This window comes from Triticum urartu, chromosome 7 (assembly GCF_003073215.2).
Source record: "Triticum urartu cultivar G1812 chromosome 7, Tu2.1, whole genome shotgun sequence".
Lineage (NCBI taxonomy): Eukaryota > Viridiplantae > Streptophyta > Magnoliopsida > Poales > Poaceae > Triticum > Triticum urartu.
The window spans coordinates 652,572,014-652,643,687 of NC_053028.1; the positions used below are offsets into that span (position 1 = coordinate 652,572,014).

Sequence of the window (71,674 nt, forward strand, 5' to 3'; positions counted from 1 at the left end):
AATTATTGCCCCTGCCGGTTACCTTTTCCAAGGCCCGGTCTGAACTCTGAACACTACCTTCCGATGCAAGAAGGTGCAAACTCAACGAGAATTACACCAGAAGCTACCGTTGGAAGTTTTTATTTTTCCAATCCATCATGTCGACTACATGCTAAGTTTTTCCACGGCTTAGACCATTGGTTCCGCGTTATGCAATGTGAAGCGAGCGCACAATCGCTATAAGTTCTTGTTCCTAGGTTAGAATTTTTAGACCAAAGATCCCATAGCAATTCGGAGAAACATCCTCTCACTGGATGAAACAAGCCACCCATATTTGCTTGTGGGGCTGGGCACCACCACGTTATAACGACCACGAGTGCATCTTGTTGTGGCGAACAATGCTAATGGCTATCAACGAAGTCGAAGTAACCATATCAGGAGTGATGGGTGATGCTGATGATGTTGCTCGAAATTTTTTTTGGAAAGGGAGGAAGCACCCTCGGCCTCTACATCTGGTAGATGCATGCGACCATTTTATTTATTATTCACAAAGCCTTTACCAGGTAATACAACAGTAAGCCCGAGGCCACCATCTAGACAACACATGTCGCTACTCTTATCCTCTTGATGAAGGTGTGCCGAATGTCCGGGCCAAATACAACATCGCACGAAAGCCTAACATCTAACACTGGATGCCCCATCCAAGCCACATAGGCGGGACCGGGTAACATTTCAGACCGGCGCACTCTCAGTGAGTCAACACGCACACGCTGGAAAGGGCCGTTACCTCCGTCTTCCATCGATTCATCCTCAAAGCATATACTGACGCATCGACCTTGTCAGGCCTCTCTGCCATCGAGTCCACCACGACGCCAGACAACGTCGACCTCTTGCGCGTGTCCATCGCCACACATCTGACGCCAAGCCTCCACTGCTCCATGCCGCCGAGAACCGCCGCCTTGAATATGTAGAAATAAACACCGCTCCACCGAAGAAGCCGTCCGCTGGTCCCTCGAGCACGAGTGCATCTTCAAGAATGCCGCCCCCAAGGGGGTAATGACACATGATTGCCACCGTCATCCGATCAACTGATTTAGGGTTTCCCCCGGAGGTATTAAGTGGGGTTGGGAGCTTCACGGTATAGATTTTCCACGGTATAGATTTTCAGTTCCGCGTTATGCAATGTGAAGCGAGGGCACAATTGCTACAAGTTCTTTTTTTTAGAAAAGGAGGTAAAACCCCTGCATCAATCGATGCTGCACATCTTTATTAATTAACGTCTGACAAGAATATACATCAATCCATCCGAAGCCACCACTCACACTTACAAACTCGATAATGTGAAGTGCTCTCACTCCCCATATCTAAAACCAGTGTCGTCGTCAATCCATCCACATAACATATCGAAACAAACATTCGGTGTAGCCTACCTAAAGCGCACACCATATGCACACATTTTAGGAGCAAATTCTTGTTTTTAGGTTAGAATTTTTAGAGCGAAGTTCCCGTAGCAACTCGGAAAAAAAATCCTCTCACTGGATGAAACAAGCTACCCATATTTGCATGTGCGGATGGGCACCACCACGTTATAACGACTACGAGTGCATCCTGCTGTGGCGAACAATGCTAGTGGTTATCAATGAAGTCGAAGTAGCCATATCAGGAGTGATGGGTGATGCTGATGATATTGCTCGATGGCCCTGTCAGTGGTCTCGTAGTACTGTGTGTTAAGTCCATGTTGGTGATCAAGTAGGCGGCGGTGCCCTGGTTTTTGTAGAAGTGTTTAGATTTTCACCCTGTTCCCAAAGTTAAGTAAAATTATATTCTGTTATTTTAATAGCGTGAGCGTTTTGGACTCTAGCTCAGAAAACAATAGCTAGCTCTTTCTTGAAAGTTGAAACTCTATGTCAGTTGTGCCGGAGATAAGATCTAGCAGGGTGGACATGTGACAACATGATGATCGTTGATGATGGGGTGGCGATCCCGAAGAAGCTATTGTTGACAAGCTACAGCGACCCAATCGTTCGTGTGGTTCGCTTTAGCCGTTTCGCGTGTCAGACTAAATCCTCGATGAACTAGTCCGTGCAATGAGCCCTAACACTCAGTGGCGGAGCTACCACCCGGCCACCCCGGGCACTTGCCCGGGCTCACTGGTCACGAGACACAGTACAGACGTGATAAACAACGATGCAAATTCTGCCATGCATGGTGGTTTACCCGGGCAGCAGTGTACCTGGTGCTAAACAATGGGCTCCTACCAGAAAAGAAGTGGGATGGGCTCCTACCTAGCGTCCAACTAATATTTAAGTGATAGGCTAATTAATTAAGCCTGCCAAACGCCTACACCAAGCATAATGTTCAGCAGTTACTCGAGAGGAAACGAGCAGTCATTTCGGCTGTTAGTTTCTGACGTACCGTAGGGACTAACCAGCGGCGAGTGAAATGGAGGCAGCTGGCACAGGCGCACGTCCGGCCGACGGCGGGTGGAACAAATCCATTTCTAGGAATGGCTTATACATCCTCAACTACTTGTTGCTTCTTGCTTTTTCTTATGTTTAGGTAAGATTACACACTAATTTCAAGATTAATAGATTTAGGGCTTAAATTTTTAGTTCAGGCGATCGGCATTTGCCTCGTTCTTTAGCACGATAGTGGTATATTCTGTATGTTTCTCTTTTCTCACAACCTCTCTATGTTGAATATCTTCAAATCACAACACCTAATCTATGTGAATTAGAAACTCATTCTTTTTAGGAAAACGGTAACCTTCAGCCGGCTGATGCCCACACAACATCCATCGCCTGTGTAGCCGTCAGATTGATCTTGATCGAGCGCTTGCACTGACGACAAGTCCCTTGCAGCTAGTTTTTTTTTTCACAACAAGCGTCTTGTTTCACTAGCTTTCTGCAACAAATATCTAGTTTCAGAAAGAAAAAAAAAGTGCTTGGTGGTGAAGTTTTTCTTTCGGCAACAGGGTCTAGTTTTAGAATTTTTTTGCAACAGAGGGCTTGTTTCACAAAGAAGAAAAATGGTTCGACGATCAATATTTTTCACTTCTGCAACAAGGGTATTGTTTCAGAAACATAGTCCCAGTTGCAGAAAGCACAGAATGAGCGCCCTGCTCTATACGAGGGCAAGCATTGCAACAAGACGCATGTTTTAGAAACATAGCTCAGGTTGCAGAAATCGATAGAGGAGTGCCCGATGTGAGACTTCATTGTTGTCGTGCTGGAGTAGAGGCAACTGCTCGGAGTGCTGGTTCGGAGGAGGCGCGTCGATTCCGGCGGCCGGCGACGGTCCATGGCGGGGTAGTGATGATGTCTCAGTGGACCTTTGCAACAAGGTCCTTGATGCAAAGCCATGGGCGCAACAAGCTAGCTATTGCGAAGGCGCCCAGTTGGCTGGGACGGTAGATCGGATGGTGTTTCGGGTGGCATCCGACGGTTGCCGAGGCGACTGATCTTATCAGTTTATCATCCGGCGGACGCGTAGCATTGCCTTTCTTTTTACCTTGTAGTGTCCTATAAGATGTTTGGATGCTAAAAAAATTTCATTGTTTTTAGATACCTCACCACTTAGCTATACTTTTAATGTCAACATAGCAGGTTTAGTTCTATGCATGGCCTTGCTTTATGACTTATGGCTTCCGAGCCTTTTGACACATGGCGCCCTCCAATGACTCATCTTCGCCGAGTATCGTGCAGTAGGTACTCGGCAAACCTGTGAACGCTTTGTCGAAGACGACACTTAGTAAACATCAAGGACACACGCCACCCTTTAATGGATCCATCTTTGCCAAGTATGGTACGAAAGGTAGATTCTGCCTTGTAGCTCATGTTGACACTGGGTAAAGTCTTTGCCGAGTATTTGAGGGAAGGAACTCGGTGAAACTGAAGAGGGTACACCGAATAGAGTTTACCGAGTGTCACAATCGGTAAACTGGTTGCCGAGCGGATATCGGCCTTGGCCGAGTACCCTTGGTACCCTTTGATTTTTAAGTTAGACACTTGGCTCAACTTTGTCCAGGCTTCACAAAAATTCTGGCTCCACCATTGCTAACACTATGCACTAGAACATAAGATCAGTGCACAAAAGTCAATACTACGCCGACGTGAGTAAATGAACTGTTGATACATTAAATGTGTAACCTAAACTATTTTGCCTCCTTACTTAAGGTGTGGAGGGTGAGAGAAAATTTCCCCGTGGTGCAAGTCAATTGAAAAGTAACTTGAGCGGATCCACACGTAACTTTTTTATGGTTGTTGCAATGTCAAAGAGGCGGTGCCTAGCCAGCGCCAAGCAGGTAGCCACATCTTTTTTGCGAGTTTATTGCGGGAATCTGCAGGAAATCATCGCGGCCAGCGAATAATCGGCTTCAGGGTGTGAAAACTTGGGTTTAACGTCGTGTCTTCGTCTGATCGACGGCTACATGTTAATAGACTGGGGCGCGACTCCCAGATCGCGTACATGGTTGAGATTACAACTTGGGGTACAAGGGATAAGAGGATAGAAAGATAGAGTTGTTACAAAGATAAACATGCTAACAACCTGGACTGTCCTAGCCGAACTCCCCTTGGAACGTACGCCACCAGCCTGTCACGACTGGGCACATAATGTGTTGCTTAACATCCTCCCTTAATCACAACTTTGTCAAGTCGAGATTACGCTTGAATTCTTCAAAACTTCTTGTGGGTAATGGTTTTGTGAAGCCATCTGCAACTTGATCTCTGGAATGCACAAAACGAATCTCTAACTGATGATTTGCAACTCTTTCTCTGACAAAGTGAAAATCAATTTCAATATGCTTCATTCTTGCATGAAACACTGGATTTGCAAATAGGTAGGTGGCACCAAGATTGTCACACCATAAGCATGGGGCTTTAGTACTCTTTATACCAAGTTCCTTCAACATAGACTGTACCCAAATAATCTCTGTCGTAGCATTTGCAAGTGTCTTGTACTCAGCTTCTGTACTTGACCTGGATACAGTAGCCTGTTTCTTTGCACACCATGATATTAGATTAGGTCCAAAAAATACTGCAAACCCACCAGTGAAGCGTCTGTCATCTATGCATCCTGCCCAATCAGAGTCTGAGAAAGCACTGACTAGAGTAGACGAAGATTTACTGAAAGTAAGACCAAGATTCATAGTATTTTTCACATATCTTACTATACGTTTAGCAGCAGTCCAATGAACTGTGGTGGGTGCATGCAGAAACTGGCATAATTTATTAACAGCAAACGAAATATCAGGTCTTGTCAAAGTCAAGTACTGAAGTGCTCCTTTATATGATGGCGTCTACTCAGCTGGAGCGTTCTGCCCGGGAGATTTTCTGCCCCCATGGATGGTGGTGTGATCTTCGGATAGAATCAGCCCCTATATAGGCTGGGCTTTATTTATCTTTACTTTTGGCTTTTGGCCAGTTTATTTCGATCTTTACTTCTTCGAACTTTTGGTTGTGTGCGTCTAGCTATGCAGAGGCCGGGTGATTTTTGATGCGATTGTATCAACTCGATATTTCAATTCAATGAAAAGCCCTTTATCGGAAAAAAAAGTACTGAAGTGCTCCTACCAAACTTCTGTAGTTTGTACTGTCATCTTGATTCAAGGGATCTCCTTCTGTAAGTGAGAGTTTCTCTGAACTAGACAAGGGCGTTGGTGAGGGTTTACATCCTTGAAGACCAACTCTTCTTACCAGATCAGTGGCATAGTTTTCTTGAGATAGATGAAGGCCATCTTCATGTTTCTTTACCTCAATTCCTAGGAAGAAATGCAAGTCTCCTAGATCCTTCAGAGCAAACTCAGCACTTAGATCCTTCAGAAGTCCTGTTATTGCTTCATCAGAGGAGCTTGTGACAATTATATCATCAACATAAATAGGAACAAATATGGAGGTATTTGATCTATTATAGATAAACAGTGATGTATCAGACTTTGAAGGGACAAATCCAAGTGCTTGCAATTTCTGACTTAGACGTGAGTACCACACCCTAGGAGCTTGCTTTAATCCATATAAAGCTTTATCAAGTTTGCACACATGTAGTGGTGAGTTTTTGTTTACAAACCCAGGAGGTTGCTTCATGTAGACTTCCTCTTCCAGAATGCCATGAAGGAACGCATTCTGAACATCCAATTGCCTGAGACTCCATCCCCTGGAAACAGCAACAGACAAAACAAGGCGAATGGTGGCAGCTTTAACAACAGGACTAAATGTGTCATCATAGTCTATGTCGTACCGTTGTTTGAAACCCTTTGCAACGAGTCTTGCTTTGTAGCGATCTATGGATCCATCAGACTTTCTTTTGATGTGAAACACCCATTTGTAATCAATTAGATTTTTACCTCGTCATGGAGGCACCAAGTGCCACGTTTTATTTTTCTTCGGTGTCGAGTATTCTTCTTCCATGGCCTTCCTCCACCGTGCATCATTCATTGCCTCTTCAACTGAACTAGGTTCACCTGTGGAGGAACAAGCCAGGCCAAATTTTGTTTTATAGTTAACATGTTGAATTACCCCTTTTTGGAGACGAGTGCGCGGCTGCACAGGCGAAGTTGCACCACTCCGAGGCGTAGAAGATCCTGCCTCAGATCCCAAAGCAAATGCGCCTGGCGCTGTCCCTGCGACGTTTCCTGCGCCAGGATCGTCTGTGGCTGCAGCGCGCGCGGAGCCCGTTGCGGGCGGCACAAAAGATCCCGTGTGTGTGCGGCCACATCATTATGTGATGATTGAAGGGAATCAGCGCCGGATCCCGAGCCCGCGGGCCCAGTCGAATCGGTGCGGGGTTGTGCGCCTGCTGACGGATGTCGACGCGCGTAGCAGCGGGGTCCATCCGCGGGCCAGCGCCTCTCAGGCAGACACGTGGTCGCCTCGGATTGGCGCGGCCCGGTGTCTTTAGGTGGGCTAGTCGCTGGAGCCCGCGTGTCGCCTGGAGAGACGACGCCGCTGCGCCTGATGGGCGACGCGGTTTCTGGCGCGCCGCGCGACGCGGTTTCTGGCGCGCTGGCGCCATGCAGCCGCGCAGACTCCGAGGTGGATAGCCTGGGCAGGTGCTGCAGTAACGATCCCGAGGAGGATTTGCCTCCCAAATCTGGACACATGAAATATTGCCCATTGGAGCTGATTTCTTGATCATTTTGGGTGATTTCTTCACCATTTTTGCTTAGGCTTCCTTCTGCTGCATCAACACAGAGCTCATGCACATGTTTATGAGAATTAGTCAATGATGGATCAACACAATTATTATCCCCCCTTTGATCAAAACCGGTGAGATGAGAAGGCAAAAGCAAAATTTCTTGGCGTAGTAAAGCACCGACATTTGGATGGAGATCAACAAAGGGGTACTTGGTTTCATCAAAGACCACATCATGTGAAATATAGACACGGCCAGTAGAGACATCTAGGCATTTAACGCCCTTGTGCATGGCACTGTAGCCAATGAAAACACATTTGTTAGACCTAAACATAAGTTTGCGGTTGTTGTAAGGTCGAAGATTGGGCCAACAAGCACATGCAAACACACGAAGAGAAGTGTAGTCTGGTTTGGTATAGAGGGGTTTTTCTGTAGGTGTTTCATTATTGATGACACGACTTGGAAGCATGTTAATGATGTGGACAGCACTGAGGAAAGCCTCATCCCAAAACTTTAGTGGCATGGAGGCGCCAGCAAGGAGGGATAAGCCAACTTCTACAATGTGACGATGTTTGCGTTCTGCCGACCCATTTTGCTGATGGGCGTGTGGGCAAGACACATGATGAGAGATACCAAGTTGTTGAAAAAATGAGTTTAGCTTCTCATACTGACCTCCCCAATCAGATTGGAGGGCAAGTATTTTACTATCAAACTGACGTTCAACGAGTGCTTGAAAGTTACGAAAAACTTGAAATACTTCAGATCGTTTTGTAAGAAGATAGATCCATGAATATTTGCTATAGTCATCGATGAAGCTCACATAGTACGTGTGTCTACCGACAGAGGACGGGGAAGGTCCCCACACATCGGAAAAAATAAGTTGCAATGGTTTGGTAGAAACACTAGTAGAGATCGGATATGGCAACTAATGACTTTTTGCTCTTTGGCACGAATCACAAATAGTTTCAACATCACGCTCTCCAACACATGGGAGCTTATTTTTCCTAAGAACTCGCTCAACTAAAGAAAAAGCTGCATGTCCTAAACGATCATGCCACCGTGTGGAAGATAGTTTGGTGGCACTAAAAACTTGTTTATTGAACCTTCTTCGAAGCTCCGAAATCAAAGGGTAGAGCCCACGAACGCATCTACCTCGGTACAGTACCTTCCTCGTTACCTGATCCTTGATCAAAAAGAAGAACAGGTGAAACTCGAGGAAGACATGATTATCAATGGCAATGCGGTGAACGGAGAGAAGGTTTTTAGATGCACTAGGGACATGCAAAAAATTTCGAAGATGAATTGGACGATGCGGGGTTTTAATAATTGAGTGACCAACATGACGAATTTTCATACCTTCTCCACTTGCGGTGTGGATGTGGTCTTGGCCGCGGTACTTCTCACGCATGGTCACCTTCTCGAGTTCGCCGGTGATGTGGTTTGTAGCGCCGCTGTCCATGTACCAGTTTGTGTCCACGCCGTACGACCCATCAGCCGCAGCAGCCACCTTCTCATCCTGAGAGTCATCATCATCGTCGTCGAACCTGTACCAGCAATCCTTGGCCGAGTGGCCAAGTTTGCCATAGATCTGACATTTGACAGCATCAGGGCGCGAGCGATTGGAGTTGTTGCGGCGGCCATGGTTGGTGTTGGAGGAGGCGCCGTCCACCACCACCGTTGTTGCACGGTGGTTGTTGCTGGTGTTGGGGCTGCCCTGCATGTGCCGCCACCAACGCATGCCGCGTTGGCGGAACTTGAGCCGGAGTGACGTTGGTCGGTTACTGATCATGGGTGAACAGATCGTCGAGCGAGATGGGCGTGACGCGGGCATCGAGCGCGGAGACGAGGGGCTGGTACTCCATGTCGAGGGCGGCGATGATGTAGGAGACGAGTTCACCATCTCCGAGCGGCTTGCCAGCAGCCGCGAGCTCATCTGAAAGTGAGCGCATGTTCCTGAAGAAGCTCGCCACGGGCTGTGTCCCCTTCTGCACATTGGCGAGGGCGACACGGATGTTGTTTACGCAGGACAGAGACTGGGACGAAAACATGTTCGCCAGTTCTGTCCAGAGATCTTGCGCATGATCGATCGTGGTGACCTGCACAAGGACCTCCTTGGAGAGATTATTGAGAAGGTATCCAAGTACCTGTTGTTCTTCACAGATCCAGATCGGATGAAGGGGGTTTGGTATGGTCTCCTCCTTCCCGTCCTTGTCCTTGACGACGACGAGTTTGGCCGGCTCAGGCATGGAGCCGTCAACATACCCGAAGAAGCCCGCACCACGGAGTTGCGGCGTGACTTGAGTCCGCCAGAGGATGTAGTTGGTGCGGGTCAACTTCTCGGTGACCTGACCAGAGAGGTTGGCCGGTGCAGCGCTGGAGGAGGCGGCCATGGTGGTAGCGGAGGTGGTGATGGGGATGGTAGATGGGATGTGGTGGAAGAGTTAGGCTGATACCATGTGAAAACTTGGGTTTAACGTCGTGTCTTCGTCTGACCGACGGCTATGTGTTAATATACTGGGGCGCGACTCCCAGATCATATACATGGTTGAGATTATAACTTGGGGTACAAGAGATAAAAGGATAGAGAGATAGAGTTGTTACAAAGATAAACATGCTAACAACCTGGACTATCCTAGCCGGGCACCCCTTGGAACGTATGCCAACAGCCTGTCACGACTGGGCACATAATGCGTTGCTTAACACAGGGAAGCATTTTCCTTGTGACCACATGGTTCTTTGCTCGTTCTCGACGCCAACTTCTCTCACAGCCGAATCCCTGGTAGTCCAACCACATCATATTATACTAGCGACCGTGATGGTCCTGACGAATCTGTGGCCCAAACTGATTATCACGAGACAGCCCAATAACGGCTCCTGGAGGTCAATGTTCAGATCAGCGGCGGCAAAACGGCGGCGGCCGTTTGCTAGCTCCTTCTTCTGACGCGTCTTGCTGCCAGCGTGACGTGGCCTGTGGCCAGCCAATTGCTGACAGCGTGAAGTAGTTAGTTTGCCATGTGAGGACGATTAAAGCTATGTTTCAATGCTAATACTGCTACTAGTAACCAAGCAGCTCCTATTTAATTACAGGAGCATGCATGCATCCCCTGGACAGTCAAAACACGGCAGTCTGCTGGTGCGAACTAACAAATTTGTTAACTCCTCAAAATAGTATCTTTTGAGGATTTAGGGCATCTCGAACGCTAACCCGTAAAACAGACACACAATCCGTCCACGAACAGCATACGGAAGTCGGTTATCCAATCATGTCCCTTAAATAGACAACAAATTCAGACAACACAGGTAGGCCAGAAGGACCTAATGACAAAGCATATGTGTTATAAGGAGTGATCCAATTGATAGTGGGCCAAGCGGATCTTCGCATGGTGTCCGGACTCCCACAAAGTCACCCCCACCCCCGAGTTTGCTTCCTCTTTGATTGTTCGCAGTATTAGTTTTTAATGATTGGTTTACGTCAAAGTTAATTGATGTTTTCCCTAGCTTTTTTTTATAAACGAAATGTGTCGATATAAGAAATATATCAATTACACCCAGCATCAACATGATGTAAAAGAGCTACTCAAGACAATAAGGATGCACACATCCAAATTAACTAGTGAAAACATTTGATTGATCGAAATCATGATGAATCCAGAAGAGTCATGGACGTGGTGTCCATCGTGTTTAGCAGGTTATGGGGATGTGCAGCACTAAAGAAGTACATTTTGAGTGCAAGTATGCTTTTGGCTCTGCTTTCTTGTGCATGATGTGGCCCTGGATAACTTTTATTTTTTTGCATGGGAGTGCTCCACGCCTAGTTTCCTATCTTTTTTACTGTTTTACTCCCTTTGTCCAGGAATCCAGGATTTCCAAAATAATTAATTGCTAGATTTTAGATGCTATAAGGGAAGGCATAGGTTATTTGTATGCTTCCACAAAATTTGTTGTCCTCACTCTGATCACCTAGATTGCAATGCAGCTCATTAGACACCTGGATGGAGGGAGTAGTACATTGTATTTATACATGGTCATTAATGAAACTAGGGAGAGATCCCCTTCTTCAAAAATAAATAATCAATCGCAGCCAAAGAGGAAGCATCTTAGCTTGGGGTTGGAGAGAGCAAACGTGTGACAATTCATCAATTTGGCCAAAAAGTTAGCCCGATAGGTGCCGGTGGTTGCTATGGTAGTTTTTTTTCCGCAAAAATAACTACCATAGCAACAACGTTATAACAAGTATGATGACCTGCCGTACATCAATACTTCATTCGTTCCATATTAGTTGTCGCTCAAACGGATGTACCTAGCACCGAAATACATCCATTTCAGCAACTACTAATATGTGATGCAGGGACTAAATATATACAGTACGTACAATAATGCAGCTCTAATATTTACACATGGGGTCATGGATCACACATCAGAGCCGAGAAGATGAGACGGCGATGTTGAGGTTCAAGTCAAGGTTCAGATCAGCGGCGGCCTCAGGGCGACGCTGGCCACCGGCACCTCGACCCCTTGCCAGCGCGGCGGCCTCCTCAGTGGCCGTGCTCGAGATGTCAGCGTCACTGGTCGCTTCTGACTCCCCACACCGGCTGATCGACAATGTTAGGTCACACCCCGCTGCTGGTAGCTGCTTCTTCTGGCGCATCTTGTCAACGGTGTGACGTGACCAACCGGTCGCCTGCAACAACGTACATGGTTAATTAGCCATGTCAAGAAAATTTAACATGTGTTTGAGTGCTTGTATAATATTGCTAGTAATCAAGCAACTAATATTGCACATCTAGCTAGAAGCTTCATCTTTGTTAGAAAACCTATATAGCACATGCATGTATGGTCGATGGTAAGTAAGAAAGATATCAATATGAGTAATATTTGCTTCCTCTAGATTGGTTCATATATTATTTTTTACTGGTCTAAGTTCATTCATGCTTGTCTCTAGCCTTTTATATTTATAAAAACCATGTTAATATCAAAAAAATATCAATTACACGCAAGCTCTGCATGAACACAATGTCAAGAGCTAGTCAAGACATCAGACAAGTACACAATCAAATTAATTTGTGAAATGCTTGATCGCTAGTAGTTACTCCAACCTTCTCTGGTGTAATTAGCATGCCGGTGGAGTTCCATGGCAGCCGCTTGCTACTCTCCTCCCAGCTCCTAGAAACCTCTTCTATCGATGTTCTGTATAATGAGATATAGCTGGCATGTTTAATAAACTCAATAATACACACATTGACACATATGAACTTCAATTAAGAACCGGATTGATGATGCAATTATGGTAGTACTCACATTTGGCACGGCGGCAACGTCGAGCGGTGGCCGCGGCGAAACACGACGTTAGAGGGAGCGTTGATCCTGTCTGAAGACGCTGTTCTTGTGTTGTTGCCATCGATGCAATGATCATGGCAACGATTCACTGACGTGTGGGGTGGGTTATTGTTGTTGTTGTTGTTGCTAGAGCTTGACCTATACATCTGCAAATGGACCAAGTTTTGAAATAATTAAGAGAAATTAGTCAAGAAGTTGGGGTGCAGAAACAACTCATACACATTTAAGAGACTCTGAAATTAATGGTGATCGTGCATCAACTGATGGAGAGGCCAGGTATATCTCCTTTGCGAATAAAAAACATGCGATAGTAAGAAAGTACCTGAAGATGGCTCTTGATGTGAGATATGCTGACCCCCTTTGTGCCCATCAGCTGAAGAATTCGCTTTGGTGTTGCCTCTGCGCAGACCAAGGGAGGAGAGAATTGATGTCAGCGTATATACCGGATCATCGACCGGCCGTGAAGGAAAGAACTAAAAATTGATAATCTTGGACATGGTTAAGTTGTGCACAATAGCTATATGTAACTTGACTGAATTTGTAATTTGGGTAAGTGGACTTTGTGGGAGGAGAAACAGTTGAAGGAGGAAGAAAGCTGGGGGAAGAAGAAACAAGGACGACCGGGCAACTTATCCATAGCCGATCCCTAAGTTGTGACGAGAGTACTTGATGAATGGCAGATAAAGGATGTACTTAACATACAAATTGTAGACTTCTATAGGCGGAAAAGATCGATTAAAATCATGATGAATGCTGTTTATTTTGGCAAAACGGCAGTTCCGCTGTCACCTATTACCAAAGTCTCGCTGGCCAATGGTGGTGGTCATCTTCGTCGTCAGAGACGGCCGGCCAGAGGCTTGGTGATCGGATCTCGAGATCCATCATCTAGTCCCGGCTACGAGTTGGGGAGACATGGTTGCCGGTGAAAACCAAGCCGTTGGCAGGCGATGGCGGCGTTATACGCCGTTACCTTGATGGAGGCATCGTCGTATAACTATTGTCGACCCACTCGTGCTGCTCTGGGGGAAACCCTAGGATCTGGTGTTCCAGATCAGACGATGGCGGCATTGCGGTGTCATTTCTCTCTTGGAAGCATCGTTTGTGGAGCAGCGCTGGAAGTCAGAGGCAGGAGGTGGAGCGGCTTCGTCTTGCACGAAGCTTCGGTGGAGATGTTAAGTCATGCCTGACTGACAGGTGCTACGCTTTGTCATGCCTAGTCGGCAGGTGCTACGCACGACAGATCTTTCAAAGACTTCAAGTTGTGTCGGCTGGTGGTACTCGGCAGCATGGTGCTGAGTTGTATCAGTGGCGACCGCGACATGCACAGCTGTTTACGCGCAGGGGGGAGGTGCCGTTGGGCGCCGTCATGGCGTCGACGATAGCTAGACCGAGCAAGGTTGATGCATCAGTACAGTTCTGAAGATGGGGCGGTGGCAGTTGGCGGCGGCGGCCTCTGAGAGCACGCCGGACCGGCGAGACCCATGCCCGGCATGGGTCCTGGATGGGTCCTCAGGTCTTAGATGTTAGGTTTGGCTGCGATGTCTGTTTGGTATTAGGCCCAGTCTATCTGCGCCCCTTCATCAACTCGATAGGTGTAGCAATAGTTTGTTGCTTAGACGGCGGCTTTAGTCTTACTATGGTATTACTTTGTAAGGTCCTGTGAGAATAATTAATAAAGTGACCGTATGCATCGCCCAGATGCAGAGGCCGGGAGTCATCCTTATTTTCTAAAAAAAAACCTATTACCAAAGTCAGCCAATATTAAAGGAGAGATTAAGGAGAAATAAAGCAGCGCAATTATCATTTCTGTTAATCAATTTAATAATGCATACATATCACGGGGGGCTTTCTATCATTCCTTCCTGCCATGAACTTGAACCAAATCCGGCCTAATTAACCTACCGCACGACTAAAGCAAAAACCACCCTTAAATCGGTCCATATGCACAATATTTGACAGGTGATCCTCCGGCAGTGCAAATCAGTGAAATCCATGCATGCAATGCAACTTCGCAATTATCGCGAGAGAGAGAGAGAGAAGCAAGAACTGACCATCCTGGCCGCCGAGGCAGTCGACGGCCTCGATGAACTGCCGGTGCAGCTCCTCCGTCCACCGCATCCGTGGCTCGTCGGACCGGTTGTACTGCCGGACGCCTCTCCTCTCGAACCCTCTCATATTTGCACAGATATGTCTCTCAGCTAGAGCTCACCCTTCAACTCGGTCTGATTCTGATTCCCAAGCTTCTGGTACACAATTACACACACAACTGATGATGCTACACCAGAATCAAGTCCAATATATATGTATAGAGAGAGAAAGAGAGAGAGAGAGAGAGTTTTGGTTTGGCCTAACAATGATGAACTTGAAGCCCAGTACAATTTTTTAAGTACAACCGTACTTCATATAGAGCGGATATATGGAATGTGTGGATCAAAGAAAGCGAGAGAGAGAAAGAGAGATGGCTGACTTTGCTAACCTAGTCCAGTCAAACATCCATGCTCACTTAACTTGCTACCTCTCAGAAAGGTAGCACCTAGAGAACACAGGCCAGGAACAATTGATAGGAACAAGCCCAAATTGGAGAAAAAGTGGCATGTCCATGTCCACGACACAGCCAACTAGTACTACAATTTTTTTTAACGAAAATGCTGATGGAGCAGCTTTTCATTGATATAGGGGGGGGGGGGTTGAAGAAAGTTAATTTACAGCATTGTTACATGATTAGGCCTGGACAAGTTGTACATGGCATCTCCGTTTCCTGCACTAAGCTGTCCTAGTCTGGTTCTCTTGGTCTGTTGAGGAGGGAGATGGCCTTACCCCGTCCCGCCCTTTGCCAGACTGCTGCCTCTTCAATCAATCGTTCAACTACGGTCCTTTGTGGCGATGGCTGGTTTCTGAATATCCGTGCGTTGCGTTCGTTCCATAATGACCACCAGACCAGCTGTACGAATGCACTCCATGGCTTCCTTGCTGATGAAGAAATGAGGCCATTGGACTGCTCGATCCAAGTCCCCAGGGAGGTTGTAGCGGAGGATGGAGCGAGGCCCGGATGAAGGTTGCAGCGAGCGATGATATCTTGCCAAATTCGGATGGATACGGGGCAGGAAGCTAGCAGGTGCACGATATCCTCCATTGGCCCATTGCATAGAGAGCAAGACGGATTGTGAGGCCAGCCTTTCCTCGCAAGGACATCGGCTGTGTTGCATCGTCCCAGCAGCGCCAACCACGCAAAAAGTTTGCATTTGCCCGGTGCATCAGATTTCCAAAGGAATGCAGCCCAAGATGGCCGAGTGCAGCCCTCAAACTGAATCTTGTATGCCGATCTCGCCGTGTACACGCCATCTGCTGTCCATTTCCATTGGACACGGTCATGTTCTTGAGTTAATTGAATATTTTGGATTGCCTCCCACAATTTCAGGAATTCCCTCGTCGCCTGAGCCGAGAGGTTGGCTTTTAGGTGCCGGATCCATCTGTTGTTCTCCATGGCCTGCGCAACGGTGAGGTTTTTCCTGGTGCAATGTTGGAACAGCACCGGGAAGGTGTCCTGTAGATTGATGCCCTTATACCACGGCTCCTTCCAAAAGAGAATGCGGTCGCCCTTGCCCAGCTGGAAGTCAACAGACGCGTTGAATAGAGATCTGACCGATGAGTCGATAGGCAACTCCAGCCCCTGCCATGCTTTAGTGTCGTCGTTCCAGGAGAGCCACAGCCACCTCATCCGTAGGGCGCGACTTTGGGCTGTCAGACAGGCAGTACCCCAGTTGACGAGGCATTTGCCTCCGGCCGCCACCTTGCTGCCCTCCCAGAGGAATCCACGATGAACCTTGTCGATCAGCTTAGCCAGCCACCCAGGTAGTATCAATGCGAGCATTTGAAAAATCGGCATCGCCGAGAGCACTGTCTTGACCAGATCCAGCCGCCCATCAAGGGAAAGAAAGGCAAGCTTCCACCCCTTCATCCTTGCAATGAGCTTGTCGCAGATCGGCTGTAAGTCATTCTTCTTTAGCTTCTTGTCCGTCAGTGGCATGCCCAGATAAGTGCAGGGAAATTCTTTGATGGGGCAGCCCAAGTCCTGCAGCAGTTGTTGGAGGTCGATCCCATTGCAGCAGATCGTGGAGACCGAAGATTTTGCAAAGTTGGTGTGTAGGCCCGTAGCTTCACCGAAGAGCTTGAGAATTTGTGCCAGTGCCAGTACCTCCTTGCGGCATGGGTTGATGAACAAGATTGCGTCGTCTGCATACAGCGAGAGCCTGAAGGGTAGTTGTTGACTACCGATCAGTCCCAAAATCCCGGCCGTCACCGCCTTGTCGATGAGCATAGCAAGGCAGTCCATGACCAGTACGAACAGTAGCGGTGATAGTGGGTCTCCCTGCCTCAGTCCCTTCACTAAATTGATCGGTTCCGATAGATCACCATTAACCAGGATCCTTGTCGAAGAGGAGCTGAGGAGTGCTGACAAACAGTTGGTGAATCCTCTCCCAAAACCTCTTGCAGCAAGTAGCTCAAGCAGGAACTCCCATGAAACGGTATCGAAGGCGCGTTGGATGTCTAGCTTCACCATTATCGTCGGCGTGTTCGCATGCCGGAGAGCTTTGGCCAGCCCGCTGACGTAACAGAAGTTGTCGTGGATGGCGCGCCCTTTGATAAACGCATTCTGGCAAGGGCCGACCAGCTCATTCATCCGGCGCTGCATCCTCGTGGCCATAATCTTGGTGATTAGTTTGGCGAAGCTACAGACAAGGCTGATGGGTCTGAAGTCTTTTGTGGTCAGGGCCTCTGCATTCTTTGGGAGGAGGATCATAGTAGCTTGGTTCAGCCGATGCAGGTGCATCGATGCGTTCGCTTGTACGGCCCGGACGGCCCTTATCAGATCCTCTTTGATTATGGGCCAACACCGCTTATAGAACAAGCCCGTAAACCCATCAGGCCCTGGGGCACTGTATCCATCCAACTCCTTGATGTTCGCCAGGATTTCTTCCTCCGTGATAGCCTCGTCCATCTCTGCAAGGTTTAGTCTTGTGTATCCAATCCTGGACAGGTTCAGTTTCCTGGAGCGGGGTTCCTTTGCTCCGAAAATAGGCTCGAAAAAGGAGTGGAAAGCCTTCACTTTTGCGTCTTGGTCTGTGATGATCAGCCCGTCGACCTGTAACTTGATGATGAAGTTCTTTCTCCTTCTGGCCGATGCTTTCGCTTTGAAGAATTTTGCGCCTGCGTCTCCCTCTTTAATGCCCTTCACTCTCGATTTCTCACGACAGATGGCTCTGTCAAGCGCTGCATACCTTAGCCTCTGCATCTTCAAGGAGGCACGGAGTTGTCTCTCTGCTGTTGACAAGGGTCGAAGATCCATGGCCCGGTCAAGCTGGCCAATGATCTCGCTTGTAATGGCCGCTTTCAGTTTGATGTCGTTGCAGAATTGGCCTTGCCATTGTTTCAAAGCTTTAGCTGTGGCCGCAAGCCTTCCTGCAAATTGGTCGACCGGATCCCCCGACGTCGGCGCCCCATGCCAAGCCCCTTGAACTACCTCGTCGAAGCCGTCAAGTTTCACCCAGTGGTCTGGAATCTGAATGTTCTGCGCTGACGGAAAGCAATCTCACAGTTGAGGAGGAGAGGACAGTGGTCGGATATGTCTGAGGATAAAGCTTGGAGCATGCAGTTGGGCATTGCCTCCTCCCAGTCTCCATTTATGAGAACTCTGTCCAGCTTCACCATCGTAGCGTTTGGTTGCTCGTTGCTCCACGTATATCTACGGCCATGGAGATATAGGTCCTTCAGTTGAAGTTCATTGATGAAGTTTCTGAAGATTGTGATGCAGCGTCTATTGATCCTCTAGTTGTTCTTGTCGGCTGCGCCGGCGATGAGGTTGAAATCGCCGACCAGCGCCAGGGCAGTGCCATTGGGGATACTGCCCTGAATAGTGTCTTTGAGCTCCCGAAGGAATGCAATCTTTTCCTCCCAGATCTGCGGACCATATACCCCAATCACACCCACCGGGGTTCCCTTGGCATCTTTTCCCACAGCCGCCACCGTGTACCCCTGAACTGCAATGGTGGTCATGGAGTAGTGGTCGCCCTTCCATGCCAATAACACACCTCCTCTTAACCCAACAGCCGGCAGGTATGCAAACTCAGAGAATTCTGTGCCACAACATTGGTTCACCATGGCTCTGTCGATGAAAGATAGCTTTGTTTCTTGCAAACATACTAGGGATACATTGTTCCGGTACAGCACCTCCTTAACTACTGTTCTCCTAGCCGGGTTGTTCAAACCCCTCACGTTCCATACAATCCAGTTGTTTTCCATAGGTAAATTGCTCGACTAACGGCAGCCTTTCCGCCCTAGGCGGAGGCCGGCACTGGCACGGCCGAGCCTCTCTTGCCCGCCCTTGCAAGCGAGGCAAGGGCCTCTATCTGAACAGGTGAGAGTGGTTCATCAAAGGCTCTCCTGTACTCAAGCAGGCGTTGCTCTTCTGTCTCGCCACGCTCTGGTATGGCAAGTCCCCTTTTGGACATGACCAGCTTCCTTGCCTGCGCCATGATGTTGCCTTGGTTCTCCGGGAACAGCTTCTTCTTGCTTGAGAGGCGGTAGCTGCGCCTGGTGGCCGTTCCGGGTGGCTTGGCTGGGCGGCGGGGGCGGCCGCGCTTGGCCGTTGGTGCATGCAAAATGGCGGGCTCAACCGGAGTTGCCACTAGTTCCAGGAAGTGTGCCGTTGCTTGCTCGTGGGTGATTGGTTGGAAGATCAGCCCATCATTGGCCTCCTTTGGATTCTCCTCCTGGTCCCCCCCCCCCCCCCCCCCCCCCGCGATGTTGCCCCCTTCCAACACAGCTAGTGGGACCCCGGCAGGCGCGTGGGCATCGGGGTCAGCGGCCCGTGCAGATCAGCGGACCCAGCGTCGTCCTTGGCCGGCATCAGTCCGCCCGCCCGACCATCCGACAGCGTCGTCACCATGGAAGGCCGGCTCGGGGGGGAAGCGACATGCAGATCCGAGGCCGCAGGGGGGCAGACCTGTGCAGTTAGCATTGGCGGGGAAGTGGGGGTCCGCACTGCACTGTCGGCTGTCTCCTCCCGAGACAGTGACAGGATGCCCATGCCCACCAATGGCAGAGGCCCACCCGCGTCCGCCTGGCCGCCTGAGGGGACACTAGTACTACAATTATTTCACATATATACTACTAATAAGACATAATGGTAATTATTTCACATATATACTACTAATAAGACATAATGGTATTTATCACATATATATGTGTCGACCCATCGAGCTCACGCTATTAATCGATTTGTCTGGGTCTCTTCCCTGCACAGTGACAGGTATGTATACGGGCGGTTCACCCGTTTGACAAAAGGAAAAAAAATGTCCACTTCATATATGAAATTTAAGCTTGTATAACGTCTCGTCATTTATTTTCTATCCCTCTCAGTGTTGCTAGGTTTGACAAACTTACTCAAGAAAACTATAGTATATAGCAACGTACCTATGAACTACACTCGTTGAGTCGTTGGTACATACATATGTGGAGTGGACTGCGTACATAGATTTGATAAATTCAGTCAGCTGTAGGATATCAGGCTAGCCAGCTGAAATGTTTAAAGTCAATTCAACTCTCTGCCATATGCCATGGCATGCATGGATTTCTCCAAGGCAATGGGAAACCAAACGCATATATATGGCCATAGGCCAATAGATGGAATATCGTGTGTGAAAACATGTAGAAATGGATATATTCGTTTAAAAAAAATTCTATTTCAAGAAGTTTATAGAGTTTAAGTTGCCAACTCAATCTGTTGCCTTGTGTTGATTGGAGAAAGAGATGGCTAGCTTTTTTTGGAAAAGAGATGGCTAGCTTTTTTTTGGAAAAGAGATGGCTAGCTAGATATAGAAATTTAATTTTTGACGAATTATATGAAACACATATAGATAAGAATTGGCAAATTAAGTCGCATAATTATGTCATTTGAATAGTTCCATTGATTTCACACAAAAAAAAGTCCCAAGGATAAGATTTATCAGGTAAAAGAAAGATCAGATCGATGCCAAGTTCTCCTCTTCCCATGGGAGTTTATCAACCAACAGTTTATATACGTGGCTGCTGTTGGAACCTTGCAGGCAGGATAGAACGCCATGAAGTCAAGGTAGCAGTTTGTGATTACCTATCAACATTACTGCACCTAGCAGTCTAGTGACGTCACTATCGAAGAAAATGAAGCATTCTCTACACATGGGAAATGAATTGTGGACTTTGGGACCACATTCTTAGGATGGGAAAGGAGAAAAAAGTTGCATCTGTCCATATCTCAATCAACAAATACAGATTCGTGGATGTATTCCCAGTTCAGTTTAGATTATAGATAGGGGTGAAGGAAATATGCCCTAGAGGCAATAATAAAGTTATTATTTATTTTCTTATTTCATGATAAATGTTTATTATTCATGCTAGAATTGTATTAACTGGAAACATAATACATGTGTGAATATATAGACAAACAAAGTGTCACTAGTATGTCTCTACTTGACTAACTCGTTGATCAAAGATGGTTATGTTTCCTAACCATAGACAAAGAGTTGTCATCACATCATTAGAAGAATGATGTGATTGACATGACCCATTCCGTTAGCTTAGCACACGATCGTTTAGTATGTTGCTATTGCTTTCTTCATGACTTATACATGTTCCTATGACTATGAGATTATTCAACTCCCGTTTACCGGAGGAACACTTTGTGTGCTACCAAACGTCACAACGTAACTGGGTGATTATAAAGGAGCTCTACAGGTGTCTCCGAAGGTACATGTTGGGTTGGCGTATTTCGAGATTATGATTTGTCACTTCGATTGTCGGAGAAGTATCTCTGGGCCCTCTCGGTAATGCACATCACTTAAGCCTTGCAAGCATTGCAACTAATGAGTTAGTTGCGGGATGATGTATTACAGAACGAGTAAAGAGACTTGCCGGTAACGATATTGAACTAGGTATTGAGATACCGACGATCGAATCTCGGGCAAATAACATACCGATGACAAAGGGAACAATGTATGTTGTTATGCGGTCTGACCGATAAAGATCTTCGTAGAATATGTGGGAGCCAATATGAGCATCCAGGTTCCGCTATTGGTTATTGACCGGAGATGTGTCTCGGTCATGTCTACATTGTTCTCGAACCCGTAGGGTCCGCACGCTTAAGGTTTCGATAACAATTATATTATGAGTTTATGAGTTTTGATGTACTGGAGGAGTTCGGAGTCCCGGATGAGATCGGAGACATGACGAGGAGTCTTGAAATGGTCGAGACGTAAAGATCGATATATTGGACGACTATATTCGGATATCGGAAAGGTTCCGAGTGATTCGGGTATTTTCGGAAGTACCGGGGAGTTACGGGAATTCGTATTGGGCCTTAATGGGCCATACGGGAAAGGAGAGAAAGGCCTCAAAGGGTGGCCGCACCCCTCCCCATGGGTTGGTCCGAATTGGACTAGGCAGGGGGGCGCCCCCTTCCTTCCTTCTCCTTTTCCCTTCCCTTTCCTTCCCTCCTACTCCTACTACTTGGAAGGGCTCCTAGTTCTACTAGGAAAGGGGGAATCCTACTCCCGGTGGGAGTAGGACTCTCCTAGGGCGCGCCATAGAGAGGGCCGGCCCTCCCCCTCCTCCACTCCTTTATATACGGGGGCAGGGGGCACCCCAAAGACACAACAATTGATCTCTTGATCTCTTAGCCGTGTGTGGTGCCCCCCTCCACCATAATCCACCTTGGTCATATCGTAGCGGTGCTTAGGCGAAGCCCTGCGTCCGTAGAACATCATCATCGTCACCACGCCGTCGTGCTGACGAAACTCTCCCTCAACACTCGGCTGGATCGGAGTTCGAGGGACGTCATCGAGTTGAACGTGTGCAGAACTCGGAGGTGCCGTGCGTTCGGTACTTGATCGGTCGGATCGTGAAGACGTACGACTACATCAACAGCGTTGTGCTAACGCTTCCGCTTTCGGTCTACGAGGGTACGTAGACAACACTCTCCTCTCTCGTTGCTATGCATCACCATGATCTTGAGTGTGCATAGGAAATTTTTGAAATTACTGCGTTCCCCAACAAGGGGCAGTGACACGCCCTTTTGAAATTCTTTCCCAAGCTAGCTATAGATGTACCTAGCATGCTAGGGGTAGTTTTAAACATCAAAATTAATTAATCTGCGTGCCCCTTTTTTCGCTCCTCGATCGGTAGGATCTAGAACTCTAGTTGAAATTAAAATGTAACAAAATATAGTACATAAAAGTTCTAAAGAATTATGTAAGATCCATACATTTATATATACGATAAGATAACTTATCTCATAAGATACATGTCTATGCATATTATGGGATGAATTATTTAATTTAAAATGCTGGTTACCAAATATAACTACTTGCGCTCGTAGCATAATAAAGCTTGTATTGCTTTTCAATGTTGATTATGTCTTTCTCTCTTGCATAAGAATTAAACATGAGTATTTTACACATTATACATATAGAGAAAAGTCTATTTTTGAACACTGAATTGTTGTGTTTGGTATAGTTGAACCCCCCAAACTTTGAAATTGACTCAATTAAACTTTGATCTTTCTAAACCTGTTAAAATGAACCCTAGTTCCATATCAAAATTGAATTTGTATTTCAACATCGATTTATCGTCCGATTTCTCGCTACTCGTGAGGTGACCGATAAGATTATGTCTCATCTTCACCATTTATCGTTTGGGCCGATTTATCGCTCTGACAAGCGATTTATCAGGAATCTACCGATAAATCGGGCCTATTCATAGCATTATGTTTGCAAAAAAATGTTTATTTGTGTTTTTTGTGGACCTTGTTACGCTATATGTACTATTGTCCTATTTTGTTTGTCATTATACGAGGATTCAAAGGCTAGGAATCTAGGTAACACTTATGTTCAATATTGTTTTGGTGTTGAATATAGCATAATTTAGTGTTGAGAACCTGGTATTTGCAAAAAAAGGCTGATTAATAGTCGTATGATAAAACCGATTAATCATTCGATTTCCGATTAATCTCTAATCCCCAACTGACCGAGGCACTAATGATAAGCGATATCCTCAACATTGATTCCAGGACTTTCAAAAATACAACAAACTTCATAGATGTAAAGATTGTTATGAAGTGATAATCACCAAAATAATTAGAAGATACAACTATTTGAGTCACGTGAAAAATGACAGGAGACATTCGTTTTATTTTGTGTGTTTCTAGTACGGTACAAAGATGATCATGTTGGCTGATGTTTTCGTCATGTTCTTACTTTGTACCATTCTCCATACATGTGAATCATTTCATATGATGTGAGGTCTTAGAATATGAAAAACCTCAAACCAGTTATTTAGGACGGTTTTGTATCTTTGGAATTTCAGAAGAAATTAAAAAGATAATGAATGTGGGGGGTTCTATGTACGGTTCAAGAACCAATGATATGAATTTATTTATATTTTTTTGAACATGACAAAAAATAATCATATTTTTATGAAGTCCTATATGGTATACATCCCGAGCATCCCGACAACTATGGATTTTCCCATAGCACTCGAGTTACCATGCGATGGGTATTTTTGTGAAATGCATTGTTGAGAAAACTTAATTAATCAATTAACAAGTGTGGATGTGCATTTTGTTTCCTTCTAGGTCATCTACATCTACATAAATCTAGAATGGAAATAAATAAATTGTAATACATAAATCTCAAAGTAATTCTTTTAAATACCATACACATATGCACTTCATCTCGTAATATATGTGTATATGCTTGAAAGTTTTGGGATTGATTATACATTCTAAAACTTAGGTTAACAGCGTGTTACTATTTGAGATATGTAGAATAATCAAGTTTGTGTGCCTTTTCCATGTTTTATATATGTCTTCCTCTATTGCATAATCGGAGAATATAAGAGTCTTTTACATGTTAAATATATAGAGGAAAGTCTATTTTGAACATTGGACCATTGTGCATGTTGTAACTTGAACCCAAAGCCATGAAAATGTCTAAATTAAACATTAAGCTTTCTAAAAATGTTTAAAATGGACCTATATTTAATTTGAAAAATGGTTTTGTATGTTTCGCCTTAAATTGAAAAATTCCGTGTATGGACAGAATGCTACAAAATGATAACCTCCAAAAATAATTAACAAACAATGTTTATGTCACTTGTCTTTTCTTGTCTAGATGATCTTGGTTGCTATTGACATTTATCATGTTTAACCGTTATAGCATCCACATTTGAATTGTTTCATATGTTTGGGGAATCTTAGAATATGGAACCACCATCCAAACCTTAAACCAATCAATTGGAGTTGGTTTATATCTTTGAAGTTTTAGACAAAAAAATTGGATGTTACAGACGGAGAACTTGCAAAAATTCAACCAAAAATTATGTTGATTTACCTTTTGTGTTAAAAAAGGTCAATGGGAATTTATTTTCTTTCTAGATGTTCTTGCATATGACATGACATCGTGCACGTTGTAATTGCATTTCCTGCATATGTCACTTTTTTCCACATTTTTAAAACATAAAAATAGAAATAACTACCATTATCTAAAACCAGGTTAGTAGGATTCAATTGAACGTAGCCCTATAATTCATGATTTACATAATACCTTTTGTAATGGTACGGTGTCAATTGTCTTTACATCGAGTGTTATCCCTTTGTTGCTGATTTAATGTCTTACATATGAGGTGGAGACCGGCACATGTTTGGTATTAACTTAAGAGGATCCCATGAGTGCATGCACATATTCTTGTTGGTGTCGGTGCTCTATGTTGGTCTACAAAATCCATAACAATGTTGGTTTTTATGACAAACAAAAAATGTCAAAATGTTTTCAGAATTCGTTCATATCTACGAGTTGGTTGCTATGCTAGTCCAAGCCACAATATCCAGAACATCAGAAACACCTGAAGGCGGATATCAACAAGCCGGTGTGAGTTACCAAGAGTTATGTCCGGACATAGATAGCAATTTAGCAATAAAATTTGTAACACAGGGTTCTCAATGTGTTGGTAGCTCATTGCTTCTATGCAATTTTTCTTAGTGTCAGGAGTTGTTAAACTTTGTAGTAATTATTAGTTCGGTGTACCATGGGTGCATGCAACAGCTGGGAGACCTAACAAACATTTGAGATTAAACTTGAATGTGGATCCATGGTTACGATGGGGACCTTACCGCGAGGAGCTTTGCACTGAATTGTCGTTGCTGAAAATGGTCGACATGTACGTACACCTGTCGGCGGAGCAATGGAAGTTTGAATTCCATGGTGCATGCTCGTGCGTAGCGTACGCACGCAGGTAAGCAAGAGATCTGAATAGTATGTTAAGCTTTGAGTCATGCGACCGTCCCACGAATTTAGACAAGCCCAAACGTTTACCTACTCGAACATAAGCAAAATATGCACCATATAGATGTGAGAAAGGACACGCTTACTTACCCATGCATGCATGTAAGCGCCAAAACATATTCCGTGTTACCAGTGGACACACGCTAGCTATATATCAATATATGCATGTATGATAGGCTGATAGCAAGCGACCTGAAAATATAAAATGCCGCCGGGTCTATCTATCTACTATTCATGGCCATGGTCATCACGATCGATGAGACTATAGCTATCAGAGGAAGTAGACTAATCAAAGCCGGTGGAGGTAGCAGCTAAGTGTGATACAGGTTAAAGTCAATATATAGTATAGATTTGTTTTTTGTAAACATTCATATTGTTTTCTATAAATTTTGTCAAACTTTATAAAATTTGAGTTTAGTCGAAGTTAATATTGCGGAGTAAATAAAAACGAAGGAAGCTAGTATGGACCCTTCGTATTTCTGCATTCTTGTGTTGGTCCACACTACCGTCCATGTGCGTTCAGCGTACATAATTCTACATTTTCTATCGGGGTCTTTGTTACTATATGCAAGTGAATGTATATATTAGTTGGAGTTAGTCGACAACTACGTCAATACATATATAGATGGTATACGTGTAGCCTTGAATGTTGGCATATAACTAGAGATGACCCATACGCATAAACAGTGTAGTCAATATATATATATGGTATACGTTTAGCCTAGAATGTTGGCATATAATAACTAGAGATGACCCATACACATAAACAGTGTACTAATCTTGACTAGTCTTGGTCTATGCTTAATTCCCTAACTGATAATTAAGCTTACCCTTGATTATCATCACATGGCTAATTTCAGCGTGACAACGGCGGCTCATACTTTTCAGCTATCATGCCGCCTTTTCGCCAAGTCTTTAATTAAAGGCTTACCCGCAATCTTCTTTCTGCCTCGGCGATCTATTGGCTAGCGCGTAGACAACACACCCAATTTACATATTTGTCTATATTCTTCTTTGTCATTTGTGTTTTGTTCCTCGCAGAGGCTTTACTTCCTTGTTTCAAAATGCTTTGCATAATAGTTTTGCCTCAAGCCATATTTTGTGAAGTTTGATCAAGTTATATACAAATATATATCAAATGTAAAAAGCAACACCCCGCAAAAAAATTCCCGCAAAAACAATGTAAAAAGCAACACCAAAATCATTACGATTAGATCCATCATGGAGTATATCTAGATTTTGATATTATTTTAATATAAAAATGATAGATTTGGACTGACTTTGATTTAAGACCAAACTAATATGCAAAGTATTTTCAAATTAGGAGTACGTATATAGCCACGTGATACATATCCTTTCCGTAGGGCTTTACCTATACTCCCAAAAGGTTCCATATAAAGAAAGTGAATTACATTCCTTTACCACCTAAGATTAAATTTTTGATACTTTCTACCTCATTTAGCGGAAAAATCCCTAAAATGCCCCCGTACATTGGGGCAAATTTGTTTTTACCCGTTTTAAGTTTTGTCCCGTTTGGTCAGGTAGGGATCGCTTTCAGTACACCACGGCGCACCGAATAAGATGCCAAATGGGTATCTCCTTCCCAAGTGGCGTGCCTGGTGCAACAACTAGGGCAGGTGAGTTTGCTAAGCTTGCTCAGATTCGGTGCTCGGCCCGAAGCGTGTAGTGAGTGGCAGTGACTCGTGTTGAGGGGAGGGGGTGGGGGGCATATGGAGGTCGATTTGGGGGGTGTGGAGCACATGTAGAGGCTGGCGCAAACGAAGGCGTAGGTCCGCCGGCGCCCCATATTACCGCGTCAAACGTGGCCCCAAGGAAGGCGCCATCGATGTGGTACTGGCTTTGTGCACCATGTCGGGCTGACAATATATGCCAAGCTTTAAGATGGATAGAAGCTACCCCGCCAAAAAAAAGATGGATAGAAGCTAGAACAGACTTTCTTAAGTTGTATATTTTGGAGAAATTCTGCTAAACCGTGTAAAAAGTGTGCATGCATGCTCAATCGTAAAAGAAGGATAAAAAGTGGAATCCACTATTAGAAGATGAAGCTAGCTACTTAGCTAGTTGATCGTGCACGTACACACGTAGCTTGGGAATTCCATACACGCAAATTAGATTTTTTTTTTCTATTAGGTGCACGTGCACGTGGCTGTGTGTTGGATGCGAATTTGCCAGTACTTACCAACTCATGTGACTTTACCCTAAAAAAAACCTATGTGACTTTTTACCGACATGAATGATGAGCAATATCAAAAACTCGTGTGCCAAACCGATTAACCGAATGGAAAATGTTTCCCCACGCCGGACGGCATCTCGCTCGTGTCGCATGCCTCTATTCTCCAAAGCTCCTTTCTTTCTCGGGGCAGCTAAGGGCATCTCCAGCCGGCCCCCAAGGATGCCCCCCACGAGCATTTTTTAGACGCTGGCGCTTAATTTTTCTCCCAGCCGGGACCCCAAGAGCTCATATAGCGCCGGATTTGACCGAAGTTACGTCCGGCGGTACCGATCCAAACCCAAAAAGCCGGGAGGCACTTGGGGGCGCCGGCGCTCCTTTTTGCATGCAAAACCCCCACATGTCGGCCTCTCTCCTCACTCTCTCTCCTTTTTTTTCCTGCTAGGCCCACCCGTGCATGTGGGAATCTTTCCCTCGCCTAGCCCCGCCTTCTCCGTCCCGCCCCGCCGAGCTCGCCGCCCCGCCTGCTCCGCCCACGCGCTCGCCTCCGCCCCCGCAGCCTCCCCCGCCGGCTCGCGCTCGCGCCCTCCTCTGCTCCGCCAGGTCGCCTCCCCCGCCTCGCTCTGGCTCGCGCTTGCCCCCTCCGCCAGGTCGCCTCCCCCGCCTCGCTCTGGCTCGCGCTCTCGCGGCTGTGTTGCTTGCTTCGGGTGAAAGGCTTTGCTTGGACTGCGTGGCGCCGCGGCATGGGCGGGCGCCCGACTCCGCCCCCGCGGCATGCCGGAGCCGCGGCAGCTCGTCCGCCGGCGTGTGGCTGTGGCGTGGCCGGGCCGGAGCTCGCTGCGTGTGGCCATGGCGTGTGGGCGGGGCGGCGCTGCCTGGGCGGACGGGCGCGGCTGTGGGCTCGATCGTCCTCGCCCTCGTCGTCGGGAGAGCAACAAGGAGGAGGACGACCAGTGGACGCTCTTCATCGATCTGCCGGTGCTGGAGGCCGCCACCGCCGGCTTCTCCGAGGACAACCTGCTCGGTCGCGGCGGCTTCGGCCCTGTCTACAAGGCAAGCGACCAGCAACCTCCTCCTCCTCCTTGTTGCTCACGCCGTCGTCCTCGCGCGGTGCCTCGGCGACGCCGTCGTCGGGAAGGAGCAGGAGACAGTGGAGGACGCCATGATGAGGTAGGGCGCAGCTGTGGCCTGGACGGCGCGGCGCGGGCAGGACGCATCTACTACGCCCGCCGGCCACCGCGTCCTGGGCGCCCGCCCCGTCCCCGTGCAGCCCGCTGACGGGGCGCGTCGAGGCGGCGAGCAGCAGGCGCGACCGCGGTCAAGATGCTCGATGAAATGCTACTGCCTCCGTGGGAGCCCAGCGCTGCTCGTGCTCATGTCCGTGTGGTCTTCCGCCAGGCCTCCGTCGACGCTCGCGCTCCTCCGCTAGCTGGAGGTCGTCGATGCCGCCGCGGTCAAGATGCTCGACGAAATGACGCTCCGATTGTGGGAGTCCAACGCTGCTCGTGGGGAGGCAACGAGTGGAAGTGGTTTGGCCTCCAAGGTCTAAGTTCTCGCCGGCAGCCCCCCAGGAGGCGAAAAAAGGTGCCTCCTGGGGGGCAAACGGCTAGAGATGCCCTAAAACTCCAAAGCTTCTACAGCGACGCAGTGCGCACACAACACATATTCGACTAATTAATCCAATCACGTGTCCATGTGGATGCGTATGCTCGTACCTATCTATAGAGCAAAACTTTAAAATTGAAAAAGTTTGGTAGTATAATCTGCAGTAATTATCGATATAATCTGCAGTAATTACCAACTGCATGCAAGTGACCATTAGTACTCCCTCTGTTCATTTCTATAGACGTTTTAGACAATTCAGACCGTGCCTAAAACAGTTCAAAACTAGCTGTCCAAAACGTCTTATAAAAACGAACAGAGGGAGTAGTAGAATTGTTCACTTGATTAGTTTGTCTGAATAGTATGGACGTATATATCACGGACTATTGTGCACGGCAATTAGTTACCAGCAGTCGTGTTTTTCAACGGCATACAGCGACAGTTAACTCACAGAGCATCCCGCAAAAAAAAAGTTAACTCACAGAGCAACCATCCAAAGCTCCCCATGAATTATTGCCTCTTCTGGTTGTTATTTTTTCAAACCTGTCCAAAATGTCAAAGGCCGGTCTGAACTCCGAACACTTGATGCATGAATCGGCAAAGTCAACCAGACTTACACCCGAAGTTACTGCTGCAAGTTTTTTTTTTCTGTTTGCACCCGCACACGTTGATCATATCGGCATTGACAAGTTTTTCTTCTGTCTTCGGATTTCGTTCTGTGGTGTGGAATGTGAAATAAACGAATGATCACTAGAAATTCTTGTTTTGGAGGCGCAATTTTTCTACGATATGGTATGGAAAGTTCGTTGAAAAAAAAAACCTGGCACCCATATTTGCTTGTGTGAATGGACACCACCATGTTTTATTTTTATTTTTATTTTTTTTTGCAGGACACCGCCATGTTGTTGCAACTATGGGTGTCTCCAATTTGGTTATCCAGGATAAAGTCGAATTAGCCATATTCATGTTGCTCAATGGCCTTAATGATGGTTTTGCAACTGCATTCAAAGACGGAGATGAGTGGCGAGCAGGGGCATTAGAACTCTTGTTTGCTGATAAGTTTGTTATATCCGCTCCCTGATAAAGTTTACAATACTAAATCAGGCAACTGATGCTTGTCAAGATCAAAAGTTGGCTCCGTCCTTGATCGAGTTTGTTAAGTCTGTGTTGGTAGATAAGTGGGCTGATCGAGGGTGTCCTATCTGTTTGTGGACGAGTATCTATTGTGTGGGTTTCCTATAGTTACCGAATAAATCTCTTCTACTTATTTAGTAGAGTGAGATCTTTGGACAACTGTTTCAAAAAATATAGCCCCCTCCCACTCCCAAAATAATATTGACTATACATGGTTAGCTCTTAGTAGAGTCCAAACTTTGCCTCGGAGATTGGATCTAGGTGGACGGGACACATGGCAGTGTGATGACCGTCGATGATAGTATGGCGTGCCCAAAAAGAAGCTGTTAATGACGAGCCAAAAGGCTGGAACTCACGTGGTCTACTTTGGCGCATCCAACTAAATCCTTGGTGAACTAGTTGATGCACCGAATTACTACGCCCTGGCGCAACTAGTCTAATGGCGCATAAAACTCAAAATTGTGATGACACACACAAAACCAGTCTGATACATTAAACATGTGATCTAAACCATTTAGCTCACTTCCGGGTGAAAGCTCTGGAAGGGAGGGAGGAGGAGGCAAGTTAATTGACAAGTAACTTGACCAGATCCACATGTAACTTTTCCTTGTTTGGTGCAAAGTCATAGAGGCGGTGCCTAGCCTAGCTTCTTTTCTTTGCGGATTTTTTTTTTGCTTGGGGCTCTCTTGTAGCCTAGCTCACAGCCACATCTTTTTCTATGAGTTTGTAGCCAAAATCTGTAGGAAATCCTCGCGGTCGGTGAATAGTCGCGCAATGAAACTAGCTAGACAGGGGTGATGAACCTAGGAGAGGGAGATAGTAGTTTAGCGAATCCTGGAGATCACCAGGAAGTTGGGGTCGACATCCATAGCTTTAACGAGCGGACTCCACTGCTACAAGAGAGCGGTCAATTTGAACAAGCAATCAGATAGGGAAAATAAGTTCAACAGTAAACTCGTCACAAGTCGTCCATAAATACCAACAAAGCACGGAAAGGGAAAACCAAAAAAAAACACGGATAAATTGCCTCGATTGATTAGCGAACAGCGGGAACAAATCAGGAAAGCTGCTTGGATTCCAGTCAGCATTCAGCCACGATCATATGCAACTCCAAGCGAGTTTATCTACAGCACATCTAATGATCTAAATAGGATGTGCACCGTGTTTTCATTCTCTCCAGAAAGAGAACATGTCGCCATAGCATTGCCATTGTATTTTAAATTTTTATCACTAGCTGGGAGACGACGCGCGATTTCCTGACAAGGGAATATTTTGATCTTAAGCGGGATCTTTGCATCCCAGACGCCATTGAATCGATTGGAGCGTCACCCTACGCAATGATTGGAGTAAAGGGACTTAACAAAGCACTTGCCAGAGGACGAGCGAGGACAAAGGAGCTGATCAGAAGCCTCTCATAGGTTTGGGAACAGGGCAGTGAGCTCTTCCCAGTTCACCACCTCTACGGGAGACAAGGATCGGGGGAAACCAAAATCCCAGTTATTAGCAGCTACCTTTGAAATGGAGATCTTTGGGTTAGAATAATAGGAAAACATAACCGGGAATGAGATCCTAAGGGGGGTCACCCTCCTGCCTCCGGTCTAACCAAAAGCCAACCATGGTCACCAAACTAGCCTCAAATTTGACCAGCGAACGACATTCATCATGAACTTTAACCAAAGATTTCCAGAATTTGGATTCTGGACCCTCCTGTAGGATTGCCATTCAAGGGATCCACGTGGACCACGTCAGGAAAATACTTGGCCATTTGAAGTCTAAGCCATTACGAGTTTAAGCCATAACACTTGAGGCGAATTATGATGAATGCACCACCACCACTTCATGATTATACATTTGTTCATTAAGGAGGTTTTAATGATGCCCGCCCCTATAGGTTTGGGGTCTGCCAATGATTTTTCATTTAACCAATCGGTATTTCTTCTTGTTGTCTATCGTATTACAGTAAAAAAAGCATTGCGATCTTTGTCGAAACTACCATGATTAGTCGCAGAAAGGCGATAAAATCCCATAGTATAAACATCGGTAGAAAAAGAAGAAATGATAAGGATAACCCCCCCCCCCCCCCCCCCCCCCCCACCATGAATTGTGTCTATCCCACCAAGTAGCACCTCTAGATCCAACTTTAAGCTCCATAGGATGAAATTCAACTTCATGCTCAATAATACTTGGTCAGAAAGGAACTAATCTTGTAGTTAAGAAGATTAGCGATTCCGGTATGCTCAGCAGGGTGGCAAAGGGCAAAGGTGTTGCAGTTCATCAACTAGACCAAAGGATTAGTCAACTGCGATAAAGCAACCCACATTTCTATTGATCTACCATACATCAATAGAAATATACATATTATGTACCTCTACAAAAATGCAACTCTATATATTTACACAGGAGGTTATGGATAACACATCAGAGCCAAGAAGATGAGATGGCAAGATCGAGGTTCAGGTCAAGGTTCAGATCAGCGGAAGCCTTAGGGCGGCGGTGGCCACTCACTCCTTGACCCCTTGCCAGCACGATGGCCTCCTCGGTGGTCATGCTCGAGATGTCAGTGTCACTACTCGCGGCCTCCTCCTCCCACCGGCCGATCGATAGCGTCAGGTCACACCCCGCCGCTGCCCGCTGCTTCTTCTGACACGTCTTGCCATTAGCATGGCATGACCAGTCAGTCGCCTACAACAACGTACATGGTTAATTAGCCATGTCAAGAAGATTAACATATGACAATCACTACCAATGTCTTTCTTCATTGCTATATTTGATGTAGCACATTCTAGCTAGAAGCTTCATCTTTGTTTGAAAACATATATAGCACATGCATGTATAGTGGATGGTAAGTAAGGAAGACAATTAATTTGAGTAATATTTGCTTCCTCTAGATTTGTTGATATGTTAACTTTTAATGGTTAGTTTATGTATAAGTATAAGTCAATTCATGTTTGTCTCTAGCTTTTTTATTGATAAATATGATATATTAATATAGAAAATATATCAATTACACCTGATCTCTGCATCAACACGACGTCAAGAGCTTGTAAGACATCAGGAAAGATGTACAACAATAATCCTAGACGCGCCGAAGAATAAGGCATCTGAACACTAATTACCCCCCCCCCCCCCCCCCCCCCCCCCCCCCCCCCCCCCCCCCCCCGCCCCTATTTTCATGGGGGTGGGCCCTGCCTCCCTCCTAATCTCCTATCAAAAACTACCACCTAATTACAATCCTTGAATCCTTAACAACCAGTCTGTGTGAGTACCATTACTCGATGTACACAATCAAATTAACTAACCAAAACACTTGATACCTACCTTCTCTGGTGTATTTAGCATGCCGGAGGAGTTCCATTGCAGCCGCCCTCTACTCTGCTCCCAGCTCCTGAAAACCTCCTCGATGGACGGTCTGCACAATGAGATAGCTAGCATCTTTAATAAACTCAATCATAAAAACATATAAAAATTAATTAAGAGCGGAATTGATGATCCAATTATTGGTAGTACTCACATTTGGTACGGCGGTGACATCGAGTGGTGGCCGCGACGAAACACAGCATAAGAGGGAATGTCGATCCTGTCTGAGGCCGACGTTGCCGTGATGTTCCCATCGATGAAATGATCTTGACGATGATTCACTGATGCATGGGGTGGGTTGTTGCCGCTGCCGCTGCCGCTGGAGCTTGATCTGTACATCTGGAGATGGCTTTTGATGTGAGATATACTGACTCTCTTTGTACCCATCAGCTGAAGAATTCGCTTTGGTGTTGCCTCTGCGCACACAAGATATGTGAAGATAATTGATGTCAGCACACATCGACCGGTCTTGAAGAAATGAACTAAAAATTGGTACTCTTGGTTATTTATTTATTTTTGTTGTATAGCTCTTTTTATTTTTTCTGGACATTATTCTTTGTTCTTTTTTAAGAAAAAATCAATAAAAATATGCAGCAGAGTCATGTTGTTTCCCTCAAAAATGTTGTGACGAGACTCGAGAGCACAGATGAATGGCAGAAAAGATTGATCAAAATCATGATGAGTGCTGTTTATTTTTGCAAAACGGCAGGTCCGCTGTCACTTCTTGCCAAAGTGAGCCAATATTAAATTAGAGATTAGAGAGATACAGAGAAATCAAGCACGCGGTTGTGAGTGAGCATCAATTTGATGGAACGGTAAGAAGACAATATTATCATTTTCATCATGCATGCATATCACGTGGGACTTTCTTTGATCATAATACCTCTGAGATGCATCGTCAAAAAAAAAAAAACGTACGAGAAGCGAGAAGCAAGAACTAACCGTCCTGGCCGCCGAGGCAGTCCACGGCCTCGATGAACTGCCGGTGAAGCTCCTCCGTCCAACGCATCCGCGGCTCGTCCGATCGGATGTACTGCCGGACACCTCTCCTCTCAAATCCTCTCATGCTTTTATCGTCCTCTCCCTGCAGCTAAGCTATCCGGCCTTCAACTCGGTCAGATCGATCCCAAACCCAAGCTTCTAGTATAAACACAGCTGATGATGCTTCTCCAGAATCAAGTTCCAATATATATATGGAGAGAGAGAGAGAGTTTTGGTTTGGCCAAACAATGATGAACTCGAAGCTCAAGTACTATTTTTAAAGTACAAGCGTACTATATAGGGCCGATGTATGGAATGTGTGGATCCAAGAGAGAGCAAGGGAGAAAGAGAGAGAAGAGGCTGACTTTGCTGACCTAGTCCAGTCAAACATCCATGCTCACTTAACTTAGGTAGCTACCTAGAGAACAGAGGCCGGGAAGAATCAAGAGGAACGAGCCCAAATTCGAGAAAAAGTTGGCCTGTCCACATCCACGAGAGACACCCAAGTAGTACTGAAGTTCTTTCACACATATATGCGTCAACCCATCAAGCTCAGACTTAATTGATTTGTCTGGGTCTCTTCCCTTCACAGTGTGACAGGCATATATGTGAACAGTTCACCCATTTGACAAACTAACCAAGACGTTGTCCACTTCGTATATGAGATTCAAGCTTGTTCAACGTCTCAGCATTCATCTCAAAAAAGAAAAGAAAACGTCTCAGCGTTTATTTTCTGTCACACTCTCCGTCGCTAGGTTTGACAAACTTACTCGAGAAAACTATAGTACTCCATCCGTCCAAAATAAGTGACCCGACTTTGTATTAACTTTATACAGAGGGAGTATATAGCAACATTCGTATGGCCTACGCTCGTTGAGATGTCGATACATACGTACGTAGAGTTGACTGCATTCGATATACACTTAAATTCAGTCAGAGAAGTAGGACATCAGGCTAGCTAGCTGATATATATGTCTAAAGTCAATTCAACTCTCTGACATGCCATGCATGGATTTCCCCAGGGCAATGGGAAACCAAACGCATGTAGTGAATTTGAATATGTATATATGGCCATTGCTGGCATAGCGTGTGTGAAAGCATGTGGAAACGTATATATTTTCCTTTTAGAAAATTATATTTCAAGAAGTTTATAGAGTTCAAGTTGCTAACTCAATGTGTTGCCTTGTGTTGATTGGAGAAAGAGATGGCTAGCTAGACACAAAAAATTAACTTTTGACCAACTATATGACGCGCACATATATAGATATGACTTGGCAAATTAAGTCACATAATTATGCCGTTTGGATAGTTCCAAGGATTTCTCAAAAAAGTCCCAAGGATCAGATCGATGCAAAGTTCTCCTCTTCCCACGGGAATTTATCAACCAACGGTTTATATATATGTGGCTGCCATTGGAACCTTGCAGGCAGGATAAAACGCCATCAAGTCAAGGTAGCAGTTTGTGATTACCTATCCGCCTAGCAATCTAGTGACATCCCTATCGAAGAAAATGAAGCATTCTTTACATATGGGAAATGAATCATGGAGTTTCGGACCACATTCTTAGAGAAGGGAAAAGGAGAAAAAGGTTCCATCTGTCCATATCTCAATCAACAAATCCAGATTCACGGATGACTTACCAGTTCAGTTTAGATTATAGATAGGGACAATGACGCGGCCTTTTGAAATTCTTTCCCTAGGAAGCTATAGATGTACCTAGAATGCTACATGTACTTTTACACATCAAAAATAATTAATCTGCGAGAATGTGTCATAGTGCATTTTCCACTCTTTGATCGTTAGCCCAGAACTTTAGATGAACCTAAAATAAAAAATAAATAAAAACACATAAAAGTTCTAAAGAATTCTGTAAAATACATACATACATATATGGTAATTTACCTCATAAGATATATGTATATGCTTACTATGGGGTGACTTATATAATTTTAAAATTTTGGTTACCCAAATATAACTACTTGTGATGTGTACAATAATCAAGTTTGTGTTGCTTTTCAATGTTGTTTACGCCCTTCTCTCTTTCATCGGGATTAAATATGAGAGTATTTTACAGGTTAAACATGTAGAGAAAAGTCTATTTTACACACAGAATTGTTGTGCTTGGTCTGACTTGAACCCCAAACAATGAAATTGACTCAATTAAACCTTGAATTTTCTAAACCTGCTAAATGAACCATAGTTATGTTTTAAAATATGATTTTTTTTATTTCAAGACATTCAAAAATAAGAAAAACGTCATCGATGTAAAGAGTGTTATGAAATGATATCCACAAAAATTCATGAGAAGATACAACTATCAGTATCATGTGTAAAAATGACAAGAGAGATTCACTTAACTTTGGTAATTTTTGGATGGAACATAGATGATCAAGTTAGCTGATGTTTTTCACATTTTATTGCTTTTTAGAATTATCCACAGTCCACACATGTGAATCATTTCATATGTTGTGAGATCTTAGAATATGAAACCACTATTCAAACCTCAAACCAGTTATTTAGGGTGGTTTTGTATCTTTGGAATTTCAGAAGAAATCTAAAGATCATGAACATGAGGGATGCTATGTACGGATCAAGAACCAGCAGGACAAATTTATTTACCTCTATATATTTTTGCACGTGACACACATATTTATATTTTTATGGAATTGTATATGTCATACATCCCTAGCATTTCTACAACTATGGATTTTTTTTATGGCGCTCACATAGCAAAAGCCACGGGCATTTTGTTAAATATATTAAACTTAATTAATCAATGAACATTTGTGGAAGTGCCTTTTGTTTCCTCCCAGGTCATCTAGACAAACCCAAAATTTAAGTAAATAATTGTAATTCATGAAAAACAAAATAATTTGGTTAATTACCCTACACATACACTAGATCTCATAATATATGTGTATATGCTAGAAATCATTGGGATGGATTATAAAGTCTACAACTTTGGCTAACAACATATTACTACCGGCGGTATGTAGAATATTCAAGTTCGAGTTGCCTTTTCCAAGTTCTCTATAGGGGGGGGAGGAGGATCCCCCCCGCCTCTGCATCAAACTGATGCATACAGCCATATTATTAAAAAATCTAAAAGGCTGTGTTGTAGTGCAAGCTCACTCTAAGCTTAAAAAAAGAAAAAGAAGATAAAAGTTGCCACAACTGGCCAAAATAGGTCGAGATGACTAAACACCTAGCCTATTATTGGACCGTCATCCAAACTGGTTGTAGATATCCCGTGCTATCATCTCCCTCCGGGTACACCTAGTATCCAAAAGCTCCCTGGCTTCCGCAAGAGTGAGTAACGACCACGTATGGATCCAAGTAGTCGCCCTGTAAATAACCTGCATAAAAAATTATATGAGTTTGTCTGTTAAAACCATGTCATTTCTGCAGTTCCATATAGCCTAAAGTAATGTGTATAGTCCTATCCGAATATGTCCCGCATTGTTTGGCTCCACTCCATTTAGCCACGTCCCAAATAACATGTTAATACTACTTGGAGGGCTAACATTAAATGCTATATGAATCGAGCACCATAAAAGTTTTGCTAGAGGACAGCTGAGAAAGAGGTGCTTAATAGTTTCATCCTGGTCACAAAAACAATACCGTTGACTGCCCTTCCATCTTCGCTTTGCTAAGTTATCCTTTATCAGAATCATATCCTTGTAAACAAACCACATGAAGACTTTGATTCTTAAAGGAACTTTAATCTTGCAAATATGTAGTGATATCGGGATTGGACCAGAGTCAATTAAATCTAAATGCATAGATTTCACTGAGAAAATTCCGTTTACAGATAGTCTCCAGTGAATTGCATCTGGCTGATGAGAGAGTTGAATGTCCATCAACCTCCGCACGAGATGCAACCGCGTACCCCATCGATCTCGTACTAAAGATCTCCTGAACTTGATGTTTAGAGGGACAGACTGTAATACTGTAGCAACATAAGCATCCTTTTTTTAGGGAAACAGCGGGACTCTACTGCGTGTTTTTATTAATTTTTTAAAAATAGAGTACAAAGGATAAGGTCTGTAAAAATAAAAGGAAGAACTATACATCGAAGAAACAAACAAAACTAATGAAACAAAGAAAATACAGAAAACAACAAATACAACAGCAGCATAGCAAATTATCTAAAGGATTTGATCCAAGTATCAAATCCAGTGTATTCCTTCCTCTTGACTCTGTAGGTGCTCCATTTGAGTTCTTCTTTTAGCTTCTTTCTGCATCAGTATATACTTGGCTGTATATGTTGGAATATGTAATCATTCCTAGATTGCCCAACAGGTTAGGATGATAATCTCCATCGCATATGGTACGCTCAGCAGTTGCTTTAGGTTGCTAATTTTCTCCTGAATGCCTGTATGTGCCGGTAGCCAGTTGGTGCAAATGTAGCTCCAGCACAATTGTGCAAATTGACAATGAAAGAAAAGGTGATCCCTTGTCTCCAGGTGCAAAGGTTAACACATGCTTCTATGCAAAAATAATAATTGCGAGAGTTAAACTGTGTAACAATTAGCTGGGTGCACCTCAGGTGCAAAGGTTGGGGGACATAACAAAAGAAATTGAGATCGATGGACATAACAAACATTCGAGATGGGACTAGAAAGTGGATCAGTGGTTACGATGGGAACCTTACCGTGAGGAGCTTTGCCACTGAATTGGTGTTGCTGAAAACGGTCGGCGTGTACTTACACCTGTCGGCCGAGCAAATGGCAGTTTGAATTCCATGGCGCATGCACGTGCGTACGCACGTAATCAAGCAAGAGATTTGAAATGTATACTCGTATATATTTAGCCTCTAGTCATTGAGACCGTTCCAAGAGTTTGACAAAGCTCAACCACTGGAACGTACGGACACGCTTACTTAGGCATGCATGCACGTACGTCAAACATACTCGGTGTTTCCAGTGGACACACGCTAGCAAGGCGCATGAGAAATACAAAATGCGGCCGGGTCTATCTATCTACTATTCATGGCCATCACATTCACGGTCGATGAGACTAGCTAACTCCATGAGCTATGCCAGCCGAGGAAGGAACATGTGTGTACTTGTCTTGCCAGCTTTTGTGTGCCGCGTGCAAGACTAATCCAAATATCTAATTAACCAAGTGGAGCTAGCAGCTAAGTGTGGTAGACGTTAAAGTCAATGCATGGTGTTTAATTTTAATATCAAGTAGTAGTACACCATAGTAGTACTAGTACTGTTTGCAGTCATCTTCGTGCTAATCAACGACGGTGCCGACTTCTTTACTGACAATTAAGCTAACCCTTGAACATCACATGGCTAATTCCAATGTGACAGCGGCCGCTCATACTTTTTGGCCGCCGTGTCACCTTTCGTCAAGTCTACCCACAGTCTTCTCTCTGGCGCGGCGATCTATTGGCAATGTATATATTGTACGTGTATACCTTTCTTTGTCATTTGCGTTTTATTCCTCGTGGAGGCTTCCACTCCATCTGTTTCAAAATACTTTACATAATAGTTTTTTCTCAGTCGTATTTTGTGAAGTTTGATCAAGTTATATAAAATATAATACTATCAATGTGCACAGCGCCAAACCAATATATTTAGATCCTTCATTAAATGTATTTCCAAACTGCATTTATTTTTGTATTTCAGTTTTTGATATTATTTCAATAAGAATTGTTCAAGCAGGACAGAGTTTGACTTAAGACAAAACTAACATAGAAAGTATTTTGAAATGGGTAGTACTTGTATATTCCAGTTTATATGAAAATCCGTCGTGTTTGCGTGAAATGGGTAGAAACTAGAACAAACTTGCTTAAGTGGTACTATCTCTTCAAACAAATTAGGTCACTGCTTTTGAAGAAATTCTGCTAAACCACGTAAAAAGTGCCACATCCTCAGTCCTAAAGGAAGGATGTAAAGTGGAATCCACTATTGAAAGGATGAAGCTAGTTTGTCATGCACATAGTACCTATCGTAACTTTGGAATTCCATACACCCATATTAGCTTTTTCGACTAGGTGCACGTGCACGTGCACATAGGTTGTGTGTTGGATGTGAATTCCCGTAATATCCTACCGACTCGTGTGACTTTTTATCCTGCTGAACCGAGTGAAAAAGCCGTAAAAAGGCAGGCAGGCACCCCAAGGTCGTGGTGCCTCGCCGGACGGCATCTCGCTCGTGTCGCATGCCTCCAAACTCCAAAGCTTCTACGGCGCCGCAGTGCGTCGCAACACACATTCGACTAGTTAATCCAATCACGTGGTACATGTGGATGCTCACGTGTCAATCGAGCAAAAATTTCAAACATGTAGTTTCATAACTTACGTAAGAGTTAAAATTTTTTAGCAAAGTTTGGTACGGTTGTACATATAATCTCTAGTACGTAGTAGCGTTTATCAGCTGCATATAAGTAGCCTTCGTTTACTCCCTCTGTTCCATAATATAAAACATTTTTTGACACTAGTCATTCCATAATGTAAGATGTTTTTTAACACTATACTAGAGTTAAAAAAACGTATTATGGAACGGAGGGAGTAAAATTTATCACTTGATTAGTTTGCTCCGAATAGTATGTACGTACACCGTCTCGTCTACGGGAATTAGTTACCGGCAGCGTTGTTTTTCAACGGCATGCTGCCACAGTTGCCGCGTAGAGCAACCATCCAATCCAAAGGTCCCCAGGAATTATTGCCTCTTCTGGTTGTTGTTTTCTCAAACCTGCCAAAAACGTCAAAGCCCGGTTGAACTCTGAACAGAATGGGCAAAGTCGACCAGACATCGACGACATGTCAAGTTTTTCTCCTGCCTAAGGATTCGGTTCTGTGGTATGGAATGTGAAACGAACACCCGATCACTGTAGATTCTTGTTTTGAGTCATAATTTTTCTATGAAATGGTACGGGAAGTTCATCAGAAAAAGACCAGCCGCCCATATTAATTTGCTTATCTGAACGGACACCACCATATCGTTGTAACTAGGAGTGTCTTCAGTTTGGTCGTCTAGGATGAAGTCGAATCAGCCATATGACATGAGTGATGATGTTGCTCTGTGGCCTCAATTTTTTTGTGGACGAGTGTTTATTGTGTGGTTTTTCGCCCTCTTATCCTTATTTAATACTAGAGTGAGGTCTTTGGATCATGGTTCAAAAACTATAGCCCCCTCTCATTCACAAAACACTGTCGACTTTACATGGTTAGCATGGCGAGCCCAAAGAAGCTGTTGTAGACAAGCCAAAACATCTAGATACGTTCGCACAAGCCTCTTTGGTGCACCGAACTAAATGCTTGGCGAACCGGTCAATGCACTACGCGCTAGAGCAACTAGTCGATCGGCGCATAAAACTCAAACACTGCGACTACACACGAGAAACGTGTGATCTAACCCATTTAAACCGCTTCCGGGTGAAATCTCAGGAAGGCAGGGAAAAGGGGACGCGGTGAGTTAATTGACAAGTAACTTGAGCGGATCCCCACGTAACTTCTTTCCTCCTTGGTGCAATGTCAAAGAGGCGGTGCCAAGCCCAGCTCGCAGCCACATCTTTTTCCGCGGAGTTCGTCGTCGGAATCCACAGGAAATCCCCGCGGCCGGTGAACAGTCGGAGTCGGGGAACCATTTTTCCTCGTGACAACAGTGTTCCTTGCTCATTCCCGACGCCGACTCAAAAATTGGAGACATCTCCTGCCTATAGGTTTTTGTTTTGAGTCATAATTTTTCTACCAAATGATATGGGAAGTTCACCGGAAAAAAACCAGCCGTCTATATTAATTTGCTTCTGTGAACGGACACCACCATGTCGTTATAACTAGGGGTGTCTTCAGTTTGGTCGTCTAGGATGAAGTCGAACTAGCCATATGACGTGAGTGATGATGTTGCTCTGTGGCCTCAATTTTTTTGTGGACGAGTGTTTATTGTGTGGTTTTTCGCCCTCTTCTCCTTATTTAATACTAGAGTGAGGTCTTTATACCACGGTTCAAAAACTATAGCCCCCTCTCACTCACAAAACACTGTCGTCTTTACATGGTTAGCTCTGAGTGGAGCCAGACTTTGCCTCGAAGATTTGATCAAGGGACGGACACGTGGCAGCATGATAACTGTCGATGGTATCATGGCGAGCCCAAAGAAGTTGTTGTAGACAAGCCAAAACATCCAGAGACCTTCGCACATGCCTCTTTGGCGCACCGAACTAAATCATTGGCGAACCAGTCAATGCACTACGCGCTAGAGTAACTAGTCGATCGGCGCATACAACTCAAACACTACGATGACACACGAGAAACGTGTGATCTGACCCATTTAACCCGCTTCCGGGTGAAATCTCAGGAAAGCAGGGAGAAGGGAACGCGGGAGTTAATTAACAAGTAACTTGAGCGGATCCCCACGTAACTTCTTTCCTCCTTGGTGCAATGTCAAATAGGCGGTGCCAAGCCCAGCTCGCAGCCACATCTTTTTCCGGAGTTCGTCACGGAATCCACAGGAAATCCTTGCGGCCGGTGAACAGTCGGAGTCGGGGAACCATTTTTCCTCGTGACAACAGTGTTCCTCGCTCATTCCCGGCGCCGACTCAAAAACTGGAGACATCTCCTACCTATAGGTTCTTGTTTTGAGTCATAATTTTTCTACGAAATGGTATGGGAAGTTCACCGGAAAAAAACCAGCCGGCCATATTAATTTGCTTCTGTGAACGGACACCACCATGTCGTTATAACTAGGGGTGTCTCCAGTTTGGTCATCTAGGATGAAGTCAAATTAGCCATGTGACTGTGAGTCATGATGTTGCTCTGTGGCCCCAATTTTTATTGTGGACGAGTGTCTATTGTGTGGTTTTTCGCTCTCTTCTCCTTATTTAATACTAGACTGAGGTCTTTGGACCACGGTTCAAAAACTATAGCCCCCTCTCACTCACAAAACACTGTCGACTGTACATGGTTAGCTCTAAGTGGAGCCAGACTTTGCCTCGAAGATTTGATCAAGGGACGGACACGTGGCAGCATGATGATATCGATGGTAGCATGGCGGGCCCAAAGAAGCTGTTGTAGACAAGCCAAAACATCCAGAGACCTTCGCACATGCCTCTTTGGCGCACCGAACTAAATCCTTGGCGAACCAGTCAATGCACTACGCGCTAGAGTAACTAGTCGATCGGCGCAGAAAACTCAAACACTACGACGACACACGAGAAACATGTGATCTGACCCATTTAACCCGCTTTCGGGTGAAATCTCAGGAAGGCAGGGAGAAGGGAACGCGGCGAGTTAATTGACAAGTAACTTGAGCGGATCCCCACGTAACTTTTTTCCTCCTTGGTGCAATGTCAAATAGGCGGTGCCAAGCCCAGCTCGCAGCCACATCTTTTTCTGGAGTTCGTCACGGAATCCGCAGGAAATCCCCACGGCCGGTGAACAGTCAGAGTCGGGGTACCATTTTTCCTCGTGACAACAGTGTTCCTCGCTCATTCCCGATGCCGACTCAAAAACTGGGGACATCTCCTACCTATAGGTTCTTGTTTTGAGTCATAATTTTTCTATGAAATGATATGGGAAGTTCACGGGAAAAAACAGCCGTCCATATTAATTTGCTTATGTGAACGGACACCACCATGTCGTTATAACTAGGAGTGTCTCTAGTTTGGTCGTCTAGGATGAAGTCAAATTAGCCATATGACGTGAGTGATGATGTTGCTCTGTGGCCTCAATTTTTTTTTTTGCAGAGGAGTGTCTATTGTGTGGTTTTTTGCCCTCTTCTCCTTATTTAATACTCCGTACTAGAGTGGGGTCTTTGAACCACGGTTCAAAAACTATAGCCCCTTCTCACTCACAATACACTGTCAACTTTACATAGTTAGCTATGAGTGGAGCCAGACTTTGCCTTGAAGATTTGATCAAGGGACGAACACGTGACAGCATGATGACTATCGATCGATGGTAGCATGGCGAGTCCAAAGAAGCTGTTGTAGACAAGCCAAAACATCTGGAGACCTTCGCACATGCCTCTTTGACGCACCGAACTAAATCCTTGGCGAACAAGTCGATGCACTACGAGCTAGAGCACCTAGTCGGTCGGCGCATAAAACTCAAACATTGCAACGATATACGAGAAACGTGTAATCTAACCCATTTAACCCGCTTCCGGGTGAACTCTCAGGAAGGCAGGGGGAAGGGGACGCCGCGAGTTAATTGACAAGTAACTTGAGTTGATCCCCAACGTAACTTCTCTCCTTCCTGGTGCAACGTCAAAGAGGCGGTGCCAAGCCTAGCCCGCAGCCACATCTTTTTCCGCGAGTTCGTCGCCGGAATTCGCAGGAAATTCCCGCGGCCGGTGAACAGTCGGCGTCTGGGATACAATTTTCCTCGTGACAACAGTGTTCCTCGCTCATTTCCGACGCTGACTCAAAAACTGGAGACATCTCCTGCCTAAAGATTCTTATTTTGAGTCATATTTTTTCTACGAAATTGTTTGGGAAGCTCACTGAAAAAACCCAGCCACCCATATTAATTTGCTTATGTGAATGGACAGCACCATGTCGTTATAACTAGGGGTGTCTCCAGTTTGGTCGTCTAGGATGAAGTCGAATTAGCCATATGACGTGAGTGATGATGTTGCTCTATGGCCTTAATTTTTTTGTGGACAAGTGTTTATTGTGCGGGTTTTCGCCCTCTTCTTCTTATTTAATACTAGAGTGAAGTCTTTGGACCACAGTTCAAAAATTATAGCCCCCTCTCACTCACAATACACTGTCAACTTTACATGGTTAGCTCTGAGTGGAGCCAGAGTTTGCCTCGAAGATTTGGTCAAGGGACAGACACGTGGCACCATGATGACCGTCGATCGATGGTAGCATGGCGAGCCCAAAGAAGCTGTTGTAGACAAGCCAAAACATTCAGAGACCTTCACACATGCCTCTTTGTCGCACCGAACTAAATCCTTTGTGAACCAGTCGATGCGCTACGCGCTAGAGCAACTAGTTGATCAACGCATAAAACTCAAACACTGCAACGACACACGAGAAACATGTGATCTAACCCATTTACCCCGCTTCTAGGTGAAAACTCTGGAAAGCAGGAAGAAAGCGAGGAGGCGAGTTAATTGACAGGTAACTTGTGCGGATCCCCATATAACTTCTTTCCTCCTTGGTGCAATGTCAAAGAGGCGGTGCCGAGCGTAGCTCGCAGCCACATCTTTTTTCGCCAGTTCGTCGCCGGAATCCGCAAGAAATCCCCGCGGCCGGTGAACAGTCGGCGTCGGAGGAGCCATTTTCCTCGTGTCTACAGTGTTCCATGCTCATTCTCGACGCCGACTTCCCTCCCACCCGAATCCACCACGGCGGTCAAATCACGTCGCATCTCACCACACAGCCCGCGACCGCGACCTGTTCGTTCGTTGCCCGAACGCATCTGCGGCCCAGGAAGACTACCACGGGACGGCCCAGTGATGACAGAAGAGCTGGGCCGCGGGGACGAACTCAAGCCCTGCTGACGAACCGGGCCGAAACTCCCCGGGCCCGGCCCGTCGCGTCGAGCTTCTTCGAGTTTCACCACGGCTACCTCTCTCCGGTCCCCTCCTCCTCTTCCCGTGTCCCATTTCAAACGGCCGACTCGCCTCCGTCCCCATCCCGTCCCGATCCGGCGGCGGCGCGGCGAAACCCTAGGCCCCCGGCGGAGCCCCGATGTGCGGGTGCGCGGAGGCGCTCGTGAGGGCGGTGGTCGCCTTCTTCGACGCCGTCCTCGTCGACTGCTTCCTCTCCTGGTTCCGCCGCCGCCCCGGCCCCGACAGCCCGGCCTCCGCCCACCGGGTAAGCCAACCCTCCCTCTCCCTCTCTCCATCCCGCTTCCTCCCTCCTACGGCTCCTCGATTCAATCGTGCTTCGAGCCCAGGCGGTGATGTTTTTGGTGCGGTCGCGTCTGTGCAGGATCCGCTCGTGCCCAAGGGCCGGGGAGGGGAGGCGCTCCCTGCCTCGGACGAGGAGAAAGGTATCCTCGATTGTCTCCATCAGATTTGCGATTTTGGCCTCATGGATTCGTCATTGGTGTGCTGTGGTTAACCCCTGCGTCGTTCGTTTCGATGCGTGCGTGGTGTTGCTTCAGGTTTTGCGGAGAGCACAGGGTCGAATGAGCAGTTGGCAGATGGCGACGACACCGACGAGGAGCTTCGGCGAGAGGTACGCCTACCAGAGCACGCTAAACGAATTTCTGTTCGGTCACACGCGTGAGGAATGGCTGCGTGTTATTGTTACTGTCTGTCAGCTTGTAGTTCTAGGTTCAGAACTCAAGGTTTCCAAATTACGCCTGTGCTTCCGCAATGCGTGCGATGTATGTGGATGGTTTATAGATGGAGAGATCAGGTTCACACAGTGCCTGGTGATAGCTAGGTGAACTCCTGCCCCTTTTTTGGGTCACAGATGTGGGGAATGGTCGTGCGCTTGCTTACTGTGACTGTCAGATTGTCGTTCCAGGCTGCTTTTGTGATTGCATATGTGTTACTGTATTTCCCCGACGCGCACAATGTATGTGGATAGTTTAGATGTTGAGATGAAGTTTATACAGTACCTAATAACTGAATGAATACATGTCCCTCTTTTGAGTCACACATGTGGGGAATGTTTGTGTAAGACCATTTGGACTGTCCCATTGTAGTTCGACGGATCTAGCTTCATTTTTTGACTGTAATATGTGGTACCTTTAGGTTCCCATCTGCTACAAGGTATCACTTTAGATTGAATTTGATCGTGCCTGTATTTCTGTATTGAGCATTATGGTAGTTTATAGGAAGGGGTTTAGGTTTGCCCAGTATCACACTGTACCTACTAGCTGTGGCATACAATTTTCCATGACAAGGGCTTCAGTTAGTGTATTTTGTCAAATGCACACTGCAAATAACTAGTTTATATCATTATATGTTATGACCAAATAAAAGGATGGTCCTGGAATTTCATAGACTGGGTGTTGTATATGGTAAATCATTCTTTTTATATGTTCTGGTTATAAAAATAGAAACTTCCTGTATGTTATGACCAAATAAAAGGATGGTTTATATGTTATTACCAAATAAAAGGATGGTTCTGGAATTTCATAGACTGGGTGTTGTATATGGTACTGTATTTCCCTGACGCGCACAATGTATGTGGATAGTTTAGATGGAGATATTAAGTTTACACAGTACCTGATAACTGAATGATCTTATGTCCCTTCTTCGAGTCACATATGTGGGAATGTTTGTGCAACCATTTTGACGGTCCCAGTGTAGTTCGACGGATCTAGGTTCATTGTTTTATTGTAATTTGTGTTACCTTTAGGTTTCCATCTGATACAAGGTAGCAGTTTAGGTTGAATTTGATTGTGCTGTATTTCTGTGTTCAGCATTATGGTAGTTTATATGAAGAGGTTTAGGTATACCCAGTATTTGCACTGTACCTACTAGCTGTGGCATACAATTTTCCATGGCAAGTGCTTTAGTTAGTGTATTTTGTCAAATGCACACTGCAAATAACTACTTTATATGTTATGACCAAATAAAAGGATGGTTCTGGAATTTCATGCACTGGGTGTTTTATATGGTAAATCATTCTTTTTATATGTTCTGGTTATAAAAATAGAAACTTCCTGTGTTTCTTTTTGACTGCATGAAAGCAAATGTGTGGCTGGCATAGCCAATATACCCACAGCTGTATGTGCATTTGCATTTTTGTAAAGTATATCTGTAAAATTTACATTTTAATTGTCCTGTAGCTGTATAAGTAAATCCAATGTTTTCAAGAGTTCACGAGCTTGATTCATTGCACCTGCTGATAATAATTCTATTTTAAGCATTGGAACATATGGGCTTAGTCCAGAATTTTTCATTCTTCCTAGCCCTTTCTTATTGGGAAAGCTCACTGGTGCTGGTATTATTGACCAAAATGTACAGTCTGTTCTGATCTCTTATATTTTTATTTTCTGCATTTGTTTACTTTTTATGTTCTGGCAGTACCTGACTTTGTTTTCAGAGCTTGGGAGTATGTAAAATATTCCAAGAACTGAGGCGTTTTTATATTCTATCCTAATTTGAAATTTTCATGTGGCTCTTAAATCCACCCAGGCAGCTCACCTCCAGTTGTACGGCACAATATCGCAAACCCCGGCTGAACTTCGGAATGTGTCATATGAAAGTAATTCTGAATCCGCTAATGAGGTGGGGACAGTATCTATGGAATAATTTTGTTATTAGTTTCATATCTCTGATGCCTTCTTTTTGGATATGCAGTCTGATGACATGTCCATCAATGCACTTGCAAGGGGAGGAACATCAGTGTCTGGATTTAATTCATCTGAATGGTAATAACTGCCCCAGTTTTCCTATATGTTTGGACTTCCTTTAACATGGTTTGATGATGTTATATAATTGATGCCTATGTCAACCTTTCAGCTTCAAATGTGAGGAGGATTTGATGACTGAACTTGAAGTTTTACAAGATAAATCACTTGATTCTGTTCCTCGATCAGTTCTCCGTGATAAGTCCCCATTCTGGAGCATGCAAAATAGGTTCTCTGACTGCAATGGTTCACCCTTCCCGACACCTTTGGTTCTCAGAGATGATATGCAGACCCCTGGAACAATTTATGCTTCACACACAGGGTCTACTATCTCTAGGAAGCGTGTGCGCACCCGCAAACAGTTTATCTATCCTGTCTTGAGACCCATTGAGAACAAGCTTCAGCAAATGGAACCGCCAGAAGATTCTTCACCAATGCTGCCCTCCAGTTCTCCAAAACGTACAAATTTGGGAGCAGATCATATCAAGAAACTGCAGCAGACCTCTTCAAATTCAGTCACTAAGGTGGGATTCTCAAAATCAGTGCCATTCAGTTTTCCCAGTGAGAATGCTTCATACCAAGAAAAAGGATCACCCCCTTCGGAGGAGTCGAAGTGCCAAACCAGAAGCCCAAATCTGTTGGATGGTGGAGCTCTATCAAAATCAAATTCAGATGAAAAGCGTGCTGCAATGAGTCTGACTCACTGGCTAAAACCTTCATCCACAGACAATGAGAATCAAGGTGTTGTCACTTCATCTGCTTCCGACCAACCGCGCGATGAGAACACGCTTTTCACGGAGAGCCCCGTCTTCACGGCAGCTTCTGGGATGGACGCAGATGTCGATAACCCTACTCCAAGGTTTCCCAAGGCATGGGATGGCAATGGCATTCCAAACACGACCACCAAATACAAGGAGGTATGTGCTCTGATGGTTTATGGTTTGTCTAGTAATGCATACCCAAACTTATGGTTAACATGAGCTAACCATTCTAAGATGTCACTGGTGTTAGGATCAAAAGGTCAGCTGGCATGCGACACCATTCGAGGAGAGGCTGTTGAGGGTTTTGTCGGATGAGCAGCCTAACGCTCCGAGGTTTGTTCCTTTATATACATGGACGCAATTTAGGCCTGTTGTTTTTGTTTTTTCAGCCCTTTTGCCATGCATCAAACTACTTGCCACCAACCCATTGCGCATTTCACTGATCAATCTGGTGCTAACATCATGGTTCTAACACAGGAAACTTATCAGAGGAGACTTGTTTCTTGTAGAGGAGGAGACCTGATGGTGGAGGAAGCTGAATATAATCGGCAAGAGCTCCCAATCCAAATGTTGATATATGTCAGTCCTCAACCTTTGAAGCTGCGCGCCTGAATGCTATATCTTTTTTTGTCACTCCACCATATACCTGTCACCAAAATTTCGCCTTCACCGTGATGCAATGTTACATACTGTTGTAGCTTGTAAGATGTAAGAAATGTTACTTAGCTGTCCTGTCTGTCTGTAATACCCTTTCTGCTGCATACACAATACTGTTGTAGCTTGTGACTGCTCACACTGAGCAGTGAGTGAGCTGACGTTACACCTTACAGCGAGCACACTGAGACGTCTCAGTGTCCCCTTTTTGCCTTGTTCTGAACAGTTGTTATACCAAATTCATTTATGGAATTACCATGAGTTCATGTCTCAGTAGTTGTTACCAAGTTTAGTTCTGGGATCATCATGAGTTCATGAATCATCATGTATCATCATGAGTTCATGAATCGTCATGTTCTCGGTTTTTATAATGCTCGGCTGTGTTCCGCGGTTACAAATACAAAACTGGCATGCTGTTATACAAATGTCATGGTCATAGGAACATCAGTTCTGTGTAACTCTGGCATCTGAACCGTTTACAACTGTACATTTTTCACATGTTTCAACTTCTTTTTCCTCTCCGAAAGGCAGGTCGTATGTATACAAAAATATTACATACAGGCATTAAAAAATTGTTGCACACACTGCGTGTAGAAGTGTAGTCCTAAACAACTCATTGCCAAGCACCTTTTCTGGTGTGGGTGCTGGCTCTGTATCTGTACACGAAATCACTCTGTCGAAGCGTGCACTTCTTGCCCTACTTGGAGCCATCTCTCTGCGACGGTCTCTTCTTGTCCGTTCAAGCCGTCTTCATAGTTCAACAGGACACCAAACAAAATCTTGCCCTGGAAACATATGAACAGCATAAAAAATTTACACGGTGAAAAATGCAAGTGCCGGCTCGCTCAACAGGCAGGCGACTCACCTTTTCTCGTCGGTAGGAGGCCAGCGTTGCCAGCGGTTCCTTGGACTTGATCACCTGCCCCGCGTTCTGATGTAGGTTGATCATCTGGCAACGGTTGCATCCTCCCATGGACTGCACACAAACAGTCCGACAAACAGGAGTGATTCAGCAACATTTGGTGAACAGGTGTGATATGTCTAAATAGCTAGCATCAGGATTTTGTTAATTAAGGAGCTTGATCACTCTGAAGTTCTAACAAGGAAGTTCAATTGTGTGCACAAAAAACCCTTCTGTCGATGGATGCTGAAAGGAGAAGAACACTTACAGTAAAATAGGCATCTCCAATGTGAAGCCTCTTCCAGTTATCCTCTCTGTATGGCGTCGAGCCAGAGATAACGATGTTGGGACGAAATCTCATTGCATCAACAAGAACGTGCTGCTTACCATTTCCATTGCCTGCAAAATGTTTACATCATGTTACCCAAGAAAATGCTGTGCAAATAAGACTATTATCTGAGGCAGTCAAAATTGCTAATTATCCAATGATTTCAATGAACAATTAGAGCCCTTTTTGGTCATTTTGCAATAAGTAGGGAACGGGGAAAGAAAATTGCATACTTGAACTAAGCCGACTGTTGAGGTCAGAGACGCTCTCTTCAGATATTAGCAGCAATTGTCCTTCGTTGACAAAATTAAGTTTGCTTCGAGTATCCCTGCATAGACGACCGTTCTTGCCAGTAGATGTGCAGAAACTGTTCTTGGAGCTTGAACATCTCATAAAGGTACAATGGCGTCCAATAGCTTCACTGAACCATGTGTTTACCTTCTCATCATAACTTTCTACCTCGTACCTGAAGCAAATTCCAGGATTATTCTAAGTCTGAAGCTAAGTGAAAAACTCGAGGCCGTCTCCAAATAAAAAGGCAACATCGAATAAACCCAACACCAAATGGTGAATGGAAAGGAAGTTGATCAAATAATGTAAAAACTGGTACGGTTCTTACCTTTGGCCATACACATCTACTTCTGCAGTTAGATGAATCAGATTTTCCAGAAGAGAAATCTGCAATTTATCCTTTCGTTTAGGTGACTCTACAAAGAGCTTCCCAAGCTCCAGGTTGATCAATGTGCGGATAGAGGCCAACTCTGGTACCTGAAGAATATGGAAGTCAACTCACACTAAAAAGAAATCCTGACAGGCAGGTTCGCCAACTAACTTTGAACAAAATATCTAAAATGTAAAAAAGTTCTTCCATTCAAGTTTGCTTTGTTCATGTCTAGGATGCATAATCTGTCTTCACCTTCTGTAACCATACTATTTGTTTTACTGGAGAGCTCAAGAAATCTAACAAAATGAACAAAGTAGTGGGTAGTTGCAAATTTTTGCTTTCAGCTTTTGGGACAGCATTGAGGTGTTATCCATAAGGTTGAACACAAAGAAAGCAGGAATAATTCAATTACCTTTTTTTGAGTCAAAATTTCACCACCTGATCCTTGAAGAAGCCATTCTCTGTCATATTTTAAGCCTAGGTAAATAAGACAACATGGTTTATAAAACGTCAGTTTATGGCCACCAACATCGCTGTAACCAAAGATACAAATGAAAGAATAAGCCATGCTATAGAATGCACACATACCACCAGCGGCCAGCGGCCAACTCTGCACGCTAAATCCTTGGCAAGACTTCACAGGATAAATAATTATGGACTTTAAGCGAACATCTGGAACAACTTGCTGACTCTGATTGTCTGCAATTAAAATTTATATGAACTAAACTGGTAAAAACATGCCAACAGATATACAATCCAGTAATCCATCACTAATTTCAAATCATAAAGCAATTACCTACTAAGTTAAGAGTGTTCATACTCAACGCGTGCCCATTACTGGATGCTATTGGTTTAGACACAAAACAAGACTGCAGAAACTTCAGAAATTCCTAGAAAAGAAAAGATTGCTGATAAGTGATAACTCCTTAGAGAGGATCTAAGTAACGGAAATTTTGATAAATGCCACAGCAAACTTATTAAAATCATACCTCCGCATCTTGATAAGTGGAAATGTACCCAAATGATATTCTGACAGCACCAGTTGGTTTTCCTTTTATTACGTCATTATCATCCCAACAAACATGCCCAGCCTGGCAAGTAAATACACATTTACGTTATTATGATATGAAGCATCTATAATGATATATGATTATTGATGTGTTAATTAGATAAGTCTGTAAGGTGTACCTCAAAGTTAGAAACTAGATCCGAGTGAGACAAGCCAAGATACTTAGCACAAGCGCCAGGGTTACAGAAGCAGCCCGTCTGCAAGACAGATGAGGGAAAATAAACCAAGGAACCAACATTAGGTAACAGGCTGGCGTAGGTAGAATGGAAGCTGAGTTTATACACTTACACGCAGATGAATTCCTGACAAGGAAGCAAGCTTCTCCACCTCACGGTATCCAAACCAGGTGCCATCTTCTCTTTTCAAATTGAATGTGATTGTAGGGCTCGTCTTTAAATCTGCCACCTAAAGCATATGTGATAGCAAAAATGAATAGAGCTAACATATTTCACGTAAGAAGCCTAGAATATCATGTTCATAATGTCTGGCTCTTATATTGGTGGCAAGTGTCAGCCACTTTCTACCGGTGGAAGAAACAGAAAAATAGCAACAGTACATCTTAAAGAAGGCATTAAAATAACTTGATTTTTTATACCTTAGATGGTTCTAGTCCATAGATTATGCAAACATTTTTCTTATTTCTGTGCTTCATGTCCAGCATTTTCTTTCTCACATATGTAGCAAGAGATGATGTGTGCCTACAAGAGAAAAACAGAGTGTTTACAGAGAACATCCAAGGCAGAATATTAGGACCAAACTATCATTAATAGATACCGTGCAATGGCAGAGGTAGTTAGCATCTCAATTATCTTAAAACCATGCCGAAGAGAAGCTATGCTTAAGAACGAGATTGTTCCATCCTCAAGAACTTGTTCGATGTTCTTTCTTTTCTGAACAAAGTCAATGTCAGCAATTGAAGCAGCTACCGTTCCTACAGATGTTACACAAATTTAAAAACAAAATTAGTGACAAATTATAAGATAAATAGAACATCGAAATTAAGTAGGGCAACACAAAACCTCCACTGAAGTATGTCTTGTTGAGCAAACTGGCAGCCTCTGTCAAAACAGAAAATATGAAAGATGTCATAAAGCTGACACTATTGGGAAGATTGCCAACAATTAAATAAAGTTTTTTGTAATAATTTAATTAACGTTAGGATATTTGATGTAGTTTATAGCATGTGAAAATACAACATAGCTATTATGCCAAGTTAAAGTGATAAGTACTTGTTGCATACCGTTTTTTATAATTAGAGCACCAAGACCAGTTGGATAGCCAAATATCTGCAATTTGCCAAAATATAGCAATTGGTCACATCTCTAGGACCAAGATTTCAAGCCAATAATAGGTGCATATAGATTTACCTTGTAGAACGAACAGACAACAAAATCAGCAGGATACACATCTAAATTTGGTGGTTCAGTTGCACATCCTTTTGCAGCATCTATCAGAACCATCCATTGACCCCTGCATTTTGTGTAATTAGTAAGTATGGTCAAGGTACTTTAAGTTCCACTAAAAGAGGATGATAACCCTTAGAGAAATTGATTGTCTTGTCCAAAGCATGGCTTTATATTTATCAACCATCTTACTGCTGCTGCTGCGAAGGGAGCCCCACAAGATTTCCTTCCTTGATAAGCTTGACCAAGTTAAGGTTGAATTTCTGTCCGGAGAAATTGCACTCAGAAGGAAATGCAAACAGATTCCAATTGTTTTCTACACCACAGGGAGAAAAAATAAATTAAAATTTAAAAATGATAATAAGTTAATAACTACACCAGCACAGATGTTTAATGAAATGAGTGGAACTTTAAATTTGGCTTCCGTTTTTGCTATATGTAACTCATCCGTAGATTTTTATTGTTCCACATAATCACTTTCAGAGTTTGAAGAAGGAACTTCTGCAGTTAGATATTTGAGTTATTTATGTACATTGCATGGTAGTATGGTACAACAATTGGGCTTGAAATGCCAATTAAATGAATAAAACACGTGTATTAGAAAACATTCCTAGAATGCGGACAAATAAGTTGCATCTAGCTTGTGGAAGCTTCATAGTTCTCTAAAAAAATAAATCTAAAAATGATAAAGCAAGACAATCAATTCTATAAAAAATATAAGCTCTAGCCCATTGATCAACTAGTATAACAGAACATAAGATCTTGCTAGTATGTGATTAACGATAGATGCCATCCTGACAAACTTTACCTGAAACCGTTGAAAGGCTTCCATTCTGACAATTCTGCGAAAGGACATCTCCACCTCTTCTTTGGTTTGAGTGTCTCGAGATCTTAAACAAACCGGAACTAGGACTTCCATGGTTCTTTTCAAGACCCTTATCCTCTTCAATATCAACTGCCAATGCAGTTGCTCCTTTGCTCAAAGCATATCTATAAATACATTAAGGACACACGAATTCTACAAGATCCCCTGCATCAACGTGAACTTCTCAACTTTGGGGATAGAGTGCGAACCATTTTTCTTCCTAAATTTCAAATTTGAAAAACTATTGAGCATGCTGAATTTAAAAGGAACCCATCGTGCTATTGCAGCTTCTATGTCAGCAGAGGTGATATGCTTCAACTAGGCAGACAAGTAAAGTTGTGATCTGGTACTGAGAATTTTAACGGAAGGATACTCTCTTATCCCAAGTACACTATTATGATTCTCCATTGTGTACATGTAACAGCTTTCTCTACTCCATGGAAAACATTCACCAACAAGTTTCAGAGCCGCTGTTGCCCCGGAGGTGAATATGCATTTGTAGTCTCTTGGAGATGCATTGAAGTATTTTAGGACCTGTGTAAGATAAATTCTGCATCATAACCAAGAAAAAAGCTGACTGCAAACTTACTCAAATGCATGGAATAGAGCAAGATGTTGGCAAATCACAGTATCCTTCAAACTTTCAATCACAATGACAGGTGCATACTTTATCAATACTCTCCTCATTTAGCTATATGTAGTTTGAGCATTTCTAAACTTACTGTAAGTTGAGACAGACACTAGTAGCTACATTAGGACATGAATGGAATATGTACAGCAAATAACCTCATCAGCATTGGCTTTTCCTTACACAGAAACTGATGCTATGGCGTTTGGTCTTAGAAATGTTTATTGCCGTTGATTATGTAAACAGGACTGACAAGATACAAGCCAGAAAGGTACCTGATGGCGCGCAGCAGTAACTTGGTCAGTCGCGGCCATGCTCGAGTCACTCTGGCTATCTAACAAACACGTCAAGGGCCACATCCTCAAGAACTCGCAACGCATACATCAATAGCAAGAAATAAAACAATGTCTCTCGACAACGCGAGCTAAGGATACGAGGGTTGCCATAGAAATTGGAAGTGAGGTCCTTGACGACATCGGCCATCTGCGGCTCCGAGTACAGCGCCGCACCGGCATGGTCCAGGTACACCGTCCCTGCTCCCCACAATCAAGCAAAACACACAATTAAATGCTATGAACTTCCTCCACACAACACCAGCACATTGATTTAACTGCCAAATCGCCATCACTCTCAGCTCAAGAATCATACTCCCTCCGTCCTGAATTACATGTTGCAGAAATGGATGTATCTAGATGATACATCCATTTCTGCGACAAGTAATTCCGAACTGAGGGAGTACTTTCTAGTAATCCAAAGAAAAATTCCAGTTTTCCCCCTGAAACTCTCTTGTATGAATAAATTGAGAGAAGCGTGAATGGGTTAAGCACCTTGGAGGCGCTTGAAGTCGGCGGCCCGCATCTGGTCGACGCCCCTGGGCGCGTCCGGGTAGCCGTAGTCGCCGCCGAACTGCTCCAAGAACTCCTCCCTGCTCTGCTCCATGCCTCCCTCCGTCCCGCCCTCGCCCCCCCCCCCCCCCCCCCCCCCCCCCCCCCCCCCCCCCCCCGAATCCTCCCAGCTCACACCGCGGCCGGAGCCGGAAAGGGCCGGTCGGATTAGCTGGAGCGAGCCCGAGGGGGATCCTGACCTGATTGATTCGGCGGCGAGAGTGGAGCTAGTGGCGGCAGGCGTGGCGCGCACTGGGCCAATTAGATTAGATTATTCTCCCCTCGTGCCCGGAGTGGAGAAAGGGAGCCAGACGGCGGTGGTTGGGGCGCTCGGCGGGGGATTAAAAATTGCTTGCGTGTGGCGTCGGCGGACGGCGAGAGGCGGAGAGCGGGCGGTGGCTTGGCTACCTACGTAATGGCTCACGCACGGATTGACCCCTCCTAGTTCTCCCCCATTGGCTGCCCTCCCTCCCGTGGTCAATGGCGGGACACGAAGCTTCTGCGGACGCATCAATGGCGTCACATTCTCTCCTTTTTCTCTCCACAAGAATGCTAAGCAGTGATGATGTGGTAGGCGTCCGGGCCAGCTCACTTGAGCGCATTGTGAGTGCGATGCGATGGCCTGGCCCGCACGGTGGTGGGCTGGAACGTGCAGGCTGGGCCTGAACAACCCACCATTTGTCTGTCTCGTGTGGGACATTCCTAAATGTTGTCTCCGGCCTAATCTATAGCCTTCGAAGCCGGTTATTCATATCTGATGAGGTTATGTTAATGTGTCATGTAGCTTTTGTTGGTTTGGTTGCTTGTGAAGTTAGGACTTTTCATTCACACTGTGGTGATGACTTTGTGATTTGACGGCATGCGCTTTCAGGGGATCATCCCGGCCCAAGTACGTCAATCGCTCATAGCTTCCGAAAATAATTATAGGTAATCAAGTTCGTGCAGGTGAACGAGTGGCAGCATCGCTGCTCTAGTCCGATTGCAGTCTCTTTACTGATGTAGGCAGAATTTTGTCTTGCGAATATTGATGCCACGGAGAAGATGTTTCGAAGAGATTTCATTGTAACTACGCAAATGTCCAGACTGTTTTTTCGCTGTGATCTGTGCCAGATTTTTGTACATGACATGGTTTGGTGCAAGGTAGCAGTAGCGGAGCTTGACAAGAATCTATGGGGGGCAAAGACAAGGAAAAAACAACTTCAACAAACAAGAACTTGTACCCTTCAGGAAAATTTATACTTATATTTACCCATATTGATCGCAAAATACATGTATGATTAGCAATATATATGCTTCATAAGAGAACTAAGCACACAAAAATATACAAGTTGCCGCTCAGACTTAGACATTGAATTCCGTTAAAATACCCCAAATTAGGTTAAATGAATAAGCATACTAATTGCTAAATACAAGATATTCCTAAATTTAGTGTTGCCCCCAATTTACTCGTACAAGCAACATGTAACATCCCAAATTTTTAATTTGGAATGTTATACATTAGGTCATAACTACATATCATATTTTATTTGCTTTTGGCCTGATCCAAAAATTCTACACAACTCAAGGACCCACGGAGAGAGTTGGGGATTTCGTTATTTTCATATTTGAGTTTTCTCAAATTTTGGAAAAACAGGATCATTGATTTTATTTATTTTATCTTCAATTATTTCTATAATAAAAATATGAGAGAGGGAATAAAATGACTTTCCCAAAATAAAGAAATATTGAAGGTTTTTAAAAAAATCAAGTAAGATTTTATTTCGGATTTTCTAGCTATTTTATTTGAATTTAGGAAAAATTGCACGTTTTCAAAACTGCACTTTAGGGCCAAGAAAATGTTCATCCTATTCTAAATATTTTATTTAGATGGTGAAAATTTGTTTTGGCATTTTTAGATTTTATTTATTTTTCTAGGATTTTTCTTAGTTCGGCGGGATTATTTAAAGAAAACTCCCGCGCACCTGACTGGGCCGAAGGCCCAGCCGCCGCCGCCTCCCGCATCCGGATCGGGAGCGGAGTCCCGATCGCCGCCGCCGCCGAGTCCGGGAGGGCCACGCCGCCTCAGCCCCTCCCGCAAGCCACCGCCCCCACCCCCCCCTTATAAACCGACCCGGGGGGCCCCCTGGAGCCGCACAGCCGGAGCCGCCGCCGCCGCAAGCCATCGCCGCCCCGCCGCCTTGCGCCGCCGCCGCAAGCCACTGCCGCCCCGCCGCCTTGCGCCGCCGCCGCCCCGCCACCCCAAGCCACCCACCGCCACCGGAGCCCCGCCGGACCCCGCCGGACCTCGCCGGAGCCCGAGCCGAGGTAGCCGCCCGCCACCCCGGTTTTCTAAGAAAAACCGATCCAGTTTTTTTAGAAACCCTAGGTTTATTTTTTTATTGGTTTTATCGGTTCTTTTATTTAACGAGCGTTCGCTCGTTCGTTCGTTTTAACGAACGCGTTCACCATTTAGTTTCAGATAACGAACGTTTCGTTCGTTAATCTGTTCGTCAGTTTTTCTTTTTCTTGGCTTTCTGCGATTATTTCCGATCGCGATTTCTGATCCGATTTTCGTTTTAGTTTATCTTTTCGCTCGTTTATCGGAATCAGCCGATTCAAGCGCCTGGAGTTTCGTCTCGAAACCCTCTTTCCGTTTAACCAACTCAAACAAGTTTTTGCAGCTATAAAATTTGACTTAGATCCAGATTAGTAAACGAAGTTTGTTTCTTTCGTTGTTTGACTTTCGTTGTTTCGTTCGATTTGATTCTTTTTGCAAACCAGAGTTCTTAAGTTGAACTTTCTGATTAGATTTCTTATTTGAGTTTTACCCAGGCATTAGATGAGTACTTATTGTATGCTTGTTTATTTGTGATAGAGTATCCGGAGTGCGCCGCTTGCTACTTTGAATCTCTAGGTTTCGCGGATCATCAGCAAGGCGAGTAACACTTTGATCATATCCCTTTCATACCCAGTTTTACGCATTAGATCAATTCTCAAACAATTGCATGATTAGGATCTAATTAAATTGTGTTTTGGGAAGTAGATGAGGTAGTACCTATTACCTGTTTTATTATCAAACCCTTGGGAGTTACTTCTACGTTTGCTTATTATGCCATGCTATGCTAGTAGACGTGGATTGGGTGAGTGTATCCATGACAGATGTGAGATTGATAAATTAATGGATTATTTAAGGTGGCAACTTAAACACACATCTTGGTGGATTGAGGTACCTGGGTATTCCAGCGATTGCCTGTTTTTCTTTATGGACCGCCACCCAGGCTCAAAGGGATCATGAGATTATTCATACTAGAAACTTCTGTGTGCAGCCACAAGCTACTATGGGCTCTAGCATAGTTGACTAAGTCGTGCGAACTCTTACAGTGGTAGACTAGCAGATGTAGGGGATGTAGGTTGGTACTGTCTACCCGATCGTAAGGTGCTAGCACTTCTGAAAAACTATGTCTCAGACATCCGTTTCTCAAACATCATGCAGTGCGAGAATCCCAACGGAGGAGATCGAGTCTTGTGGGGAAAAGTGCGCAAACCTCTGTAGAGTGTATAAACTAATCATGGTTAGTCGTGTCCCCGGTTATGGACGTCTTGAGTATCTAGTACTTGGATTATCATGTGAATCTTATCATGTTACTTTAATTAATATTGTTGGGTTTTAATGATGATACTTAATTGGGATTGAGAGGATGTCTATCTTCTCAATGTTTTAACAACCACCATGATAGTTAAATAAAATTTATTTCTTTGCAGTAGGGAAAAATTGGCTTTATGCAAAAACTGTAACCATAGAGCTTTCCACCAGCCATATATGCATGTAGTATAGCTTTATTCTTTCATTACCCTCTATGTGTTACATTGCCAGCATATTCCATGTGCTGACCCGTTTTCGGGCTGCAACGTTCATGTTGCAGACTTTTCAGACGACAAGTAAGGAGCCTTTAGGTCATGGTTCTATACTCAGTAATGTCGTTGGAGTTGATGGACTCACTTATCTTCCAAGCCTTCCGCTGTTATCGTTATTAGATGGCCTTAAGCCATATTTATTGTAATAAGTTCTCTTTTGAGACATTCGATGTACTAAGTGTGTGATTGCTACTCTGTTATAAATCCTTCAAGTACTGTGTGTGTCAGCATTACTGATCCAGGGATGACACTAAAGCACAGAGATCGGACTGTTTGAGGTCTGGTCGCTACAAGATGGTATCAGAGCCCACGCTGACTGTAGGACACGACCACTAAGCTAAAAGCCCTAGATCACTACTCACTCTTCTCATTTCTGACTCCTCATCTTTTCTACTCTTTTAGGATGGCGGATGCAAGGAACAAGTTCACGCAACCGGATGAAGATACACCCTTTGGACGTCACTTGAAGGAAGTCACTAGATACCCGAACATCGGAGTACCAAGATTCACCAGGACCTACAACGCCACTTTACCTGAAGAGGAACGCTGGATGATTCAAGTTCAAGTTCCAGGAAGGACGTTCATGCCCGTCACTGAGCCCATAGAGTTTTCCTTTGATGCACCAACCTGGAGTCTAGGAAAGAGCATGGCAGCCCACATCACTATGGGGCGCATTGGAGAAGTTTACCACAAGGATCTCAAGGATACTATCTACCAGATTTGTGGGCGCCGAGATGAGCAACGGGAGATGATCAGCACCAGGAAGGATAGATCAATTGCAGCTTTCATCCAGGAGTTAAACCAGCACATTCGATGCCAGGAGAACCAGATGTGTGCAGACATGATAGACCTGAAGAAAGCCATGACCAAGATCACGGAGCTGGAGGAAGAACTCAAGTCTACACGCGATGGATATGAGGAGGAAATAGCAACACTAGTAGAGAAGAATGATGATATGAAGAAGAAGCTGAAAGTGTTCATGGGATTTCCCGCAACTGGAGGAGAAGACGAAGATTGCACTTGTCCAGAGAACTACATCATCATCGACGACACCGACTCGGACCCAGACGATAGCGACGATGACTATGTTGATGAAGCTGGAGCAGATATCGTGGAGTCTTCATCGGAGCAGTTTTTCTAGTCGACCACCATAACAGTAGTAGTATTCTCCCATGTATCTAGTATAGCCCGAGCACTTTTTGTAACAATAGATAGACCGTTGTATGCCCTTGTTTGATTGAATGAAGTGGTTTTTTTTGCATTTTGCCTCATGTGCATATGGGTAGTGTTTTCCCTCTAGACCTCATCCTATTCTATATTCTCATCTTTTCTAAACCCCAGATGCCTCCGAGACGTGACAATGGATTTTCTTTCCCACCGGAGCTCACTCAGTTGATCCAGCAGCAGAATACGTTGATGCAGTTGCTAGTCCAGAATCAGAATCAGGGGAACAACAACAACAATAGCCCACTACCGCCACCACCTGTTGATCACTTAACCCGTTTTCTTAGGCTGAATCCGCCGGTGTTCTCTAGTAGCACCGAGTCTATAGTAGCAGATGATTGGCTCCGCAAGATTGGAAGGGAGTTAACCACTACAGGATGCACTGATGCTGAGAAGGTGCGCTTTGCCGCACATCAGTTGGATGGACCAACAGCATCATGGTGGGAGAATTACACTATCACCTACCCTATAGCCACGGTGACATGGGACCAATTTCAGCAGGCTTTCCATACTGCCCATGTTTCAGCAGGAGCTATGGCCATGAAGAAGCGTGAGTTTCGCAACTTGCGCCAAGGAGGACGGACAGTTGGCTAGTATGTGGATGACTTTAGTAAGCTAGCACGTTATGCCCCAGATGACGTTGCTACGGATGCAGCTAAGCAAGAGAAGTTTCTGGAAGGACTGAATGATGAGTTGAGCATGCAGTTGATGGTAGCAAGCTTCAACAACTACCAGGAGTTGGTAGATCGCGCTCTTATGATTGAAGGGAAGCAGCAGCAGATTGAAAACCGCAAGAGGAAGTATGGACAAGGGAAGTACAGTTCTGGAGCTCAGCAGAAGCCACGTTTTACCCCTAAACCGGGAGGACATTTTCAGCATACCCATGGAGGAGGCAGCTCGCACAATCATAATGGCCCCAAGAATGGTAATGGGAATGGAGGAAGCAATGGCCAGAACCGTACCAACCCATCAACGCCAGCCAAGAGAGACCTGAGCCAAGTCACTTGCTATAAGTGCCAGAAGACTGGACATTACGCCAATGAATGTCCTGAAGCCCAGAATGGAAATGGCAATGTAAGCTCTGGGAAGAAGCCGAACCCTTTCAATAGGGGACAGGTGAACCACGTTAACGTGGAGGAGGTTGAAGCTCAGCCAGATGCAGTAATAGGTAAGTTTTTGGTTAAGTCATTTACTGCACTCGTTCTTTTTGATACCGGTGCATCGCATTCATACATCTCAAGGGGATTTGTGGATAAGTATAAACTGCCAACCCAAGCCCTTAGGTCACCCATGTTAGTAACCTCGCCTGGAGCAGAGTATATGGCTAGTCTATGGTGTGATCGGTTACCATTAAGGATTGGTAACTATGTATTTCCCTCGGACCTAATAGTATTGGAATCTCAAGGATTAGATGTGATATTAGGCATGGATTGGTTATCAAAGTATGGAGGGAACATTGAATGCGCCAGTAAGTCAATTTGCTTACGACGCCAGAAGGAAGAAGGATCAAGTATGTATCCCGACATGTGCCGAAGAGGACTCAAGTAAATTCCTTATCAGGAGTTGTGCAGGAGGAAGTACCAGTGGTGAAGGATTTCCTTGGCGTATTTCCAGAGGAGTTGCCAGGCATGCCACCGGATAGAGATATTGAGTTTTTGATTGAGCTTTTGCCAGGCACAGGGCCCATATCTAAGAGACCATACAGGATGCCCGTAAAAGATTTGGAGGAGATTAATAAGCAAATTAAGGAGTTACTGGATAAAGGTTATATTCGCCCAAGTTCTTCGCCTTGGGGATCGCCAGTACTTCTAGTGGAGAAGAAGGATGGATCGTTAAGGATGGTTGTTGATTATCGAGGATTGAATGAAGTAACAATCAAGAACAAGTGCCCACTGCCGATGATCAATGATCTGTTTGATCGATTGCAAGGAGCTAAGGTATTTTCCAAGATCGATCTGTGATCAGGATACCATCAGTTAAAAATTCAAGAGCAGGATATACCTAAGACAACTTTTACCACCAGGTATGGGCTGTACGAGTATACCGTTATGTCATTTGGTCTGACTAACGCACCTGCATATTTCATGAACATGATGAACAAGGTGTTTATGGAGTTTTTGGATAAGTTCGTCGTGGTGTTCATTAATGATATTTTGGTCTACTCAAAGAATGAGAGGAGCATAAGGAGCATTTGTGTTTGGTACTTGAGAAGCTCAGAGAACATCAGCTATATGCCAAGTTCAGCAAATGTGAGTTTTCGTTGAAGGAACTTGGATTCCTCGGACACGTTATATCCGGAGAAGGTATAGCAGTAGATCCCACCAAGGTTGTCACTGTGACAAATTGGGAAGCACCCACAACAGTTGGAGAGATCCGGAGTTTTCTTGGACTTGCAGGATACTATCGGAGATTCATAGAGAATTTCTCAAAAATTGCGAAGCCTATGACGGAGTTGTTGAAGAAGGATACCAAGTTCAAATAGACTGAGGAATGTGAGGCCAGTTTCCAGGAGTTAAAGAAACGTTTGGTTACCTCGCCAGTGTTGATTTTCCAGATCAGCGCAAGGATTACGAGGTATATTGCGACGCTTCACGTCAAACACTTGGAGCAGTGCTTATGCAGGAGGGAAGAGTTGTTTCGTATGCTTCACGACAGCTGAAACCTCATGAGTTGAATTATGCCATGCATGATTTGGATTTAGCAGCCGTAGTGCATGCATTGAAGACTTGGAGACATTTTATCATTGGAAACCATTGTGAAGTATACACGGATCACAAGAGTTTGAAGTATATTTTCACGCAGAAGGAGCTAAATCTCAGGCAAAGGAGATGGTTGGAGCTCATCAAGGATTATGATATGAGATTGTATTATCATCCCAGAAAGGCTAATGTAGTAGCCGAGGCACTGAGCCGTAATGACAGGAGATTTACCGAAGGTGTTAGCCGAAGACCTTCGTGAGCTATGTTTGGAGATAGTTCCGAGAGGCTATGTAGCAGCATTGGAGATCCAATCTACTTTGATGGATAAGATCATAGAAGCTCAGAAGACTGACAAGGAGGTTGCCTCTATAAAGGAGAAGATGAGCAAAGGAAAAGTTAAGGGATTTCGTGAGGATGAGCACGATACCCTATGGTTTGAAGACCGTGTTTATGTGCCTAATGACCTGGAGATCAGGAAGTTGATTCTGCAGGAGGCCCATGATTCACCATATTCGATTCACCCAGGAAATATGAAGATGTATTTAGATTTGAAGGATACTTTCTGGTGGACCGGAATGAAGAAGGATATTGCAGAGTATGTAGCAGTTTGTGATGTATGTCAGAGAGTAAAGGCAGAGCATCAGAAGCCAGCAGGATTGCTACAACCATTGCCAATACCCGAATGGAAGTGGGATAAGCTAGGCATGGATTTCATCACGGGATTACCCAGGACCCGTTCAGGCTATGACTCGATATGGGTTGTAGTCGATCGCTTGACGAAGGTAGCTCATTTCATCCCAGTAAAGACCACTTACACTAGTGCTAACTTGGCAAAGATATACATGACCAGGATCGTATGCCTGCATGGAGTTCCGAGGAGCATTGTATCAGATAGAGGAACCCAGTTTACCTCAAAGTTCTGGAATCAATTGCACGAAACTTTGGGTACCAGGCTAGAGTTCAGTACAGCTTTTCATCCGCAGACAGATGGACAGACCGAGAGGGTCAATCAGATTTTGGAGGATATGCTGAGAGCTTGTGCGCTAGATTATGGATCTAGTTGGGACGAAAATTTGCCATATGCAGAGTTCTCTTACAACAACAGTTATCAATCCAGTTTGAAGATGGCCCCTTTTGAAGCCTTGTATGGAAGAAGGTGCAGAACACCATTGTCGTGGGATGAAGTTGGAGACCGCCAGTTGTTTGGACCGGATTTGATTAAGGAGTCTCAACAAAAAGTGAAATTGATTCGCGATAGGCTCAAGGTAGCCCAGTCCAGGCAGAAGAGCTACACATAATCTAAACACAAGGAGACAGTTTACGAAGTCGGAGACCGAGTTTATCTTCGAGTATCTCCACTTCGGGGAGTTAAGCGCTTTGGAGTTAAGGGAAAGTTAGCACCACGTTTTGTGGGACCATACAAAAACGTATGGGAGAAGTTGCCTACAAGTTGGAGTTGCCTGAAGGATTGTCAGGAGTTCACGATGTGTTCCATGTTTCCTAGTTGAAGAAGTGCCACGCAGAGATGGCGGACATACCGCTGAGAGATACAGTGCTACTGGAAGCAATTCAGTTGGATAGTGATTTGACCTATGAGGAGAAACCAGTCAAGATTCTTGAGTATGCCAGCCAAGTCACCCACAGCAAGGTTATCAAGTTCTGCAAAGTTCAGTGGAGCCACCACACCGAGGATGAAGCCACCTGGGAGCAGAGGAAGAACTGCTGAAGGACCCCCTCACCTATTTTCTAGCCAACCCGAATCTCGAGGGCGAGATTCATCTTAAGGGGGGTAGGTTTGTAACATCCCAAATTTTCAATTTGGAATGTTATACATTAGGTCATTGATACGTCTCCGTCGTATCTACTTTTCCAAACACTTTTGCCCTTGTTTTGGACTCTAACTTGTATGATTTGAATGGAACTAACCCGGACTGACGTTGTTTTCAGCAGAATTGCCATGGTGTTGTTTTATGTGCAGAAAAAAATATTCTCGGAATGACCTGAAACTCCACGGAACATCTTAGAAAAAAAATAAAAAATCCTCGCCAAAGATGAAGACCAGGGGGCCCACACCCAGTCCACGAGGGTGGGGCGCGCCCCCCCTCTAGGGCGCGCCCCCTACCTCGTGGGCCCCCTGTATGCCCTCCGACGCCAACTCCAACTCTATATATTTGCTCTCAGAGAGAAAAAAAATCAGAGAGAAGAAATCATCGCGTTTTACGATACGGAGCCGCCGCCAAGCCCTAAAACCTCTCGAGAGGGCTGATCTGGAGTCCGTTCGGGGCTCCAGAGAGGGGGATTCGTCGCCGTCGTCATCATCAACCATCCTCCATCACCAATTTCATGATGCTCACTGCCGTGCGTGAGTAATTCCATTGTAGGCTTGCTGGACAGTGATGGGTTGGATGATATTTATCATGTAATCGGGTTAGTTTTGTTAGGGTTTGTTCCCTAGTATCCATTATGTTCCGAGATTGATGTTGCTATGACTTTGCTATGCTTAATGCTTGTCACTAGGGCCCGAGTGCCATGATTTCAGATCTGAACCTATTATGTTTTCATGAATATATGTGAGTTCTTGATCCTATCTTGCAAGTCTATAGTCACCTACTATGTGTTATGATCCGGCAACCCCAAAGTGACAATAATCGGGACCACTCCCGGTGATGACCATAGTTTGAGGAGTTCATGTATTCACTATGTTCTAATGCTTTGTTCCGGTTCTCTATTAAAAGGAGGCCTTAATATCCCTTAGTTTCCAATAGGACCCCGCTGCCACGGGAGGATAGGACAAAAGATGTCATGCAAGTTCTTTTCCATAAGCATGTATGACTATATACGGAATACATGCCTACATTACATTGATGAATTGGAGCTAATTCTGTGTCACCCTATGTTATGACTGATACATGATGAACCGCATCCGGCATAATTATCCATCACTGATTCGGTGCCTACGAGTTTTCCATATACTGGTTTACGCTTATTTACTTTCCCGCTGCTACTGTTACAATCACTACAAAATACCAAAAACATTACTTTTGTTGTCTTTACTTTTGTTGCTGCTACCACCACTATCATATTACTGTGCTACTAAACACTTTGCTGCAGATACTAAGTTTCCAGGTGTGGTTGAATTGACAACTCAGCTGCTAATACTTGAGAATATTCTTTGGCTCCCCTTGTGTCAAACCAATAAATTTGGGTTGAATACTCCACCCTCGAAAGCTGTTGCGATCCCCTATACTTGTGGGTTATTGATACGTCCATTTTGCATCATGCTTTTATATCGATATTTATTGCATTATGGACTGTTATTTCACTTTATGTCACAATATTTATGGCTATTCTCTCTTATTTTACAAGGTTTACATAAGGAGGGAGAATGCCGGCAGCTGGAATTCTGGGCTGGAAAAGAAGCAAATATTAGAGACCTATTCTACGCAACTCCAAAAGTCTTGAAACTCCACGGAACATCTTAAAATAAATAAAGAAAAATCCTCGCCAAAGATGAAGGCCAGGGGGCCCACACCCTGCTCACGAGGGTGGGGGGCGCCCCCCCCCTAGGGCGCACCCCCTACCTCGTGGGCCCCCTGGTGGCTCTCCGACGTCCATCTTCTCCTATATGAAGTCTTTTGATGAGAAAAAATAGGAAGGGACTTTTCGGGACAAGACTCCGCCGCCACGAGGTGGAACCTTGGCGGATCCAATCTAGAGCTCCGGCAGAGCTGTTCTGCCGGGGATACTTCCCTCCGGGAGGGGGAAATCATCACCATTTTCATCACCAATGCTCCTCTCATCGGGAGAGGGCAATCTCCATCAACATCTTCACCAGCACCATCTCATCTCCAAACCCTAGTTCATCTCTTGTATCCAATTCTTGTCTCAAGATCCAGGATTGGTGCTAGTAGCACTACAGGAATCAGCTACTTTGCCGTCTGCCACGGCGGACGGCAAAGGCATGAACGGCGGACGGCAAAGGCCTTTGCCGTCAGCCGCGGACGGCAAAAGGCTCCGGCAAAGTAGGCTTCGGTAAACAGCTACTTTGCCGTCTGCTACTGATGGCAAAGTCTTTGCCGTCCGCCGCAGACGGCAAAGAGAGCGCGGCAGACGGCAAAGAAGGCGGACGGCAATAATTGCGCTGTCAGTCCGTTAAGTGGCTAACAGCAGGCCTTTGCTGTCCGCCGCTGACGGCAAACTTTCTAGTGTCTTTGCCGTCCGCCGTATGATGTCATCTACACGTCACTACATGGCAGGTTCTTTGCCGTCTGCCACTGATGGCAAAGTCTTTGCCGTCTGCCACTGTAGGCAAACTGACCAAACGGGTCAGCTCCCAGGAAGCATAGCTGGATGCCACGTGCCTTCTTTGCCGTCTGCGGCAGACGGCAAAGAGCCCGGTGCCGTCGGTGGCAGACGGCAAAGAGCCTGCATATTGGCTCTTTTATCTGTTTTTTATTAAATCCAACAATTTTCATCACAAATATAGATGACATATATAGATATATTTCAAAAGGCCATTACAGAGCAAACATATAAGATATCCAACACATAACTTCATCATCCAACCATATATATTACATGCATAGTTCCATCATACATAACAAGTTCAACATAGAGGCATCCAACCATATATATTACAATAGTTTCATCCAACGATACATGCATAGTTCAACGATACAAAAGAAACAGAGAAAGGGATAAGGAGCACTCCATCTATGCAAGCTTTCGTCAAGTGAATGAACTCTGCAAAATGAAAAATAAGAAAGTTAGAACAAGAAGAATAGAACAAGAAGAAGACTAGAACAAGAAGAGTAGAACAAGAAGAAGACTAGAACAAGAAGAGTATGTCATTTATGAGCTAACTTACGTGAAATGGATCATATATGAGCTAACTAAGTTGAAATGGGTCGTTTATGAGCTAGCTAAGGTGAAATGGATCATTTATGAGCTAACTTAGTTGAAATGGGTCATTTATGAGCTAACTAAGGTCAAATGGATCGTTTTTCAGGTAACTAAGGTGAAATGGATCTTTTTAGCTAACTTAGATGAAATGGATCATTTATGAGCTAACTTAGTTGAAATGGATCGTTTTTGAGCTAACTTAGGTGAAATGGATCATTTTTGAGCTAACTTAGGTGAAATGGATCATTTATGAGCTAATTTAGTTGAAATGGATCTTTTTGAGCTAACTTAGGTGAAATGGATCATATATGAGCTAACTAAGTTGAAATGGGTCGTTTATGAGCTAGCTAAGGTGAAATGGATCATTTATGAGCTAACTTAGTTGAAATGGGTCGTTTATGAGCTAACTAAGGTCAAATGGATCGTTTTTCAGGTAACTAAGGTGAAATGGATCTTTTTTAGCTAACTTAGATGAAATGGATCATTTATGAGCTAAATTAGTTGAAATGGATCGTTTTTGAGCTAACTTAGGTGAAATGGATCATTTATGAGCTAATTTAGTTGAAATGGATCTTTTTGAGCTAACTTAGGTGAAATGGATCATTTAAGAGCTAATTTAGGTGAAATGGATCGTTTTTTAGGTAACCTAGGTGAAATGGATCGTTTATGAGCTAAATTAGTTGAAATGGATCGTTTATGAGATAACCTAGGTAAGATTGGTCATTTTGGAGTTAACCTAGGTGAAATGGGTCATTTTAAAGCTAACGTAGGTAAAATGGATCATTTAGGAGCTAATCTAGGTAAAATGGGTCATTTTTGAGCTAACTTTGATGAACTGGATCATTTATAAGCTAACCTAGGTAAAATGGGTCATTTTAGAGCTAACTTAGGTAAAATGGATCGTCTATAAGCTAACTAAGCTAATTATGCAATTTTTGACATAAGTAAGCTAAGTACAGATCGTTTTAGAGCTAACTTAGGTAAAATGGATGGTTTTGGAGGTCAGTAAGCTTATTAAGTCATTTTGGAGGTGAAGAAGCTAAGTCTAGGTCATTATGGTAAGCATTGGAGGAAATAAAGCTAAGTCTAGGTCTTTATGCATGTGTTAAGCAAAACACTAGATAAACTTACCAAGATCTAGGAGTGTAGGAGCGGTGGCTCGTGTCGGTAGCTGGAGAAGGATCGTGCGATGCTTGTCTGGAGTTACGCTGCACCAAAGATCATTTCCAATGTCTTGTTAGCATGATGACACTCAAATGTTAAGACTAGCAAGTAATGTCCATTCAATAAAACTCACCGTGGTCCCAGGAGCAATCACTGGCATCGGCGGAGCGGTCTGACCTGTCTTCTCGCACACAGACTGCACATTTGGTTTTGACGACTCAGTCATACTAGTTAGTAATGAGACAAACACTACATGAATGTTTTGGCTAATCTG

The 71,674-nt window shown here is 44.5% G+C and overlaps 3 protein-coding genes across 5 annotated transcripts; 1 reads left to right on the top strand and 2 right to left on the bottom strand.

The window, feature by feature from the left end:
- Positions 1-11,242: 11,242 nt before the first annotated feature.
- LOC125525336 (myb family transcription factor MPH1-like) lies at positions 11,243-35,462 on the bottom strand. 3 transcript variants are annotated; one of them, XM_048690337.1, is made up of 5 exons: positions 35,047-35,462; positions 12,770-12,846; positions 12,409-12,593; positions 12,207-12,297; positions 11,243-11,791 (listed from the first exon to the last, which is right to left on the bottom strand). In XM_048690337.1, exons 1-5 carry the CDS (start codon positions 35,168-35,170, stop codon positions 11,528-11,530), a joined length of 741 nt encoding a protein of 246 aa, XP_048546294.1. In that variant the 5' UTR covers positions 35,171-35,462; the 3' UTR covers positions 11,243-11,527. The 3 variants fall into 3 exon arrangements, with proteins under 3 accessions (XP_048546294.1, XP_048546293.1, XP_048546292.1); XM_048690336.1 differs by lacking the exon at positions 35,047-35,462 and adding an exon at positions 14,499-14,809; XM_048690335.1 differs by lacking the exons at positions 11,243-11,791; positions 12,207-12,297; positions 12,409-12,593; positions 12,770-12,846 and adding exons at positions 32,903-33,429; positions 34,066-34,156; positions 34,259-34,520 and having other exon boundaries at positions 35,047-35,411.
- An 11,159-nt stretch (positions 35,463-46,621) lies between these two features.
- LOC125525154 lies at positions 46,622-51,048 on the top strand. The gene is made up of 8 exons (XM_048690173.1): positions 46,622-46,863; positions 46,981-47,041; positions 47,156-47,229; positions 49,146-49,238; positions 49,311-49,381; positions 49,473-50,277; positions 50,372-50,454; positions 50,599-51,048. The coding sequence occupies exons 1-8, from the start codon at positions 46,738-46,740 to the stop codon at positions 50,642-50,644; spliced, it is 1,359 nt and encodes a 452-aa protein (XP_048546130.1). The 5' UTR covers positions 46,622-46,737; the 3' UTR covers positions 50,645-51,048.
- A 157-nt stretch (positions 51,049-51,205) lies between these two features.
- Positions 51,206-57,621, bottom strand: LOC125525153 (molybdenum cofactor sulfurase). Its single transcript, XM_048690172.1, has 22 exons — positions 57,461-57,621; positions 57,068-57,166; positions 56,909-56,967; positions 56,379-56,539; positions 55,949-56,130; positions 55,333-55,456; positions 55,105-55,207; positions 54,978-55,023; positions 54,757-54,795; positions 54,512-54,668; positions 54,333-54,435; positions 54,026-54,142; positions 53,857-53,934; positions 53,658-53,759; positions 53,465-53,558; positions 53,257-53,367; positions 53,081-53,145; positions 52,624-52,772; positions 52,238-52,470; positions 51,945-52,075; positions 51,641-51,751; positions 51,206-51,560 (listed from the first exon to the last, which is right to left on the bottom strand). The coding sequence occupies exons 1-22, from the start codon at positions 57,570-57,572 to the stop codon at positions 51,444-51,446; spliced, it is 2,493 nt and encodes an 830-aa protein (XP_048546129.1). The 5' UTR covers positions 57,573-57,621; the 3' UTR covers positions 51,206-51,443.
- Between the last annotated feature and the right edge of the window lie 14,053 nt (positions 57,622-71,674).

Coding starts and splice junctions, on each gene's coding strand:
- LOC125525153 (XM_048690172.1), bottom strand. CDS start 57,572: ATGGAGCAGAGCAGGGAGGAGTTCTTGGAGCAGTTCGGCGGCGACTAC. Junction 55,208..55,332: donor CTCCCTTCGCAGCAGCAGCA/GTAAGATGGTTG, acceptor CACAAAATGCAG/GGGTCAATGGATGGTTCTGA. Junction 53,935..54,025: donor TGTCAGGAATTCATCTGCGT/GTAAGTGTATAA, acceptor TCTGTCTTGCAG/ACGGGCTGCTTCTGTAACCC.
- LOC125525336 (XM_048690337.1), bottom strand. CDS start 35,170: ATGAGAGGATTTGAGAGGAGAGGTGTCCGGCAGTACATCCGATCGGAC. Junction 12,594..12,769: donor ACATCAAGAGCCATCTTCAG/GTACTTTCTTAC, acceptor GTCCATTTGCAG/ATGTATAGGTCAAGCTCTAG. Junction 12,298..12,408: donor ACGTTGCCGCCGTGCCAAAT/GTGAGTACTACC, acceptor CTCATTATACAG/AACATCGATAGAAGAGGTTT.
- LOC125525154 (XM_048690173.1), top strand. CDS start 46,738: ATGTGCGGGTGCGCGGAGGCGCTCGTGAGGGCGGTGGTCGCCTTCTTC. Junction 49,239..49,310: donor ATTCTGAATCCGCTAATGAG/GTGGGGACAGTA, acceptor TTGGATATGCAG/TCTGATGACATGTCCATCAA. Junction 50,278..50,371: donor CGACCACCAAATACAAGGAG/GTATGTGCTCTG, acceptor CACTGGTGTTAG/GATCAAAAGGTCAGCTGGCA.